Raw genomic sequence first — 72,089 nt, 5'->3', positions numbered from 1 at the left:
CTGGGGGTCCTCCTCCAGGAACATTTGACTGTTTTAAAACTCATTTCCTGCAATTCTATGTATTTTTAAATGGCTTAGGCCTATGACCAGGGTGGAAAATAAATGAATAAAAAAGGTCAGATGTATTCAGTATGCTTTGAACATTAAATTAACACTCAATTCGACAACTTAGTTACTTTCAGAGTTTTGAGGGATTCATTTTAAAGTATGCTTATATTTTTTGGGTGGTTTGACACTTTATGCAGACAGTAATTAAATGAGGTAGGGAGATAGGCAAGAAACAGTTGGAAGGTTGGAAGCAGCGATTGATCCATGTTCTCAGGTGGAAAGTTGTATGCGACACGTGCCGGGGAGTGTTACCACTACACCAAGGCTCTGCACAGGAAGTTTTAATATTAATGGTTGATGGCAGAGGGTAACCAAATCATAGATTGCCGTCTCCTTGTCCATAGACTGCTTTCAAGGTACAAACAGTTAGTATTTTGTAATTTGGGTGAACTATCTCTTTAAAATAGGGCTAATTTAGCAAAATCACCCAACCTTCAAGAATAATCGAATGAATATCAATATTCAGGTGGTTTATGCCTACTAGTTGAAGATCCTTACCGTCATCTTACTCTACATAGACAAAAGATTATGCGTTTATGAGTTGAGAGTCCCCCTAATATCTCTGCCTAGCATGTGCACAATACTAACATTTTAAAAGCCTTTAATATCCAATGCTTATTTGTATGACTTATTCAAAACTGTCCATGAATGGCTGCAAAAATACATAGCCTCATATAGTTCCTTTTCAAAAGACACAATTAGGCATATCAGATTTCAATATGTGATTACACTGACAAAATTGGGAAGAAGTGGAATAATAAAATAAGTGTGGGGAATAACAGTAGTGTTCTTGCTGACAAGCACAGTAATTACCCTATATTTTAGCTCATTGTTAGGAATGAGAAATGTTCCACTGATCAGACTAAATAAAGTAAACAGATAACAAAATCTATTGAAGACAAGATGACATAAATCTCCACCTACACCCTAACCAAATAAATGTTCTAAGTATTGTCCCCTCTCTAGAATCACATGTACACTTGTGGGTTCACAATCTGTTCGGCAAAATAATTTTCATGGTAACAATCAGGTCACCCTACCAAACTTCCCTGCTAAAACATACCGTAAATCTGTCTGCTGCCTTTTCGTTGTCACAGCCTAAATGTAAATAACCAAACAAGGGGACGAATGCAAGAGGGGATTACATCGATTTTAGTAAATCCTGTCAAAAGGCTGCATTCTGAAATTAGGATGGGATTAACAGCAACCTCATTTTGTTGACAACATTATACATAACACTGCGTTACCGTGCTGCTCTCTTTACAGATTTATAAACTCAGCGGAGAACGTTCTCTCTCTCCATTCAGAACAGAATAATATAATATAATATAATAATATTCTCATGGTTGAGGAAAGTATTTTGGAGAGTTAAATATTCATCAAGTTGTCACAGTTCCAATTTACAAACGTGTACCTTGATGTTATTCACCCCACTGTAACCTTCATCTGTGACTTTCAAGGTTGGAGCAGGTGTTTTCGGCATGATTAATACATTCAGTTATGGGTTGATTGACTGTGCTGGCTCCAGCGGCGATTTTAGCATATCAATCTTGGTAGGGCAAAAAATGAAATAAAACATGAATTGCACAATAACGGTACCAAACGGTGCCAACAAACTGTTACGGTCTACATAAAGCTGTCTCAACACCTTACCACTGCTACACCTGGCTATTAGCAGAGCCTTGTCTGACAGCAAAACAGTTCATTCAGCCTAATTTACTGCCTTTAAAAAAAAACATAGCTGGTATGGCTGACTTGCTTAAACAAATTTTGTTTCTACTGATAATTGAGATGTACAAACTATGGCATAAGGGGACCACGAGCGGATAAGAGGCAATCCGTAATTTCGATTAAGACTTTAATGACCGAGCTAGGACGGACGTAGTAAATATAACTGTTTGTTCAGCACTTTTGAAATGTACAGCGACAGAATTCAGAACATGGGCCGTTCTTACAGTGTTCTCCATGTACACCAAGTCAGAACCATAGGATAAATAAAGGGGGCATATAAGCAGACAATGAAAGCTCTTACAATATTCGATGGTGACATTTCTCTAAAACAGGCTATAGGTTACATGTGCACCACCAAGTCAGAACAGTAGGCTAAGTTATGAGGGGAAAAGGGACCAAATTATCAGGGTGAGGCACATGGGCTACTAAAAGCTTACTACACAACATACACTTAGTATTACTTTCTTAACTACAGTATACATATCTCCCTGGCATATTACATCATTTATGCAGCAGCATACAATACATTTTTGGACTCATCTTCTTGTGCTGTGCTCACTTGAACAGGAAGGTGGCGAGGCGGTCCTTCGTGGGCAAATTTTGTCATCAAACTTTGTCATCAAAGTCTGTCATTCTCTGGATCTATGATGCTTTCAAGACAACTGGGAACTCTGGAAAAAACATGGTCGAATCATGACATCAGCGATCTTCAGGTCGGAGTTCTAGAAAGAGGCCCGAGTTCCCGACTTGGAATTCCGAGTTGGATGACTGTTCAAAATGTATTTTCCCAGTTGGAGCTCGTTTGTCTTCAACTCACTGAAGTCTGAGATTTCCCAGTTCCGAGATTCCAGTTGTTTTGAAAGCGGCAGAAGTCATGCTGGACTGATAGCATAGCCAATGTTGAATGTTTATCCTTTTAAGCTTGGAAAAGAGACCCTTAAACCCAGACCACACACCCTCTCCACTGAATAGCAGGCTAGTGATTGCTTTGCAATGCTTGCAGTTAGCCACTGATTCCTTCCATACCACTCATTGTTGAAATTTGCGATTTCCAACTTGTTGTGTAATGTTTATGTCCAATGGCCGATGAGCACCAATACGTTTTATCTATCATTTCTGTTCATAATTTATCTTCATATGACAAGGACTGAAAAGGATTTGCCAGTAGATTGTCAACTTGATTCATGATGATGACTGCTAGCTTGCTAGCTAAGATTTTGAATAGTATGACGTTGACATGATCAGTCCAATCAAAGCTACGGTAGATATAACGTGATTTGATGCCATTTTATCTGTGGCCAATGACCTTCAGCCTTCTTGGATGGGCACTTCTAATGTAACTCTATGGCAGCACCCAAGTCTTGAATTTTCGAGCTCTCCCCGTAGATTTTGCGGTGACGTAGTGTCCCCATGAGTGACAGAACTCTGAACCAATCATGGCGCAACTAGAGAACATTACCAACCCCTACGCTCCGTATTTTCCACTGGCTGCCCCACCACCACAGAAAGCACTGAGCTAGGCTGAAACACCTGCATTTTGGAGCTGCCTCACTCAAAAAAGAGACCATGTTTGTATGCGGCTTTATTAACTCAATTATTATTTTATATTTTTCATTGTTTTCAAACTGATATGTGACATGTATTAATGCCAAAAATAACATGCAAAACAGGCAAAATAAATAAATAATATAATATTTTTGGGGGGTAAACTGGTGGGGCTCAAAACAGGCTCTGCCCTGAATGACGGGTCACCACTGGCTGCCTCCTTGACACGCCTACTCCCGCTCCCCATCTCCAGCTCTCGATGTCGCCTGGTCTACTAACCACCGGTCCTGGCAACCATCATTACGCACACCTGGACTTCATCATCACCTTGATTACCTTCCCTTTATTTAGCCCTCAGTAGCCTCAGTCATCAGGCAGTATTGGTTTGTTTTCATTCACGGTCTGTATGCTTCTCATGTTTTGTTTATTCTGCATTCTTCATTATTAAACTCACCTTCTGCACCTGCTTCCTGACTCCCGGCGTATACGTGACACTCCTTGACTTCTTTTATATGCATAGGTATTGACAATCTTTAACTGCCTGATCAAATTCATACAGATCAGTTGATAGAGTGCAATTAATGGGGATTATGTCCTCAAATGACTTTGACGAAATGTGATGCAACAAATTAGCAAATTATACTGTGTTGACAAGAATGAAAACGTAATTTGGGGAATGTTCATGGTAGATACATTGTTGGGGTTAATAACATTTCAACAATCTATACTGCTATGTTATGGATAAAACCCTACCAATTAATCCAGGTAATCCATCTTTAATTGATGTGGTTGTCAGTCAGGCACACGGCTGCCAACTTTTGAAGAAAGCTTGGAGTGAGATTTGCTATGTGAATTTCATTGCACCCTGGCACAACCCCTAGACAGGCGACTGGGGGTCCTCCTCCAGGAACATTTGACTGTTTTAAAACTCATTTCCTGCAATTCTATGTATTTTTAAATGGCTTAGGCCTATGACCAGGGTGGAAAATAAATGAATAAAAAAGGTCAGATGTATTCAGTATGCTTTGAACATTAAATTAACACTCAATTCGACAACTTAGTTACTTTCAGAGTTTTGAGGGATTCATTTTAAAGTATGCTTATATTTTTTGGGTGGTTTGACACTTTATGCAGACAGTAATTAAATGAGGTAGGGAGATAGGCAAATGCTAGAAACAGTTGGAAGGTTGGAAGCAGCGATTGATCCATGTTCTCAGGTGGAAAGTTGTATGCGACACGTGCCGGGGAGTGTTACCACTACACCAAGGCTCTGCACAGGAAGTTTTAATATTAATGGTTGATGGCAGAGGGTAACCAAATCATAGATTGCCGTCTCCTTGTCCATAGACTGCTTTCAAGGTACAAACAGTTAGTATTTTGTAATTTGGGTGAACTATCTCTTTAAAATAGGGCTAATTTAGCAAAATCACCCAACCTTCAAGAATAATCGAATGAATATCAATATTCAGGTGGTTTATGCCTACTAGTTGAAGATCCTTACCGTCATCTTACTCTACATAGACAAAAGATTATGCGTTTATGAGTTGAGAGTCCCCCTAATATCTCTGCCTAGCATGTGCACAATACTAACATTTTAAAAGCCTTTAATATCCAATGCTTATTTGTATGACTTATTCAAAACTGTCCATGAATGGCTGCAAAAATACATAGCCTCATATAGTTCCTTTTCAAAAGACACAATTAGGCATATCAGATTTCAATATGTGATTACACTGACAAAATTGGGAAGAAGTGGAATAATAAAATAAGTGTGGGGAATAACAGTAGTGTTCTTGCTGACAAGCACAGTAATTACCCTATATTTTAGCTCATTGTTAGGAATGAGAAATGTTCCACTGATCAGACTAAATAAAGTAAACAGATAACAAAATCTATTGAAGACAAGATGACATAAATCTCCACCTACACCCTAACCAAATAAATGTTCTAAGTATTGTCCCCTCTCTAGAATCACATGTACACTTGTGGGTTCACAATCTGTTCGGCAAAATAATTTTCATGGTAACAATCAGGTCACCCTACCAAACTTCCCTGCTAAAACATACCGTAAATCTGTCTGCTGCCTTTTCGTTGTCACAGCCTAAATGTAAATAACCAAACAAGGGGACGAATGCAAGAGGGGATTACATCGATTTTAGTAAATCCTGTCAAAAGGCTGCATTCTGAAATTAGGATGGGATTAACAGCAACCTCATTTTGTTGACAACATTATACATAACACTGCGTTACCGTGCTGCTCTCTTTACAGATTTATAAACTCAGCGGAGAACGTTCTCTCTCTCCATTCAGAATAGAATAATATAATATAATATAATAATATTCTCATGGTTGAGGAAAGTATTTTGGAGAGTTAAATATTCATCAAGTTGTCACAGTTCCAATTTACAAACGTGTACCTTGATGTTATTCACCCCACTGTAACCTTCATCTGTGACTTTCAAGGTTGGAGCAGGTGTTTTCGGCATGATTAATACATTCAGTTATGGGTTGATTGACTGTGCTGGCTCCAGCGGCGATTTTAGCATATCAATCTTGGTAGGGCAAAAAATGAAATAAAACATGAATTGCACAATAACGGTACCAAACGGTGCCAACAAACTGTTACGGTCTACATAAAGCTGTCTCAACACCTTACCACTGCTACACCTGGCTATTAGCAGAGCCTTGTCTGACAGCAAAACAGTTCATTCAGCCTAATTTACTGCCTTTAAAAAAAAACATAGCTGGTATGGCTGACTTGCTTAAACAAATGTTGTTTCTACTGATAATTGAGATGTACAAACTATGGCATAAGGGGACCACGAGCGGATAAGAGGCAATCCGTAATTTCGATTAAGACTTTAATGACCGAGCTAGGACGGACGTAGTAAATATAACTGTTTGTTCAGCACTTTTGAAATGTACAGCGACAGAATTCAGAACATGGGCCGTTCTTACAGTGTTCTCCATGTACACCAAGTCAGAACCATAGGATAAATAAAGGGGGCATATAAGCAGACAATGAAAGCTCTTACAATATTCGATGGTGACATTTCTCTAAAACAGGCTATAGGCTACATGTGCACCACCAAGTCAGAACAGTAGGCTAAGTTATGAGGGGAAAAGGGACCAAATTATCAGGGTGAGGCACATGGGCTACTAAAAGCTTACTACACAACATACACTTAGTATTACTTTCTTAACTACAGTATACATATCTCCCTGGCATATTACATCATTTATGCAGCAGCATACAATACATTTTTGGACTCATCTTCTTGTGCTGTGCTCACTTGAACAGGAAGGTGGCGAGGCGGTCCTTCGTGGGCAAATTTTGTCATCAAACTTTGTCATCAAAGTCTGTCATTCTCTGGATCTATGATGCTTTCAAGACAACTGGGAACTCTGGAAAAAACATGGTCGAATCATGACATCAGCGATCTTCAGGTCGGAGTTCTAGAAAGAGGCCCGAGTTCCCGACTTGGAATTCCGAGTTGGATGACTGTTCAAAATGTATTTTCCCAGTTGGAGCTCGTTTGTCTTCAACTCACTGAAGTCTGAGATTTCCCAGTTCCGAGATTCCAGTTGTTTTGAAAGCGGCAGAAGTCATGCTGGACTGATAGCATAGCCAATGTTGAATGTTTATCCTTTTAAGCTTGGAAAAGAGACCCTTAAACCCAGACCACACACCCTCTCCACTGAATAGCAGGCTAGTGATTGCTTTGCAATGCTTGCAGTTAGCCACTGATTCCTTCCATACCACTCATTGTTGAAATTTGCGATTTCCAACTTGTTGTGTAATGTTTATGTCCAATGGCCGATGAGCACCAATACGTTTTATCTATCATTTCTGTTCATAATTTATCTTCATATGACAAGGACTGAAAAGGATTTGCCAGTAGATTGTCAACTTGATTCATGATGATGACTGCTAGCTTGCTAGCTAAGATTTTGAATAGTATGACGTTGACATGATCAGTCCAATCAAAGCTACGGTAGATATAACGTGATTTGATGCCATTTTATCTGTGGCCAATGACCTTCAGCCTTCTTGGATGGGCACTTCTAATGTAACTCTATGGCAGCACCCAAGTCTTGAATTTTCGAGCTCTCCCCGTAGATTTTGCGGTGACGTAGTGTCCCCATGAGTGACAGAACACTGAACCAATCATGGCGCAACTAGAGAACATTACCAACCCCTACGCTCCGTATTTTCCACTGGCTGCCCCACCACCACAGAAAGCACTGAGCTAGGCTGAAACACCTGCATTTTGGAGCTGCCTTACTCAAAAAAGAGATCATGTTTGTATGTGGCTTTATTAACTCAATTATTATTTTATATTTTTCATTGTTTTCAAACTGATATGTGACATGTATTAATGCCAAAAATAACATGCAAAACAGGCAAAATAAATAAATAATATAATATTTTTGGGGGGTAAACTGGTGGGGCTCAAAACAGGCTCTGCCCTGAATGACGGGTCACCACTGGCTGCCTCCTTGACACGCCTACTCCCGCTCCCCATCTCCAGCTCTCGATGTCGCCGGTCTACTAACCACCGGTCCTGGCAACCATCATTACGCACACCTGGACTTCATCATCACCTTGATTACCTTCCCTTTATTTAGCCCTCAGTAGCCTCAGTCATCAGGCAGTATTGGTTTGTTTTCATTCACGGTCTGTATGCTTCTCATGTTTTGTTTATTCTGCATTCTTCATTATTAAACTCACCTTCTGCACCTGCTTCCTGACTCCCGGCGTATACGTGACACTCCTTGACTTCTTTTATATGCATAGGTATTGACAATCTTTAACTGCCTGATCAAATTCATACAGATCAGTTGATAGAGTGCAATTAATGGGGATTATGTCCTCAAATGACTTTGACGAAATGTGATGCAACAAATTAGCAAATTATACTGTGTTGACAAGAATGAAAACGTAATTTGGGGAATGTTCATGGTAGATACATTGTTGGGGTTAATAACATTTCAACAATCTATACTGCTATGTTATGGATAAAACCCTACCAATTAATCCAGGTAATCCATATTTAATTGATGTGGTTGTCAGTCAGGCACACGGCTGCCAACTTTTGAAGAAAGCTTGGAGTGAGATTTGCTATGTGAATTTCATTGCACCCTGGCACAACCCCTAGACAGGCGACTGGGGGTCCTCCTCCAGGAACATTTGACTGTTTTAAAACTCATTTCCTGCAATTCTATGTATTTTTAAATGGCTTAGGCCTATGACCAGGGTGGAAAATAAATGAATAAAAAAGGTCAGATGTATTCAGTATGCTTTGAACATTAAATTAACACTCAATTCGACAACTTAGTTACTTTCAGAGTTTTGAGGGATTCATTTTAAAGTATGCTTATATTTTTGGGGTGGTTTGACACTTTATGCAGACAGTAATTAAATGAGGTAGGGAGATAGGCAAATGCTAGAAACAGTTGGAAGGTTGGAAGCAGCGATTGATCCATGTTCTCAGGTGGAAAGTTGTATGCGACACGTGCCGGGGAGTGTTACCACTACACCAAGGCTCTGCACAGGAAGTTTTAATATTAATGGTTGATGGCAGAGGGTAACCAAATCATAGATTGCAGTCTCCTTGTCCATAGACTGCTTTCAAGGTACAAACAGTTAGTATTTTGTAATTTGGGTGAACTATCTCTTTAAAATAGGGCTAATTTAGCAAAATCACCCAACCTTCAAGAATAATCGAATGAATATCAATATTCAGGTGGTTTATGCCTACTAGTTGAAGATCCTTACCGTCATCTTACTCTACATAGACAAAATATGATGCGTTTATGAGTTGAGAGTCCCCCTACCATCTCTGCCTAGCATGTGCACAATACTAACATTTTAAAAGCCTTTAATTTCCAATGCTTATTTGTATGACTTATTCAAAACTGTCCATGAATGGCTGCAAAAATACATAGCCTCATATAGTTACATTTTACATTTTACATTTTAGTCATTTAGCAGACGCTCTTATCCAGAGCGACTTACAGTTAGTGAATACACATATATTTTTTTTCATACTGGTCCCCTGTGGGAATTGAACCCACAACCATGCTCTATCAACTGAGCTACATCCCTGCCGACCATTCCCTCCCCTACCCTGGACAACGCTAGGCCAATTGTGCGCTGCCCATGAGTCTCCCGGTCGCGGCCGGCTGCGACAGAGCCTGGATTCGAACCAGGATCACTAGTGGCACAGCTAGCACTGCGATGCAGTGCCTTAGACCACTGCGCCACTCAGGAGTTTTCAAAAGACACAATTAGACCACTGCGCCACTAGTTCCTTTTCAAAAGACACAATTAGGCATATCAGATTTCAATATGTGATTACACTGACAAAATTGGGAAGAAGTGGAATAATAAAATAAGTGTTGGGAATAACAGTAGTGTTCTTGCTGACAAGCACAGTAATTACCCTATATTTTAGCCCATTGTTAGGAATGAGAAATGTTCCACTGATCAGACTAAATAAAGTAAACAGATAACAAAATCTCTTGAAGACAAGATTACATAAATCTCCACCTACACCCTAACCAAATAAATGTTCTATGTATTGTCCCCTCTCTAGAATCACATGTACACTTGTGGGTTCACAATCTGTTCGGCAAAATTATTTTCATGGTAACAATCAGGTCACCCTACCAAACTTCCCTGCTAAAACATACCGTAAATCTGTCTGCTGCCTTTTTGTTGTCACAGCCTAAATGTAAATAACCAAACAAGGGGACTAATGCAAGTGGGGATTACATCGATTTTAGTATATCCTGTCAAAAGGCTGCATTCTGAAATTAGGATGGGATTAACAGCAACCTCATTTTGTTGACAACATTATACATAACACTGCGTTACCGTGCTGCTCTCTTTACAGATTTATAAACTCAGCGGAGAACGTTCTCTCTCTCCATTCAGAATAGAATAATATAATATAATATAATAATATTCTCATGGTTGAGGAAATTATTTTGGAGAGTTAAATATTCATCAAGTTGTCACAGTTCCAATTTACAAACGTGTACCTTGATGTTATTCACCCCACTGTAACCTTCATCTGTGACTTTCAAGGTTGGAGCAGGTGTTTTCGGCATGAGTAATACATTCAGTTATGGGTTGATTGACTGTGCTGGCTCCAGCGGCGATTTTAGCATATCAATCTTGGTAGGGCAAAAAATGAAATAAAACATGAATTGCACAATAACGGTACCAAACGGTGCCAACAAACTGTTAGGGTCTACATAAAGCTGTCTCAACACCTTACCACTGCTACACCTGGCTATTAGCAGAGCCTTGTCTGACAGCAAAACAGTTCATTCAGCCTAATTTACTGCCTTTTAAAAAAACATAGCTGGTATGGCTGACTTGCTTAAACAAATTTTGTTTCTACTGATAATTGAGATGTACAAACTATGGCATAAGGGGACCACGAGCGGATAAGAGGCAATCCGTAATTTCGATTAAGACTTTAATGACCGAGCTAGGACGGACGTAGTAAATATAACTGTTTGTTCAGCACTTTTGAAATGTACAGCGACAGAATTCAGAACATGGGCCGTTCTTACAGTGTTCTCCATGTACACCAAGTCAGAACCATAGGATAAATAAAGGGGGCATATAAGCAGACAATGAAAGCTCTTACAATATTCGATGGTGACATTTCTCTAAAACAGGCTATAGGCTACATGTGCACCACCAAGTCAGAACAGTAGGCTAAGTTATGAGGGGAAAAGGGACCAAATTATTAGGGTGAGGCACATGGGCTACTAAAAGCTTACTACACAACATACACTTAGTATTACTTTCTTAACTACAGTATACATATCTCCCTGGCATATTACATAATTTATGCAGCAGCATACAATACATTTTTGGACTCATCTTCTTGTGCTGTGCTCACTTGAACAGGAAGGTGGCGAGGCGGTCCTTCGTGGGCAAATTTTGTCATCAAACTTTGTCATCAAAGTCTGTCATTCTCTGGATCTATGATGCTTTCAAGACAAGTGGGAACTCTGAAAAAAACATGGTCGAATCATGACATCAGCGATCTTCAGGTCGGAGTTCTAGAAAGAGGCCCGAGTTCCCGACTTGGAATTCCGAGTTGGATGACTGTTCAAAATGTATTTTCCCAGTTGGAGCTCGTTTGTCTTCAACTCACTGAAGTCTGAGATTTCCCAGTTCCGAGATTCCAGTTGTTTTGAAAGCGGCAGAAGTCATGCTGGACTGATAGCATAGCCAATGTTGAATGTTTATCCTTTTAAGCTTGGAAAAGAGACCCTTAAACCCAGACCACACACCCGCTCCACTGAATAGCAGGCTAGTGATTGCTTTGCAATGCTTGCAGTTAGCCACTGATTCCTTCCATACCACTCATTGTTGAAATTTGCGATTTCCAACTTGTTGTGTAATGTTTATGTCCAATGGCTGATGAGCACCAATACGTTTTATCTATCATTTCTGTTCATAATTTATCTTCATATGACAAGGACTGAAAAGGATTTGCCAGTAGATTGTCAACTTGATTCATGATGATGACTGCTAGCTTGCTAGCTAAGATTTTGAATAGTATGACGTTGACATGATCAGTCCAATCAAAGCTACGGTAGATATAACGTGATTTGATGCCATTTTATCTGTGGCCAATGACCTTCAGCCTTCTTGGATGGGCACTTCTAATGTAACTCTATGGCAGCACCCAAGTCTTGAATTTTCGAGCTCTCCCCGTAGATTTTGCAGTGACTTAGTGTTTCCATGAGTGACAGAACACTGAGCCAATCACAGCACAACTAGAGAACATTACCAACCCCTACGCTCCGTATTATCCGCTGGCTGCCCCACCACAGAAAGCACTGAGCTAGGCTGAAACACCTGCATTTTGGAGCTGCCTCACTCAAAAAAGAGACCATGTTTGTATGCGGCTTTATTAACTCAATTATTATTTTATATTTTTCATTGTTTTCAAACTGATATGTGACATGTATTAATGCCAAAAATAACATGTGGGTTCACAATCTGTTCGGCAAAATTATTTTCATGGTAACAATCAGGTCACCCTACCAAACTTCCCTGCTAAAACATACCGTAAATCTGTCTGCTGCCTTTTTGTTGTCACAGCCTAAATGTAAATAACCAAACAAGGGGACTAATGCAAGTGGGGATTAAATCGATTTTAGTATATCCTGTCAAAAGGCTGCATTCTGAAATTAGGATGGGATTAACAGCAACCTCATTTTGTTGACAACATTATACATAAAACTGCGTTACCGTGCTGCTCTCTTTACAGATTTATAAACTCAGCGGAGAACGTTCTCTCTCTCCATTCAGCTCCACTCTAATCTTGAGAGGCGTTTCTTTAAAAGAAATGCATCCAATCCACTTGATCCCTTACATAACTAGACCAGTTCACAGTGCTGTGGCAAGACAGGACAATGATAGAGGTTCTGCTCGTGACGTTAATTTGCAGGTGCAGATGCTTCGATTTCAAAACGATTTGTAGCACAATTGAAAAGTGAACGCGCTGACTACACAATGGACAAATTAGAAAAATTAAAGCAGTACTTTTCAATGCGTGAGATATAAGAGGTGTGCCGTGAGCGTGAGAAGAGGTTAAAATGCGTGTGTCAAGAGGTTAAAATGCGTGTCTCACGGCCAATGCGTGACAGTTGGCAGCTCTGCAGGCATAAGGGTGGAAAACACTCCCAATAAATGTTTTTCTTATGAAATATTATTTTCGGCTTTCTGTACACAAAGGAAGCAGGATGAAATTACCACAAAAAACGTGTTTAGCTTTGTGTTAAAGTAAAAAAATATATATATTGTTTTACATTGTACAAGCATGCTTTCTTCAAGGATAAACACCATCCATGTTTAACCTCTGACTTGCATACAACACGATTCACTTTCTTCCCAATAATAAAAGCAACCATCCACTTCAGTACGGTGACCTCATTGTTGCACCACTTCCTATCTCTTTGATCTGATATTTGCTCTTGAGCCATTGCCTCAATTTTGGAACAACAGCTGTGAAGTGTGTCAAGGCGTCAGCCTGGAAATGGCCATTGCATTGTATGGACAAGCCCTGTCCTGCAAACATAATTTATGACCCAAGTGTGTATGCACTAGCGGATGACAAGTACACAATATAATGATGTAGCAATTCAGAAGCCTGGAGGCCAATGCATTTTTCTGATGTGAAAACTAATAAAGAGTGGTTCTTTATAAGTTAAATTAAATTCAGTGCAAGTTGTTAGCTAGTCCTCTATGAGGTCTTCAGAGGGACCCATGCCCAGACTGATGTTGTCTCTTGAGCTGTTTTCACTGAGGCTTACTGAGCTCTCTACCAACCACATGTATAGCCTCCCGAGTGGCGCAGTGATCTAAGGCACTGCATGGCAGTGATAGCTGTGCCACTAGAGATCCTGGTTCGAATCCAGGCTCTGTCGTAGCCGTCCGCGACCGGGAGTCTCATCGGGCGGCGCACAATTGACCGTCGTCCAGGGTACGTGAGGGAATGGCCGGCAGGGATCAGTTGGTAGAGCATGGTGTTTGCAACGCCAGGGTTGTGGCTTCGATTCCCACGGGGTGTATGAAAAAACATGTATGCTTTCACTAACTGTAAGTCGCTCTGGATAAGAACGTATGCTAAATGACTAAAATGTCATATGCTAGTACATCGTCCCTGTTGCCTCTATGAGGGAGCTGCCCTACTTGGGCGTCCAGTATGCTGCCCAAAACACACACTGACTGGCACCACTTATCACAGGGCTTCAGTATCATAAACAAAATCAAGGCTTTTCTGAGATTTTAATTAATATTGCTTTTGTTTGAGGTGAACTGTGATATAACCTCTTCATAGATGATTTAGAAAGAATACCTTTACTTTATAACACACAAAGACCATGTTGCAACATGCAGGGCCAGCCCACCCATTAGGCAGGAATAGGCGGCGGCGAGACAGATTGACAAGGGCGGATTTTCCCGAGCTAAACTGACCAAAATACACCTCCAATTCATATACCTTACATAATTCTGCCCAAAAACAGTTTATCTCACTCAGTGGCATATGGGCTATTTAGGTGAGCACTGATGCCGCCCCGTGATAAGTAGCACCCACTTTGTCAAAGGCAGGGGCGCAAAATAATGTCCACGCACGCCTCTCCAAGGTGCCATCACATCGAAGTAAACTTGGAGTCAAGGAAAAGTAAACAGTTTATTAGGCTACAGATTAAATAAATGATGATGAACTTCACAGGGTGGTGAAAGTGAGGGTCTTATTCTGGTGACATGATGAGCGATGCTTACCTGCTGTTTGACAAATAAAAATCCATAATAATCTCATCATGTAGGCAAGCCCCACTGTGTTTGCGAGCTGTTGGCTAGAGCACACTTGCCAAAAGCTGAATGGGCACATTCGCTATATAACGAATTTTTGTGACTATGTCATCACGCACAGCTTTTTATCAGCAACAAGTCAATTTGATGGAAACACATTGCTGGTGTGAAAATGCCCATATTGTTTTTATGCGTATTTTCGAATATTTGCATGAAAATCTGTCGCCAATTGGATGGAAACCCAGCTAGTGTCATGAGACAGACACTTTTTACACCATGCACGTTTCTCCGATCAAATAGCCTAACCTAAATGGCGCCCAATCAAATAAAAAATGTGCTTCGATGTGAATATGACATGTTAAGTAAGCGTTAAACGCCGACGTTCTGTACATTACCTTGGAAATAATGGACGACGCAGTGGGACGAGGCAGAGTACATTGTTCTAAGGTTATGTACAGAACGGAGGCGTTTATTCCGCATATACCACAGTTGCCAAAGAAAACAATACTAAAGTACACATTTATCGGTCGAAAAAATGTATAAAATCGTCGATATTTTCATTTTTATAAGAAAATTCATACTTTATTATCTTTTGGTTGCTAGAAATGCAACCCGGTCTTTTGTTTGATTTTTATGGACGCGACCCAGTTGTTCATTCAATATGTTCCGTAGCCTCGCTCGCTGGCAACGTTCTTGTCCCTTGCTTGCTAGCTACGGCTAACACAGTCCACAGCATTTGCGTTTGTTTAAACTGTTTTCTATTGACATTCATTTGGATACATCCATAATAATGAGCTGACGATGGACGAGTTTGCTTTTCATTATGAGGAGATTGCATTGCATATCAAACACACTAGGCTAGAAGCTAGCTACATAGTTTGTTGCTAGCAAACCTGCCAATATGGCAACTGAATTCAAAAATACCAGTTGCTGAAAACAGCTGGTCAAATAGAAACATGTGGGAAGATTTGACACCATAGCGCCACTTGCGTCATGACTGCAACATAGGGACCGAAGAAATTCATGTTAATCACTCACCACATTAGGTAATCAGATGCTCCAAAAAAATATGTCTCTGCAAAAACAAATCAGATAGTTAGCTAGCTAAGTTTTTCCTAGTTGGACCTGCATTTACAATGTATCCAATTTCGGTTTGTGTGGTTGTTGGTTTAGCTTTCTGTAACTTCGGTCTGCATGTGTAGGCTCATATTGCATCATGATTGCAAGGTGTCCTGATATATTTTCCAACTGCCCCGATATCTTTTCCAACTGTCCCATTATCTGGTTTTGATTTCCATTCTAGAATACCCTTCTAACCAATCAGAAATGAGTATTCAACAACGCTGTGCAAAAAACAGGACAGGTCAAGGTAAAATGTACAATATATAGAATGGAAAATCAGGCTAGTTCAATTTTCATGTTTTCATAAAAGTATGAAACTTAGTACACTTATACAGCTTGGGGCCATTAACATTTTCAGAGATGGACACCGTAAAAACGCCCTCTGGCTGCCGTGGTGGACATTTTTCTATTCCGCCATAACCAGACAATGTACACTGCTCAAAAAAATAAAGGGAACACTTAAACAACACATCCTAAATCTGAATGAATGAAATAATCTTATTAAATACTTTTTTCTTTACATAGTTGAATGTGCTGACAACAAAATCACACAAAAATTATCAATGGAAATCAAATTTATCAACCCATGGAGGTCTGGATTTGGAGTCACCCTCAAAATTAAAGTGGAAAACCACACTACAGGCTGATCCAACTTTGATGTACTGTCCTTAAAACAAGTCAAAATGAGGCTCAGTAGTGTGTGTGGCCTCCACGTGCCTGTATGACCTCCCTACAACGCCTGGGCATGCTCCTGATGAGGTGGCGGATGGTCTCCTGAGGGATCTCCTCCCAGACCTGGACTAAAGCATCCGCCAACTCCTGGACAGTCTGTGGTGCAACGTGGCGTTGGTGGATGGAGCGAGACATGATGTCCCAGATGTGCTCAATTGGATTCAGGTCTGGGGAACAGGCGGGCCAGTCCATAGCATCAATGCCTTCCTCTTGCAGGAACTGCTGACACACTCCAGCCACATGAGGTCTAGCATTGTCTTGCATTATGAGGAACCCAGGGCCAACCGCACCAGCATATGGTCTCACAAGGGGTCTGAGGATCTCATCTCGGTACCTAATGGCAGTCAGGCTACCTCTGGCGAGCACATGGAGGACTGTGCGGCCCCCCAAAGAAATGCCACCCCACACCATGACTGACCGACCGCCAAACCGGTCATGCTGGAGGATGTTGCAGGCAGCAGAACGTTCTCCACGGCGTCTCCAGACTGTCACGTCTGTCACATAAGCTCAGTGTGAACCTGCTTTCATCTGTGAAGAGCACAGGGCGTCAGTGGCGAATTTGCCAATCTTGGTGTTCTCTGGCAAATGCCAAACGTCCTGCACGGTGTTGGGCTGTAAGCACAACCCCCACCTGTGGACGTCGGACCCTCATACCACCCTCATGGAGTCTGTTTCTGACCGTTTGAGCAGACACATGCACATTTGTGGCCTGCTGGAGGTCATTTTGCAGGGCTCTGGTAGTACTCCTCCTGCTCCTCCTTGCACAAAGGCGGAGGTAGCGGTCCTGCTGCTGGGTTGTTGCCCTCCTACGGCCTCCTCCACGTCTCCTGATGTACTGGCCTGTCTCCTGGTAGCGCCTCCATGCTCTGGACACTACGCTGACAGACACAGCAAACCTTCTTTGTTCTCATTTGTCTTTTCACACCATGTCTGCACAGTCCCACTTAAATAATCACATATTATTTTATTCACAAACCATTATGGCACCTGTCCATCATATAGTCAGAGAGACCCTTTCTATTTTTTTTGTGTACAGTAAGGTCTGTGTTATGGTATATCATATTTTTATATATCATTATTAATAAATTGTACCTCTATAACTTTTACATGAAACATCTCAAAATATGTTGTTTTATGTACAAGCACAACACTAGTGAAAAGTGCTGAACAACGCCTAAATATGTTTGATAAGATACACTCTTAGAAAAAAGGTGCTATCTAGAACCAAAAAGGGTCCAACGGCTGTCCCCATAAGATAACCATTTCAAGGACCCCTTTTGGTTCCAGGTAGAACTCTTTTGGTTCCAGGTAGAACCCTTTTGGGTTCCATGTAGAACCCTTTCCTCAGACGGTTCTACATGAAACCCAAAAGAGTTCTACCTGGATCCAAAAAGGGATCTACCAGGAACCATAAAGGGTACTCCTACTGAATGGGAACAGCCACAGAACCTTTTTGGGACCCTTTTTTCTAAGAGTGCATGATAAAATAAGTATTGTTATTGTATTTATTGAAAGACATCACCTTACTGATCTTATCATGAAAACATTCCAACTTTCTCAATAACTATTATGAGAACTATTATGGAAACTGGGGGGGGGGGGGGGGGGGGGACTTTTTGGCTCTGATGGAGACATGGATCACCCAAGAGAACGGTGGTCGCGGTGGTGGCACAGGGCTACTAATTTCTCCTAACTGGGGATTTTTACTTTTCTTCCTCTCTCACCTGTCCATCTCCTCATTTGAATTCCATGCTGTCCCTGTCACTCAAGCTTAACATTGTTGTCATCTATCGCCCACCAGGTGCCCTTGGAGAGTTCCTCAATAAGCTTGACACCTTGATAAGCTCATTTCCTGACGATAGCTCACCGATCTTTGTATTTGTCGACTTCAACCTTCAATCCTAGGAAACTCTTTTCCACCTTCTCCTCCCACCTTAATCCTCCATACCCTCCCCCTCCCTCCTCCCTCTCTTCAGACGACTTTGTCAATCAATTTGAAAAGAAGGTTGACGAGTCCACTGGTCCCACTCACACAGAACTACCCTACGCCTTGACCTCTTTCTCCCCTCTCTCTCCAGATTAAATCCTGTGACTAGTGAGGTCTGGCCGCCCGATAACCTGCCCACTCGACCCCATCCCATCCTCCCTTCTCCAGACCATCTCTAGATACCTTCTCCCATTCCTCACTTCCCTCATCAACTCATCCCTGACCACTGGCTGCGTCCCCTCTGACTTCAAAATGGCCCGAGTTGCTCCCCTCTTCAAGAAACCAACACCCGACTCATCTGACATAAAAAACTATAGCCCTGTATTCCTTTTTTATTTTATTTCCAAAACATGTGAGCGTGCTGTCTCTGATCAACTTTCTCGTTATCTCTCTCAGAACAATCTTCTTGACCCTAACCAGTCAGGCTTCAATACGAGTCACTCAACCGAGACTGCTCTTCTCTGTGTCACGGAGGCTCTCCACACTGCCAAAGCCGACTCTCTCTCCTCTGTTCTCATCCTCCTAGATCTATCAGCTGCCTTCAACACCGTGAACCATCAGATACTCCTCTCCACCCTCTCAGGGCTGGGAGTCTCAGGCTCTGCACACTCTTGGATTGCATCCTACCTGGCAACCCGCTACTACCAGGTGATGTGGAGAGGATCTGTGTCTGCACCACATACTCTCACTACTGGTGTCCCCCAGGGCTCAGTTCTAGGCCCTCTCCTCTTCTCTCTATACACCAAGTCACTTGGCTCCATCATATCCTCAAATGGTCTCTCCTATCATTGCTATGCGGATAACACTAAAATCCTTCCCACCTTTTGACACCCAGGTGGCGACACGCATCTCTGCGTGCCTGGCAGATATCTCAGCTTGGATGTCGGCCCATCCCCTCAAGCTCAACCTCAACAAGACGGAGCTGCTCTTCCTCCCGGGGAAGGCCTGACTGCTCAAAGACCTCTCCATTACGTTTGACAACTCCACAGTGTCGCCCTACCAGAGTGCAAAGAACCTTGGCATGATCCTGTTCTCTGCAAACATCAAAGCAGTGACTCTACAACATCCGTAGAGTACGGCCCTACCTCACACAGGAAGCGGCGCAGGTCCTAATCCAGGCACTTGCCATCTCCTACGGGAGGGCAACTCCCGCTTAGCCCAGTCCAAGCTTTTCTCTGTCCTGGCACCCCAATGGTGGAACCAGCTTTCCTCTGAAGCTAGGACAGAGGAGTCCCTGCCCATCTGATCAAATAGAAGTTTCACAATGTTTAGGCTGTTACAAATGTACTGACATATGTGGATGCACGTATCATTCCGGGCAAAATTGAGAAAAACTACTTGGTTGTGCCTGTTGTTCACACGCGTATCTGCCCTCTCATTGGCTAGAATGGCCCCACCTGATCTCGCCTGCCTTCAATCATTGAGGAAATGTATTTCCATTGTTAGAGTGGGCAACCGGCTATCTTGTCAATATAATAGATCATCTTTAAAGAAAACGCTGCTGGGCTACTGGATCCATAAGCTCAAAGGCCACCACCAATCCAAGTGTCAATGAGGACAGAGTTCGCCCCTTTCCTACACACTCAGGTCTGGTCTTTTTAGAATAGTCTTTATTTGTTTAAATCAACCATATTCTATTACCTCCAACATGAATTGGGATTATTTAAGAATAAATGACTAGTCTCCTTTTGAGGCACTATGTCTTGAATTATGAATAATGCTTGTGATGAAATGTACATTATATTGTCAGTCTGCAACAAGAGATGGGTTGTTTAATGAGAATGAAAAATGTACAACCATTTGCCTACTGTAAAATGGGCTGGGGGATTATACCTTTTCAAATGCTATTGAGCATGTCTGAACTTTATGATGACACCACTTACAGTAAGTCAGTGTACAGTAAAATGAAGTGAGATTGCCTATAACTGAACCGTTACCCTGAATAGAAGAGCCCACTGTGAGGAAACATCATACCTTACAGCTTGTACAATACACCAACGGCCACACCATTATTGTGGGAAGCAGCCCCTCTGTCTCAAGTACTGCTTACTTCTCACCAGTAGACTTGCATTTTCTCTCGGACTCAATGCCTATTTTTGTCATTTGGGGACCCCAGCCTCATCCTGGCAAAAGAGGACATAAAACTGTGCTGTGGTGTCTCCCTGCCAACACAGTGTATTACATAAGTCAAGTGAGTCAATCAACGAAAAAAAACTAACAAACATGGTGCCACATTATTTGTTTCAGTGTTAATTTAATCATACAAATCTTTAATTTATACATACAGGAAAAATGCTTTAATTTTACATTATCTTCTAATAAATGTTCTATCATAAGACTATGCAAACTCTCCACTCACCATGCCACACTGCTTAAAAAAAAAAGAAAATAAAAGAATGCTAATAATTCAACTCTCTCTCTCCCCATCGAACACACAAATGCAAAGCAGACAGCAAGGATTCTGATGATTAAAAAAGCGAGTAAAAAAAATAAAATAAAAACTGTTTGGGAGGACTAACAGTATGACCTTGACAAATACAGAAATGTGAAAGGCTGGTGTCAAAACACCATGCCCACAAGAAAACATACTTTCCATCAGAATGAACCATAAAATACTATTGTACGGGCATCTAAAAGATCTTTAGTCGATGAATAACAATTGTCACTCATTTATTTTCCCCCCCTCAACCTGGTGGAACATTGGAAGCAGACAAATCACGATTGCTTGAAGGCGGCGACAGAAAGAGAGTTGAAAATGACAACATTCCAAAGGGCAAACAAATTGCGGAACACGATGTTAACTTCATTTGGTTGATATTTGTAAACAATGATTAACATAACTAAACCTCGTATACAGCACTCCACTTTATGCAGAGTACAATGGAATTTCAGGGTTGAAACTGTGTCCTTTTGAATGTATGTAGAACCAAAGTTGCTTAATTTGACAAATCAAAACGGGACTCAATGTTGTGTACAAGTTTGGAAGAAAACTATAAAACAAGGAGATAATATAAAAAAACACATATATGCACGCATGACTGTAAGTCGCTTTGGACAAAAGCGTCTGCTAAATGGCATATTCATTAATTTAATTAATTAATTTGAACTCTATCTCCAGACACCATATCGAATCACTACTTGCAAACATCTGAAGTGGCATCATGCAAACTGCAGAAACAACTGCGGAAACAAACCCAGAATTTAGATAGCTCTACCCCATCAGGGGGAGGGCTAAGTCTATTTTTCTATGACGTTGTCCGTCGTGAAGTGAAGTGTCAGAGCCAATTTGGTTTGATAGTTTCATTTATAGCACCATCTGCTGGCTCTAAAGAACAAGCAATTGCCACTGAATGATGCATCTCTGTGTTAGAACAGTACAGCAAAGCCTTATTTACGGCGCTACTCATTCACAGGCCTGTATCCTAAATTCTGAAACATCAGTGGAGGAATTGTTTTAGAATGAGTATTATATTTAGTTTAATCTATTTAGATGTGTACATAGGTCACCACAACTTCCTTACCGAAGTAGTATCCACCATTTCATGTTTAGTAAAATCCAAAAGGAAACCATACACATACATACGCACACACTGCAGTATACGCAGACATTGAATTTATACCTACAATCGCTCAACAGGCAAAATAGTTTTAGATGGCTTTTTCCACTCACACGTTTCATTTGCTCAAGCTCACACACATCCATCCCTTTGCTCATCCAGCAGTCAGTCCACTGAGGTGAGTTGTCAGCTCAAAATAAGAAAGAAAACTAAAAAAAACTGTTGTGTAGTAGTATGATATCTTTTTTTAGGATTTATAGCACTCTTTATGTAGCATTTACACATGCAGATCTCGGGAAGGTGCTGATGATGTTGGTAAGGGGCCATTCACTGGGATAGTAGCGTCCTTCTTCTCAATGCAGCTTGTGGATTGGGGCAAGGAAGAGGGTTGTCTGGAGTCTGTATCAAATATGTGTCCCTCCTCTCTCCAGTGCCCCTGCCTGCAGGTCAGCATCAACATACCCAGGTCTGTTCAGCAACACCTGGCCTGGATCTCCATCTTTCTAACTCTGGCCAAACGGATAGGGGCCATGAATACCCTGAGGAGAGAGACGGAACACAGTCAAAATGCATGGTATGAGTTCAGTGAGGTGAAATGCTAAGAACGTGATAGATAGAAATGTAATGAATGGCGCTTACACGATTCTCTATTCTAAGCGACAGGCAATCATATTTGTTCTACACAATGCATTTCTATCTGAACATTCTCTTACACTGGACGTGGAACTTTTTTCCGGCATGAGCATTGCGTGAGCCGCTCTATCCCATTGTTCTCGGGCGCGAGCTGCGTGTGGCAATCTTGAAATTAGAACCAGAGCGCAATTTTACGGTAAACAGCAACTTGCTGAGTCGACATGCTTACGCCCAGGTTTTCATTGAAATTAATAGGAGTTTCTCACGGTTTGCAAAAGTTACGCGTCCGGTGTCGCAGGCCAGTAAGGTTGCAGCAACATCCTAAACAGGGCAGGCCCCTACATACAGCACATCTGTATCCCTCAGAAAGATAAGCTCAGCAGTATGTAAGGAAGTACCGCAGTCCATTATTGAGTCAATAAAAGCTGTGAATGAGCAACAGAGGCATGTGTTTCTGAACAGTCAGGTGTACCCAGCCAGGAGTGGTTGTACATTTACAGGCTGGAATAAAAAATGCTAGCTATGACAGAAGTATAAGGTGATTTAGAGCAGGCACGGACACACACACATCCAAGCATCTCTGAGGGTATAGTGCACCAGTATATGGTGGCGAACTGACAAGGGTTATTATCATATATACAGGTAAATCCATAAAAACAATAAAATAGCTTGTATCATTAAGGGCAATAAACTAGGGAAAAGCAGGTGGTGTACAGCTGCTGTAATGGTGGATGTTGTTGCTCAGTGAGGATATTGTAACCACCAACTGACATATAGGGCCGGTTTCCCAGACACAGATTAGGACTACAAGGAGAATCTCCATTGAGAATGCTTTTTAGTCCAGGACTAGGCTTAAAAAAGGTCCAATGTATCCGTTTTTATCTCAATATCAAATCATTTCTGGGTAACAATTAAGTACTAGGGATTAATATCTTCCCAAAATTCTACCACATTTCAATACCAGGAATAATTCCTATTTATCCCGAGAGTCCCGGTAAATACTGCAAAATTTGGAAGTGCCCATTTAAAATGTTTAAAACCAAGATACGGTCACTATGCCAGGGTTGTCCCAAAATATATCAAGATTTCACAGAAAGTGAAACTGACATTTAGTAATGATAGAGTAACTTTGATCGCCAGTGACATTGCTGTGAATTGCGAAACAGGCTGTTCATAAATTCAGAGCGTTAGCATGTTCCTCAATTAATTCAGGCCTAGAACGCACAGAGCACACCCCAAGTTAGCTATAGCATTGTCGAATCATATAAACTTTGTGATGGCAGTCAAACAAAAGTAAAATGACCAAAGTTGCTAAACTTGCTAGATAACCTCCAACGAATGACAGAATATCTCGTATTTGGCAACATCTAGATTATTATATATATATATATATATATACAGATAGCAGATCAGCTCATGAATAACAGGGAGGAAATTGTTTAAATATCAAGGTATCTTAACGGGGACCAACTCTGCTTTTTTTTTTTAAAACATTCTCTACCTAACCTCTCATATGGGCAGCAATACGAGACAGCGCAGAGAAGCGGGTGAAATGTTATAGCGGTATTTTGACATGCATAGGCGAGACATGCTTTGAAAATGCAACCTATAGATTACAGAATAAAGTTAGGAATTTTCATGCGAGACAGGAGTCAGGATTTTAGGTTTCAGTGGGATTGGGACAATAGGAAAATCGCCTAGGCTCTATATAATGCTACTACGTGAGTCAATAGATAAATATACACTGGATTTAGGCTACATTATTGCACACTAAATGTTTCTGATCAGTGATAGATGAGCAAACTAATAAATGAGCTAGCACTTCCACTTGTCCTGCCAGAGATCAATTAACCAAATAAATAGAGATTCAGTGAAACAAAATCACATCGATTGATTTTCAGACAAGTCACAGGCTTTTGGGTCGGGAGTAGGACAATCTACTAGACGAGTGCTAGCAAAATGTTCTGATCAGCTAATATATGAGCAAGCTACATTTTTACATTTTAGTCATTTAGCAGACGCTCTTATCCAGAGCGACTTACAGTTAGTGAGTGCATACATTTTCATACTGGCCCCCCGTGGGAAACGAACCCAAAACCCTGGCGTTGCAAGCGCCATGCTCTACCAACTGACCTACAGGGGACTAGAATAAAATATGATCATTAGCACTCACCTCAACTTAGCTAACATTTCACCAGCCTAATTGTTACCAAATATCCAAACAGAGATTCAGTGAAAACAAAAAATCTGACACTGATTGATTTATGTAGATAAGTCCCCCACGCTTGTCTCAAAGCAGCATGATGGCGCTGTCCCATTCAAAATGGTGCTGAAATTACAATCTAGGTGCCCACACACACAACGATTGCTTTAAATTAGTATAATGGTTGGATACAACTTCGGGAGTTTCAGTATGAGCAACAATTTGATACATGACTTCAATTGCATTAGCCTACTATATTCCAATATGTTCATCATTCAGTTGATCATAACTAAGGTGAGTTTTCCTCTCTCTGTTCGTCACGTCTGCCCTGCTAGAGCTGTGCTGGTCAACTGTAAGTGCTGTTATTGTGAAGTGGAAATGTCTAGGAGTAACAACAGCCGCGAAGTGGTAGGCCACACAAGCTCACAGAGCTCTGTCCTCAGTTGCCACACTCACTACCGAGTTCCAAACTGCCTCTGGAAGCAACGTCAGCACAATAACTGTTCATCAGGAGCTTCATGAAATGGGTTTCCATGGCCGAGCAGCCGCACACAAGCCTAAGATCACCATACGCAATGCCAAGCGTCGGCTGGAGTGGTGTAAAGCTTGCCCCCATTGGACTGGAGCAGTGGAAACGCGTTCTCTAGAGTGAGGAATCACGCTACACCATCTGGCAGTCTGACGGACGAATCTGAGTTTGGCAGATAAATAAATAAATAAATAAATTGGTCATTTAGCAGACGCTCTTATCCAGAGCGACTTACAGATGCCAGGAGAACGCTACCTGCCCGAATGCATAGTGCATACTGTGTTTTTTATGGTTTGAGCTAGGTCCCTTAGTTCCAGTGAAGGGAAATCTTAACGCTACAGCATACAATGACATTCTAGACGATTCTTTGCTTCCAACTTTGTGGAAACAGTTTGGGGAAGGCCCTTTCCTGTTTCAGCATGACAATGCCCCCATGCACAAAGTGAGGTCCATACAGAAATGGTTTGTGGAGATCGGTGTGGAAGAACTTGACTGGCCTGCACAGAGCCCTTCCCTCAACCCCATCGAACACCTTTGGGACGAATTGGAACGCCGACTGCGAGCCAGGCCTAATCACCCAACATCAGTGCCCGACCTCACTAATGCTCATGGCTGAATGGAAGTCCCCGCAGCAATATTCCAACATCTAGTGGAAATCCTTCCCAGAAGAGTGGAGGTTGTTATAGCAGCAAAGGGGGGACCAACTCCATATTAATGCCCATGATTTTGGAATGAGATGTTCACCGAGCAGGTGTCCACATACTTTTGGTCATGTAGTGTACCTTACCGTGATTGTTGCACTTACCACAAATGCCTTGTTTGCTAAGTTAGCCGTATTGTACATTCCTCTTCGTTACTCTTTATGTATGTATCTACATTTTTGCTCCAAGACGCCGGCAATGTAAAAAAACAAAAAAATTGATTGTGCTGATTTATTCGTGCACTGAACCATGTCGCGCACTGTAGTTTCAAAGCTCTGTGGATAGTGCTAAAAAAATGATATCTGAATTCCGACATCTTTATGCACCTTCGCCATTAAAATTGTCAAAAAGAAACAAAAATAGCTTCTTAGCAAAGCAAAAATGTTGCTAGGACGGTCTGAGTGGGGGGGGGGGGACTGAAAATGAGTTGCGCTCTAGCCAACAGCTGGCAGATACAGTGCTGGTATAGACTACATAATGAGATTATTATGGACAAAAGAGTGAAATTATTTTTATTTGTCAAATGGCAGCCAAGCATCGATCATCATGTCACCAGATTAAGACCCTCGATAATTATTGGAAAGGAGCATCAAGCTCATCACCGTGCACTTTCACCACCCTGTGAAGTTCATCATAACTTATTTCATCTGTAGCCTAATAACCTAACGTAGCAGGCGTAGGAAGCTGAAGTTATGTTGAATACTGTATCCCTGAAAACCAGAAACCTCCACTTTCTGCCAACGCCACTAAGGGTGGTAGCCTAATAAACGGTATGCTTTCCCGAGTCGTTGGTCAAAGTTTACTTCGATATGATGGTTATCATATAAATATTTGCAATTTCGCGCATAATTAATTTTACCAACACAAAAACCCACCTTGTCTAGCGTATTTTGTTTTGTCGACATTTGGAAAGTTAACCAACTAATTTTGCTTCCTCCATCAGGCCTGTCGTGACATCTTTTATCCGACATGTACTTTACTCGCATAAAAAGGTTGGATGGAAGCCTGGTTACCGTCTGGTCACTAAGGTGACAGGTAGGCTTACTTTTGAGCCAGGTGAGTGTGCAATACACACTGGAAAAATGTGTAACATGTAACCAGTCTAAATCACATCAATGCTCTTCATAGATTACTGATAAACAGTGGTGGAGAACAATCAGTCTGTGCTACAATTCAGAGTAGAGCTCTAATGTGTGTTTTCCACACTACCAAGCACACATACTGTAACTGTACCGTAGTGGCAACGCCTGGAAAAAAACCTCACTAACACTGTACTTTTTTATGAACACAAAAACAGCATCTTGAATCAAGAGGTTTCAAATTCAGCCATGAGGAGAGTTGTTTTTACACACATCCAAACATGGCACTGAAGAAATAAAAAAATCACCTCAAGAAATATAGTAACGACCACTCACTTCATCCCACAAGAGGCCCAATGTTTAAGCAGAAAACAGTGAGGAGTGGACGTCACCTTGTTTCGAGGCAAGCCAACCTTGGTTCATCAATTCATACATACCTGACTGTAAGTCACTACTGATAGATTGTTTTGGAGCCCATTCGATGCTCTATTTACAGCATTGTGAGACAGTCCGTTTTGATCTTGCTGGATGGCGTCCTGCATGCCCTCCCAGGCTCCTCCAGGGTCTTTGAAGTTGTTGTGGTCTCCGGCGTTGTGTTTGCTCTTCTGTGGCGAGGCAAAGGGGTTGAAGTCTCCCTCCACGTTGCGGTGCGGCTGGGTGTTGAACTCTGTCTCGAAGGAGGACAGCTGCTGTGTCACGCCCAAAAGGCCCCCCACCTCTACGCTGAGGATCACCCAGATCACGTCTGTGTGGACAGAGAGAGTGACACACACCAGGCATTATGGGTGACGTGTTCTGTCCAGGAGACAGAGTGCTGGGAGTTAAATACCCCACAGATATGCCTACATCTGCACGACATTTTGGTAAAGTTGACCAATTTCAAGACATTGATTGACGACGTAATATCTTGAAAAAGGACTTCACAGTAAAAAGTTAGCACACAAACGTATAAAATGTTTTTAAAAAAAAATATATATATATATATATTTAAAAAATAACCGTGTCTGGATACTTTCTGGAATTAATTACACCCTTATAGAAAACAATGGTCCACAAAACAGTGTATCTGCGCCATTTGGGACATACCTCCGTAAAACAGTCCTGTGGCTGTGCACATCCTCCATTGACCCTGGTACATGCCGGGTGCCAGGGGGCTGTGCATCTGCACACTGACGTCTGAGATCTCCTGGGGGTCTAGACAGCGCACCATCACCATGTTGACGTGGCCAAACTGGTCCCCTCCAATGTACTTCAGACATACCCCGGGTGGCCAGGACTCTGCACCTGTGAAACACACAGACATTTGATACACACTTTTCAGACACAATGCTCCCTTGCCAACCATGCAGTTACTCATACCTTACCTCCACCACACACACGTTTACAGGCCAGTGGTTTCCGGGTCTTACATTGCAGTGAAGGTTTTTCTTCTTTTGTGACTGAATCATATGTATGGTGATATAATCTGGATGAATAAAAGGTAACCCCCACCTGTGTTCTGTATCCTCCAGGTCTTTGTAAACGGTGTGTCGGGGGGAACAGACTCTCCCTCACCAATTGTCACATCCTCCAAAAAGGACATGAATGGTGTGTTGATGCTGGGACTCTCAACGTCATAATATGCACCGATGGCTGCCTGTAGATTCCTATTTTAATTGAAAAAGACATTGAGAAGAGCGGGTGAGTCAATGCCCTGTTTAATTACCAAGTATTCAACCTGATCCAGTTCCTGAAACTACTTCACAACAACCATTTTTTAAAAATAAGTCTATCTTGCTGATAATGATTTTCCTTGGCAAAAATATGAGTCAAGGTCATTTATCAGGGTTGTTTTATTTTGTTCAGTGATTAAGTCGTGATCACTAGCATACCTTAGCTCACTACCAATCAAATTACATCATCATATCACAAACACTTGCTAGCTAGGTGTTCTAAAATTTACTCCTGGAGCCCCTTGGTGCGAGCTTGCACATTATTGTCTAGCAAGACCACAAAAAAATACAAGTTAAATGGGTTTCCATCGCATTTTCAACTCTACTGATGGTTTTCAAAACAAAGACAAAAAACGTTTTATAGAGAGTGTGCCCACTACGGTTTTGGCACGTGCGCTCTAGCCTACTGTATCAGCTCGCTGTTAGCTAGAGGGCACGTATAGCCTGCATGATGAAATTATTATGGACTAAAGAGCGAGATTATTTTTATTTGTCAAACGGCAGCTAAGCAATGATGATCATGTCACCACAATAAGACCCTCGATATTTGTTGGAAAGGTGCATCAAGCTCATCAATTGCACTTTCACCACCCTGTGAATGCACCAATTTGTAAGTCGCTCTGGATAAGAGCGTCTGCTAAATGAAGTAAATGTAATGTAAATGTCACGTTCATCATCATTTATTCAATCTGTAGCCTAATAAACTGCATGCTCTCCTGACAAGTCGTAGTGGTAGGACCACACAACATGTCATCGCATGACACCAAGTTTACTTTCATATGATGGTTACTATATCAATATTTGCACATAAAAGCGTTTCCACTGACATTTCTCGCATAATTAATTTTAACAACACAAAAAGATTCCAACTTGTCTAGCATATTTTGTTTTGTCGACATTTGGAAAGTTCATCAACAAATGTGCTGTTTCCATCAAACATGTCATGACATTTTTATCTGACATGTATTTTACTGGAATAAAAAGGTTGGATGACTTTACTCGCATAAAAACTGACTGGAAGTGTGGTTATTGAGGGGATTCGATTAATCTGGTCCGGTGAAAATGTGCACCTGCTGAAAGTTGATTGCTTTAGTTTTGGAACCGGGCAGCCTCCCGGGCGTGAGCCAGGTGCCCCAGTTCAAATGCAGCGTTCAAATCAACTGGGAACTGGTAAATCCCCAACTTCCTACAGTGTGTTCAAGACAACTGGGTATTGGGGAAAAAAAGGAGCGACTGTGGAAAATAGTTTGAACAGTCAACCAACTCAGAATTCCAAGTCGGAACCTCTGGCATATTTCTAGAGCTCCAACTTTAAGATCACTGACCCCATGATTTGACATTGCTATTTTTCCAAGTTCCCGAGGTGCTTTCAAGACAACTGGGAACTCTGAAAAATACGTGGTCTAGTCATGAAATCAGTGCTCTTCAGGTCAGAAAGTCGGAGCTCTAGAATGAGGCCCGAGTTCCTGAGTTGGAATTCCGAGTTGGATGACAGTTCAAATCGATTTTTCAAAATCGGAGGTCGTTTTTTTCCGAGTTCCCAGTTGTTTTGAACACGGCATAATGGGTAGGATTCTGTGTTTACACATGCAAGAGTGATTGCTTTTGATAATAACGCTTTATGTGCCTTCCCAATGAAAACAAGTTTGAAAATTCTAACATATTTAATGGAAAATAGATGTTGTATGTTTCTGGACGATGCACCATGCTACCTTGTTGACAACATAACCGAGCTGAGCAGATTACTGTTTGATTTGAGAAAGGCGCTCCTCCCTCACCGCTTTCGCCCGTTCACGTCACGGTCCATAGACAGGTGCCCCGCAGCATAATCGAATCCGCCCAATGTATCTGGCGTTACCTACAGATTTACATAGCTAACGTTAGCCTAACTATTGCCGCGTTCACGTACTAATCGAAACTAGGAAACTCGGAAATGTCTGACTTGTTAACTGGTTGCAGTTATACATGTGCCGCGTCCTACGAATCCACAAATCGGAAATTTCCGAGTTTCCTAGTTCCGACTAGCACATGAACGCGGCATAAATCCTAGCAATGACGTAGCCAATTGCAATGTATCGACACAAGTAGATATAGCTATAACTACATGAACGAGATAGAGACATACAACCACACTAAATTATAACTAGCTCGCTTCTTTGCCACTAGTCAAAATGTAGCTAGCTACTAGCCAAGTTAGGCCCCACATCCACGAACTCACCAGTTGGTCATGTCAAGGAAGAAGGCGCATCCTGCCGGGTTGAGTTGGAACCCCAGCAGTCTTTGGAACTCTGAGATGAGGACATCCTTGTCAGTGGTGCCCATGCAGTTGAATTTCTGCATGAGCTCCGGGTCCAGGTCCATGTCCATGCCCTCCATTGGCAGGTCTACCGTGGCAGCGACGGCGGGTTCTCTCCTAATTTAATCCGAGGCCTTGTCCAGTCATAACAACCAGTCCAACAACAATAAACTTAATATGCATGGCGAGGGGCAACGTTTGACGTCGGTGCAATCGAACGTCACCTTGCGTCACGGTGTGTGGACCAAGGTATGGACACAGAGTTTCTAAACCCAGAGACGCAACCTCGCAAGACTTTCGGGAACGCTTGAGAAGCAGACTAAGTAGACCAGGCCGGGGTTTGGGGTTGGAGAAGACAATAGAAAGAAGTGCAAAAGTATTCCTTAGTTGTTAATTTTCTCGAAATCTAAAGGCACAAGGTAGATTCGAGTCAATGTTTTAAGTAGTTGAACATGTTATTACACAAACCTCGTCAAAAACCACTATATCGAAGAAGTGCCTTTGAGTTAACGGTCTGCACATGCGCAGTTCGGCGCGAGAAAACCGTTAGACCGATGACGTTTCCTGCGCATGCGCTTAGCTAGCCAACGTCGCCATGACATCGCCTTCAAGTGTGATCGGGGATTTCTATTGGGGAAGCAGTTTTAGCACAGATAGAACAATGCGACAGATATTTCACCGGATGTATAAAATGTGAAGCATCCGCTTGGCGTTTTCACTCACTAACAAATATGGTAGTGAGAGGAAGCCAAGTGGCCGGCAGTGGGAGAAGATGGAAGGAGATGGATTTTGGCCGACTTTCTGCAAATTTTCTCATCCATGAAACATTTGATCTCAATACAGTTTTCTGTTCCCAAACTAGAATTTGTTATGGACTATGTTTTGTAGACGTTAACCTTTGCCAAAGTTGTAAAAAATCGCGTTGTTTAGAAGGAGTGCAAAGGCGAATTGAGTTATTGCACATGCGCACTTCAGAGTAGGCGTGCCCTAACATGCTAGAACGGTCTAATAGGATCTCGCTAGCTCGTGTTTGGCTCTGCCCACCTCCTTGCTTGTTCTGCCCACTATGACTAATTTGTTCCCATTAGAAACGACAGGCTGTGGTCTCTTGGTTTAGTTATAAACATCTTTGGTTTTAGCCTTTCTTCATACTCTTCTGTCAAATCAAATCAAGCTTTATTTATACAGCATATTTCAGACATGGAATGCAACACAATGTGCTTCACAGGAAAAAACAAATACAAATAATGAAAATAAAAAAACAAATATTTACTACACAACAAACATAAGAGGATAAAAAACAAAAGAATAACAATAGAAACTGAACGGCAAAAAAGCCCCCTAAGGAAAAGCAAAGTTAAAAAGGTGATTTTTAAGATCTCTTTTAAAAATGTCCACAGTTTCGGCCCCCCTTAGGTTCTCTGGCAGGCAGAGCATGTGAGCGGAGTAGAGTGGTTGGAAATCCCTCTCATCGCTCATGGAGCGGTGCACACTGCTCCATGTCCTTCCATGCAAAAAACTGCTCTGTGCTCACAGGAAAAAAAAACTCCTGCTCCAAATTCGCTCCATTCATTAAAATCACAATGTAACCAACACCCATCTATTTTTGTGATTACCTGGACTTACCAATTGGTTTTTAAGTATTGAAACCAATCCATATGGATTTGAATGAAAGGTATTTGAATAAACATGAAAAGGTGAATGTAAGAAGCGAACATCATTTCAAATAGGCTACATGTTATATTAAACAGCATATAAACACTCTAAATAGGCCATGAGCCAGACAGGGAGCCTAAGAAGGAACTAAAATGATTTATTTAGGCTATAGTATTTCAATTATTTAAAGGCTATAGCCTACAAAGAAATACATTGTGAAGCATTTGCGAGTGCTACAAAAGAGGCTGGTAGAGACATAAAGCGCTCAGGATTTAAACAACATTTCCTTGTATTAAATCATTATAGTCTATAAATTGCGCATATAGGCCTTGACTTACTTAGAATTAAATACTAATTAAACGAAAAATGACTTATTTGTGCCTTTGAATTCATTTTTAGAAACATGAGTTTGGCCAGTCTGTGGCTACAGGCTCATGCGATGGTGCCTGGAGAGCCGGCCAGCAGTGGAGAATATCCTCTCCACACTTAGAGGCACTGGGGATGGTGAACACTCTTTTGGCCATTCTTGCCAGGCTGGTCTGTTGCTATTCAAATTCTTATTTTTATTGGCTTTTCTTTAGCTAATGATCCTGGTTTCAAAACAATAATCTTGGTCGTTCTAAGGAAAAACACAATTAAATAATCAGATGTTCTTTATTACCTTAATTAATTAGACTAATCAATTAATCTCCACAGGGAAATCATCATTAGTGATGAGAAAAATTATGTAAATTATTAGGCAGAACTATTTATGGGCAACCTTTGAATTTCCGAACAATTGCGAGGGGAACACAGGCAGGGTTGCCATGTCTGCGTTTTCCTGATATTGGGCTACGTTGATAACGATGTCGCCGGTGAAAATGTGTTGGTCGCGGGTTGCGGGTTTTTGGGCTATTTCTAAATTGCAATGGCATTTCTCTTAATTACATTTTTTAAATATATTTCACTGTGACCTGCTGATGCTGACAATCAGGCTGTGAGTGAATGAGTGAGTGATGGGGAGAAGGGGTTTGTGTGTGTGTTGAGAGCACTGGTTGAGAGAGCGCTGCAGCAAGCAGCTGAGTCACGGAGACAGAGCAGCACATGCGCACTTGTGACAACATTTTGCCAGTTGTAGGTAGGCTATTTCGATTGGTCATCATGGAGCTACCTATTTCTAACCCTTTTTCCATAAAACATATTAACGCGCTAGAACTTATATAACGGCGACAAAGCACTGGAAAACGAGTTTAGGCGCACTACAGACTTGAGATAAATTCGCTCAAAGGTGTTTTAAAGTAAACTGCATTATAATGTCGACTTTTCTTATGGGAAACTATGCTCAGTTCATGGGTCTCGCTGCGCGAGTGGGAATTTGAAATTACATTTATGGAACTTGTTTCTTTTATGGGTAAAAATCTACAATGAAACTGACATTAAATATGGGGAATGATACATTTGCATCTGTTGACCATCATGTTGAAATGGCGATATCACTGGAGTCATTGCAAATTAATTTGTGCCACTTTTGTAGCCTACATGGAGCTGGCAAACGGATTTAATAAATAGCCTATAACTTCAGTTTGTTGTTGTAGCCTTGTGTTGTTATGCAATTATTAATGGCCATGTTTAGCTCATTCAATTGGAAGTTATCAGTTGTGATCATGGTCACAGCTCTATTGCAAATGTACCATTCTCCACATTTAATGTCAGTTTCATTGTGGACTTTTCTCTGAAATTAAATGTTGGCAGCTATAGGCTACCTGCACCTAGCTCAGCAAACCATGGCAAAGTTGAATTGCAATTATAAACTCAGATTTTAGTCAATAGCCTATGCCTATTGAAATAACAAGTCAATCTCGCAAATAGGCAATTTTTAATGATTTGTAGTCTTAACATCTGGCACATAATAACAACAAAATTGCCAGAAAATAGGCTAACATTTGTTTGTTTTTTAAGCTCGTCCAAGTGTTTCTTGCACAGAGATTTAGAGATCCTTTGTCCAACTTTCATCACTCAAACTCTCCCCTAGGATTTATCTATAGTTATGCACATGCGCAAACGGGATGTATTTACAATTATTAACCGGGTTGGCTGAATGTCGTGGTATATCAGACCATGTACCAGGGGTATGACAAAACATTTATTTTTACTGTTCTAATTACGTTGGTAACCAGTTTATAATAGCAATAAGGCACCTCAGGTGGTTGTGGTATATAGCCAATAGCACGGCTACGGGCTGTGTCCTAAGAACAGCCCTTAGCCCTTGTACAGTATATTGGCCATATAATAATATTATAATAATATGCCATTTAGCAGACGCTTTTATCCAAAGCAACTTACAGTCATGTGTGCATACATTTTTACGTATGGGTGGTCCCAGGGATCGAAACCACTACCCTGGCGTTACAAGCGCCATGCTCTACCAATTGAGCTACAGAGGACCACGCCTCCTCGGGCCTTATCGCTTAATCATAGCAGTCAGAACAAGTTAAATCGACATCCATGATGGAAAATGATCTGGCTAGTTTAATAAGAGAGAATTATATTTTCTCTTGCGACATATTCTTAAACTCTCAATAATTATTATTTTGATGGAAAACCGATTTTTGCTTCTGCCCTATGTCTTTACAAATTAATTCTATATTATTTCTTAATTCGCTCGAGGACGTTATGGAAAAAGGGTTTATTGGATAAATGTGGAAACTTCTATTGCTGCCCGAAAAAAAATTTTGGCCAAGATTTCAGGCCTTGTGGGCGGGTTTTGAAAGGTCATTTCTGTCTAATTTGAGCTGGACCTGGCAACCCTGAACACAGGAAATTATCTCACTGAGCGTCTCGTGAAGAACACAAAAATATGCCTAAGTAAGTTGCGGAATCCCTCAATTTAAGTGTCATTTCCAAGTATTTTACCGCTGCGTTACCTGCAATAGTCACATGTTTCAATGTTTTACAATTTATGTTTGGGAACTATTATTTTAAGTCGAGTGTGTATATTTGGTGTCTCCCCCCACCAATGGCAATAGTTAACGTTAGCTGTTAGCATACGACCTTTAACGTTACTATTTTGCTCATTAATTTATTCCCCTCTAGCCAGTTCGCTGTTTTGATACTAGATCAGGTATCTGTTCTCATTTAGGTATGCCATATCGTGATAATGATCTCCTTTGCCTTAAGTAAAGTACAATTGTGTAATTTCTTGGTATGTGAAATATGTTCCATCTAGACTAGCTAGCTAAGCCATTCATAGACGCTAGCTAACTGTTTTAGCGCCATTTGGCGATAGTATCTTTTGGTAGGGGTATTTTGTTAAGATCTCCGACTCTCGTTCTGAAAGTTAAAACGCATCGCTTGTGGTAGTGAATGTATCTTTCATATCAGCGATAAATAATTTTCAAAAAACAAAAGGTTAAACGCCCACACCAGTAGAAATCTACTTTTTCACGCTGAAAGACGATGTCCAGAGCTTACCCGTGATGTTGCGCAACGATGTCAATAAGTCATCGTTTTAGTCAAAGGATGGTATATTTGGGCTTGAAGTGCCAAATCGGGTGACAAACGGTGCACACAAACTGTTAGGGCCTACATAAAGCTGGCCCAACAGCAGAGTCCCAACAGCAGTCCAACACCTTACCACTGCTACACCTGGCTATCAGCTGAGCCTTGTCTGGCAGCAAAACAGTTCATTTAGACTCATTTACAGCCTTTAAAAAAAAAACATAGCTGATATGGCTGACTTGCTTAAACAAATGTGGTTTCTACTGACTTTTGCGATGTACAAACTATGGCATAAGGGGACGACGAGCAGATAAGAGGCAATCCGTAATTTCAATACAGACATTAATGAGCGAGCTAGGACGGACGTAGTCAATAACTATTTGTCCAGCACTATTGAAATGGACAGCGACAGAATTCAGAACATGGGTCGTTCTTACAGTATTCTCCCTGTACACCAAGTCAGAACCGTAGGATAAATAAAGGGGGCATATAAGCAGACAATGAAAGCTCTTACAATATTCAATGATTACATTTCTGTAAAACAGGCTATAGGCTACATGTGCACTACCAAGTCAGAACAGTAGGCGAAATTTAAGAGGGGAAAGGGGACCAAATTATTAGGGTGAGGCACATGGGCTACTAACAGCTTACTACACAACATACACTTAATATTACTTTCTTAGCTACAGTATACATATCTCCCTGGCATATTACATCAATTATACATTTTTGGACTCACCTTGTTGTGCTGTGCTCACTTCAACAGGAAGATGGCGCAGCGGTCCTTCGTGGGCAAATTCTGTCATCAAAGTCTGTTATTCTCTGGATTTATGGTGCTTTCAAGACAACTGTGAACTCGGGGGAAAATACAAGGTCAAATCATGATGACGTCAGTGATCTTCAGGTCGGAGCGCTAGAAAAAGGCCTGAGTTCCCGACTTACAATTCTGAGTTGGATGACCGTTCAAAATGTATTTTTCCGGTCGGAGCTCTTTTTTTCCCCGAGTTCCCAGTTGTCTTGAACTCACTGAAGTCTGAGATTTTCCAGTTGTTTTGAGCGTGGCAGAAGTCATGCTGGATTGACAGCACGGCCAATGTTGAATGTTTATTTAAGCTTGGAAAATAGACCCTTAAACCCAGACTTGGGACCACACACCCACTCCACTGAATAGCAGGCTAGTGATTGCTTTGCAATGGTTGTGATTTCCAACTTGTTGTGTAATGTTTATGTCCAATGGCCGATGATCACCGATACATTTTATCTATAACTTCTCTTCATTTGACAATAATTAAAAAGTATTTGCCAGTAGATTGTTGACTTGATTCATGATGATGACTGCTAGGTAAGATTTTGAAAGTATGATGTTGACATGATCAGTCCAATCAAAGCTACTGTACATATGTGATTTGATGTAATTTTATGTGGCCAATGACCTTGAGCCTTCTTGGATGGGCACTTCTACTGTAACGCTATGGCAGCACCCAAGGGGCTTGAATTCTCTAGCTCTACCCTTAGATTTGGCGGTGACGTAGTGTCCCCATGAGTGACAGAACACTGAGCCAATCACGGCGCAACTAGATAACATTACCAACCCCTACGCTCCGTATTTTCCGCTGGCTGCCCCACCACCACAGAAAGCACTGAGCTAGGCTGAAACACCTGCATTTTGGAGCTAACTTACTAGAGATGGCAAAAAAGTGACCATGTTTGAATGCGGCTTTATTAACTCTATTTTTATTTTTACATTGTTTGTAGACTGATATGTGACGCATATTAATGCCAAAATAACATGCAAAACAGGCTCTGCCCCACCTGCCCTGAATTATGGGTCGCCACTGGTCTTTTCCTATGGAATGATGTGCAAAATTATTTTCAGTCTACATTTTGTTTCAGGGCAGAGTATTATTTAAATGTTACCATCCACCAGCATGGCAATGTTTATTAATCAGAAACACCTTCTGCAAAGTTCTTCCTATTTACGAGTCGTCTGAGAGTCAAACAGCTTTTCTCTGTAGCATACACTTGGGTTTCCACTAGATAAAACAGCCTCAAAGTCAGTAGAGAATGACCGACAATCGGCCGAGCCGATATATCGGGCCTCTATTGTCCTTTTCTAGTCTGTCGGCTATCGCCCCTTCTCTATGTCTTTGCCAATAGTCCCTCTACATAGCAATTGTCCCTATGACAGCCGCCACTCAACACCTGAGCCATGAGCACTGCACAATGCTGAGGAATGTCTAACTGTGAAAATCAGCAAGCTATCTCATTCTCCAACAGAAATGTGCAGAATTGAGAAATGTGTTAATTGACACAGTGACCAAAATCTAACTCCTGTTGCATACAGTGCCTTCGGAAAGTATTCGGACCGCTTGGCTTTTTCCACATTTTGTTACGTTACAGCCTTATTCTAAAATGGATTTAAAAAACAAAAAATCTTAGCAATCTACACGCAATACCCCACAATGACAAAGCGAAAACTGGTTTTTAGACATGTTTGCAAATGTATTAAAATAAAAAAACAAATACCTTATTTACATAAGTATTTAGACCCTTTGCTATGAGACTCGAAATTGAGCTCGGGTGTATCCTGTTTCCATTGAGCATCGTTGAGATGTTTCTACAACTTGATTGGAGTCCACCTGTGGTAAATTCAATTGATTGGACATGATTTGGAAAGGGACACACCTGTCTATATAAGGTCTCACAGTTGACCAGACCATGAGGTCGAAGGAATTGTCCGTAGAGCTCTGAGACAGGATTGTGTCGAGGCACAGATCTGGGGAAGGGTACCAAAAAATGTCTGTAGCATTAAAGGTCCCCAAGAACACAGTGGCCTCCATCATTCTTAAATATGTAGACATTTGGAACCACCAAGACTCTTCCTAGAGCTGGCCGCCCAATTGCTGAGCAATCGGGGGAGAAGGGCCTTGGTCAGGGAGGTGACCAAGAACCTGATGGTCACTCTGACAGAGCTCTAGAGTTCCTCTGTGGAGATGGGAGAACCTTCCAGAAGGACAAAAATCTGCAGCACTCCACCAATCAGGCCTTTATGGTAGAGTGGCCAGACAGAAGCCTCTCCTCAGTAAAAGGCACATGACAGCTCGCTTGGAGTTTGCCAAAAGGCACCTAAAGACTCTCAGACCATGAGAAACAAAATTATCTGCTCTAATGAAACCAAGATGGAACTCTTTGGCCTGAATGCCAAGCGTCACGTCTGGAGGAAACCTGGCACCATCCCTACGGTGAAGCATGGTGGTGGCAGCATCATGCTGTGGGGATGTTTTTCAGCGGCAGGGACTGGGAGACTAGTCAGGATCGAGGCAAAGATGAATGGAGCAAAGTACAGAGAGATCCTTGATGAAAACCTGCTCCAGAGCGCTCAGGACCTCAGTCTGGGGTGAAGGTTCACCTTCTAACAGGACAACGACCCTAAGCACACAGCCAAGACAACGCAGGAGTGGCTTCGGGACAAGTCTCTGAATGTCCTTGAGTGGCCCAGCCAGAGCTCGGACTTGAACCCGATCGAACATCTCTGGAGAGACCTGAAAATAGCTGTGCAGAAACTCCCCATCTAACCTGACAGAGCTTGAGAGGATCTGCGGAGAAGAATGGGAGAAACTCCCCAAAAACAGGTGTGCCAAGCTTCTTAGCGTCATACCCAAGAAGACTCAATGCTTTAATCGCTGCCAAAGGTGCTTCAACAATGTACTGAGTAAAGGGTCTGAATACTTACAGTACTAGTCAAAGGTTTGGACACACCTACAGTGAGGGACATTTTTTTTTGATCTCCTGCTGATTTTGTACGTTTGCCCACTGACAAAGACATGATCAGTCTATAATTTTAATGATAGGTTTATTTGAACAGTGAGAGACAGAATAACAACAACAACATTCAGAAAAACGCATGTCAAAAATTTTATAAATTGATTTGCATTTGAATGAGGGAAATAAGTATTTGACCCCTCTGCAAAACATGACTTAGTAGTTGGTGGCAAAACCCTTGTTGGCAATCAGAGGTCAGACGTTTCTTGTAGTTGGCCACCAGGTTTGCACACATCTCAGGAGGGATTTTGTCCCACTCCTCTTTGCAGATCTTCTCCAAGTCATTAAGGTTTTGAGGCTGACGTTTGACAACTCGAACCTTCAGCTCCCTCCACAGATTTTCTATGGGATTAAGGTCTGGAGACTGGCTAGGCCACTCCAGGACCTTAATGTGCTTCTTCTTGAGCCACTCCTTTGTTGCCTTGGCCGTGTGTTTTGGGTCATTGTCATGCTGGAATACCCATCCACGACCCATTTTCAATGCCCTGGCTGAGGGAAGGAGGTTCTCACCCAAGATTTGACGGTACATGGCCCTGTCCATCGTCCCTTTGATGCGGTGAAGTTGTCCTGTCCCCTTAGCAGAAAACACCCCCAAAGCATAATGTTTCCACCTCCATGTTTGACGGTGTCGATGGTGTTCTTGGGGTCATAGGCAGCATTCCTCCTCCTCCAAACACGGCGAGTTGAGTTGATGCCAAAGAGCTCAATTTTGGTCTCATCTGACCACAACACTTTCACCCAGTTCTCCTCTGAATCATTCAGATGTTCATTGGCAAACTTCAGACGAGCATGTATATGTGCTTTCTTGAGCAGGGGGACCTTGCGGGCGCTGCAGGATTTGAGTCCTTCACGGCGTAGTGTGTTACCAATTGTTTTCTTGGTGACTATGGTCCCAGCTGCCTTGAGATCATTGACAAGATCCTCCCGTGTAGTTCTGGGCTGATTCCTCACCGTTCTCATGATTATTGCAACTCCACGAGGTGAGATCTTGCATGGAGCCCCAGTCCGAGGGAGATTGACAGTTATTTTGTGTTTCTTCCATTTGCGAATAATCGCACCAACTGTTGTCACCTTCTCACCAAGCTGCTTGGCGACGGTCTTGTAGCCCATTCCAGCCTTGTGTAGGTCTACAATCTTGTCCCTGACATTCTTGGAGAGCTCTTTGGTCTTGGCCATGGTGGAGAGTTTGGAATCTGATTGATTGCTTCTGTGGACAGATGTGTTTTATACAGGTAACAAGCTGAGATTAGGAGCACTCCCTTTAAGAGTGTTCTCCTAATCTCAGCTCGTTACCTGTATAAAAGACACCTGGGATCCAGAAATCGTTCTGATTGAGAGGGGGTCAAATACTTATTTCCCTCATTAAAATGCAAATCAATTTATAACATTTTTGACATGTGTTTTTCTGGATTTTTGTTGTTGTTATTCTGTCTCTCACTGTTCAAATAAACCTACCATAAAAATTATAGACTGATCATTTCTTTGTCAGTGGGCAAACATACAAAATCAGCAGGGGATCAAATACTTTTTTCCCTCACTGTAGTCATTCAAGGGTTTTTCTTTATTTTTACTATTTTCTACATTGTAAAGCTCTGAAATAACACATGGAATCATGTTGCAACCAAAAAAGTGTTAAACAAATCAATATATTTTATATTAGAAATTCTTCAAAGTAGCCACCCTTTGTCTTGATGACAGCTTTGCACACTCTTGGCATTCTCTCAACCAGCTTAACCTGGAATGCTTTTCCAACAGTCTTGAAGGACTTCCTACATATACTGAGCACTTGTTGGCTGCTTTTCCTTCACTCTGTGGTCCAACTCCTCCCAATCCATCTCAATTGGGTTGAGCTCGGGTGATTGTTGAGACCAGGTCATCTGATGCAGCACTCCATCACTCTCCTTGGTCAAATAGCCTTTACACAGCATGGAGGTGTGTTGGGTCATTGTCCTGTTGAAAAACAAATGAGATAGTCCCACTAAGCGCAAACCAGATGGGATGGCGTATCGCTGCAGAATGCTGTGGTAGCCATGCTGGTTAAGTGTGCCTTGAGTTCTAAATAAATCACTGACGGTGTCACCAACAAAGCACCATCACACCTCCTCCATGCTTCACGGTGGGAAGCACACATGCGGAGATCATCCGTTCAGCTACTCTGCGTTTCACAAAGACACGCCGGTTGGAACAAAAATCTCAAATTTGGACTCATCAGACCAAAGGACAGATTTCCACCGGTCTAATGTACATTGCTCGTATTTCTTGGCCCAAGCAAGTCTCTTCTTATTATTGGTGTCCTTTTAGTAGTGGTTTCTTTGCAGCAATTCGACCATGAAGGCCTGTTTCACGCAGTCTCCTCTGAACAGTTGATGTTGAGAAGTGTCTGTTACTTGAACTCTGTGAAGCATTTATTTGGGCTGCAATTTCTGAGGCTGGTAACTCTAATGAACTTATCCTCTGCAGCAGAGGTAACTCTGGGTCTTCCTTTCCTTTGGCGGTCCTCATGAGAGCCAGTTTCATCATAGCACTTGATGGTTTTTGCGACTGCGCGTGAAGAAACGTTCAAAGTTCTTGAAATGTTCCAGATAGACTGATCTTCATGTCTTAAAGTAATGATGGACTGTCGTTTCTCTTTGCTTATTTGAGCTGTTCTTGACATAATATGGACTTGGTCTGTTACCAAATAGGGCTATCTTCTGTATACCACCCCTACCTTATCACAACACAATTGATTGGCTCAAATGCATTAAGAAGGAAATAAATTCCACAAATTAACTTTTAACAAGGCACACCTGATAATTTAAATGAATTCCAGGTGAGTACCTCATGAAGCTGGTTGAGAGAATGCCAAGAGTGTGCAAAGCTGTCATTAAGGCAAAGGGTGGCTACTTTGAAGATTCTCGAATATAAAATATTTTGATTTGTTTAACACTTTTTTGGTTACTACATGATTCCATATGTGTTATTTCAAAGTGTTGATGTCTTCACTATTATTCTGCAATGTAGAAAATAGTAAAAATATAGCAAAACCCTGGAATGAGTAGGTGTGTCCAAACTTTTAACTGGTACTGTATTTAAATGTTTTATTTCAGATTTTTATTTTTAATAAATTAGCAAACATTTCTAAAATCCAGTTTGTGCTTTGTCATTATGGGGTATTGTGTGTAGATTGATGAGGGGGAGAGGGGGGGGAACAATTTAATCATTTTCGAATAAGCCTGTAACGTAACAAAGTGGAAAAAGTCAAGGGGTCTGAATACTTTCCGAAGACACTATATATTAGTTTAGTTAATTTACTAATAATCAGGCTTGGAATTTTTCAATGAAATTATTATACTACATCTTTGCCACCAATAGAATGTTATTTATATGGGGGATACAATCTTCCCAGCTCTGCAGATTTTGCTGCAAAGAGACAAAATAATTAGATCATTTTGTTTTGGTACTGTCCATTTGTAGCTTGTTTTTGGACACAGGTCCAGGAGTGGCTGAAGGATTGCAGTATTTACCTGGAGCTAACCCTGCAGATAGCACTAATGGGTGATCTGAAAAGTCATAGTCAATCGATCAATAATATAATACTTTTAGCAAAAAAAAATATTTACAATCTGTAGAAACACCCTGGACGCACAATTGGCCCAGCGTCGTCCAGGGTAGGGGAGGGAATGGCCCGCAGGGATGTAGCTCAGTTGGTAGAGCATGGCGTTTGCAACGCCAGGGTTGTGGGTTTGATTCCCACGGGGGGCCAGTATGAAAACAAATACAAAATAATGTATGCACTCACTAACTGTAAGTCGCTCTGGATAAGAGCGTCTGCTAAATGACTAAAATGTAAATAGAAGGGTTCAGAACTTTTGTGAAACATCACAGTACAGTTGAAAAATATATGGCAAATAGAAGTCCAATATGGATGGTGTTAAGAGATAGATGTTGAATGGAGTTGAAGGATGGGACTAATAACAACTAACAACAAGATAACTAATATAAAGTGAGAGCTTTTGTGAAAGAGCACAGTTAGAAAGATATGGCATATAGAAGCAAACCGGATGGACATCATGAAAATGATCAGAGAGGTTGAGGGTAGAGGAAGTTCAGGAGTAAAAACAAACAAAATATAATTATTGTAAAATTGACTGTGTCCATAAAATGTATATAGTATGTATAAGCTGCAAGTAGAGGCCTAAGCATTGTTGTTCACTAGTTTACTCCAATTAGGGAAGGGATGGTGGGGTTGGAAAGTAATAAATGGAAATATATTTTTTTAAAGGATGTGTGAATGTGTGTGTATATTAATAATCAGGCTTGTGTCTAAGTGCCAGGACTGGACATGGACGCCATAAGCAAGCTAGCTAGCTACGCAGATAGCTATGTGACCTGTTAGCAAAGATGATGATGACGAACCCTTTCATCTGTGGTGTTAGCTAGCTATATTAGCTACTATGCTAGATAGAGGGCTAGATAAACATGGCACTAAGATACCAGATGGGAGCTAATAGCCAAGGTAGCTAGCTAATGTGAGCTGGTTATCATTTTCGGCAACAAGCCATTTGACTTGAGATGTAAAGTTAGTTATTTACTGGTGTGCTAATCTAACCTGCCGCAATAGTATCCGTAAATGTACAGTTGATAGGCGGATTAGATTGTTGTAGTTTTGGGGAAAGACAGAAGTGTTTTAAAATGCTTAAAGGTTGGCAATAGGTTTAGCTACCTAAGAATCTTCCTGCTTGTTTATGGACCAAGAAAGCAGAAGATAAGTGTTTGTGTGTGTTGTGCGTTCACACTTCTCAAACTATGGGCAAATTTGAGTCATTCAGACAGAACACGCATCGTCGTTTTATCTTTTTCCTACCCTCGCTCTCCTTATTAGGCACATTTATGGCTTGGTAGCAAATGTCATCGCCATTGAACAAATTCTCATAGTCGCAGTAAACAGCAGCAAGTGATATGAGCGATGGCGAGAGATGTGAAAGGGAGTGGATTTACAGCCTCTCTCTATCCAATCGTAGCAGTACGATCAAGTTACAACCCGCCCATTTCTTGACAGATAGCTGAACTAGCCAATTGAGTTGTTTCGAATTTTGTCCTGGCAGCTGTTTTAGAGATGCGTCCTGAGAGCTAAAAATAATAATAATAATCCCGATCACGGAAAATAACACATACCAGTTTCATTAGTTTCCGTGATCACAAATCATGACGTTACGTTGGACCCATTTGTATTGAATAGATGTTATTTTATATTCTCAAACTAACAGTATGAAAAATTGATGCACTCACTAACTGTAAATCGCTCTGGATAAGAGCGTCTGCTAAATGACTCAAATGTAACAGCAGTGCCTATATGATGTCCTTCCATACAGGCGTGACATGCTGGAGTAATGCTTCCATGCAAATGTTGTTGATCAGTAGGCTAATTATAAATCCCAAATGGAAGGCAAACATATTGTTTGTCATCTGTAGCACCATAGACTCCACTGATCAGGCAAAACAAACTCAATAAGCACACCTATTGATTTTGCATTTACCTGTATTTTAAGTAGGCATGCCATCTTCATTTACCCAGTTTATCAAGATATTTACAGTTCAAATAAAAGTATTACCGTTATGTATACTGAGAAAATATATAAACGCAACATGCAACAATTTCAAAGATTTTACTGAGTTACAGTTCATATAAGGAAATCAGTCAATTGAAATGAATTCATTAGGCCCTAATCTATGGATTTCACATGATAGGGAATACAGATATGTATCTGTTGGTCACAGATAATCCCCCCCCCCCCCCCCCCCCAAAAAAAAAAATGAAAAAGAAAAGTAGGGGTGTGGATCAGAACCAGTCAGTATCTGGTGTGACCACCATTTACCTCATGCAGAGCGACACATCTTATTCGCATAGAGTTGATCAGACTGTTGTTGATTGTGGCCTGTGGAATGTTGTCCCACGCCTCTTCAATGGCTGTGCGAAGTTGCTGGATATTGTCGGGAACTGGAACATGCTGTTGATCCAGAGCATCGCAAACATGCCCAATGGGTTACATGTCTGGTGAGTATGCAGGCCATGGAAGAACTGGGATGTTTTCAGCTTCCAGGAATTGTGTACAGATCCTTGTGACATGGGGCTGTGCATTATCATGCTGAAACATGAGGTGATGGCGGCGGATGAATGGCACGACAATGGGCCTCAGGATCTCGTCACGGTATCTCTGTGCATTCAAATTGCCATCGATCAAATGTTGTTGTGTTCGTTGTCCGTAGCTTATGCCTGCCCATACCAAAACCCCACCGCAACCATGGGACACTCTCTTCACAACTTTGACATCAGCAAACCGCTCACCCACACGATGCCATATACGTGATCTGCGGTTGTGAGGCGGTTGGACGTACTGCCAAATTCTCTAAAACGACGTTGGAGGCGGCTTATGGAAGAGAATGAACATTCGATTCTCTGGCAACAGCTCTGGTGGACATTCCTGTGGTCAGTATGTCAATTGCACGCTCACTTAAAACATGAGACATCTGTGGCATTGTGTTGTGTGACAAAACTGCACATTTTAGTGGCCTTTTATTAGGTTCCATTATGCCTGGCGAAAACCAAACATTCATTCCACAATAAGAACCTCATACCAACGGTCAAGCATGGTGGTGGTAGTGTGATGCTTTGCTGCCTCAGGACCTGGACGACTTGCCTTAATAGAAGTAACCATGAATTTTGCTCTGTATCAGAGAATTCTACAGGAGAACGTCAGGCCATCCGTCTGTGAGCTGAAGCTAAAGCTCAGCTGGGTCATGCAGCAAGACAATGATCCAAAACACACAATCACATCTACATGAAAATGACAAAAAAGCAACACATTTGAAGTTTTGGAATGGCGTAGTCAAAGTCTAGACCTAATCCCAATTGAGATATTGTGTGACTTGAAATGAGCAGTTCATGCTTGAAAACCCACAATTATCACGGAGTTAAAGCAGTTCTGCACGGAAGAGTGAGACAAAATTCTGGCTGGGCTTGCTATCAGTAGCCACTAGCCAGCCAGCAGCTCTGTGCGGATCATTGCACTCTGGGAATCGTAGTATTCTGTGTAAAATCCATTGTATTTCTATGGTGTGTATAGACTTGCTATATTATTATTAGTAGTAGTAGTACCAGTCAAAAGTTTGGACACACCTACTCATTCCAGGGTTTTCCTTTATCTTTACTATTTTCTACATTGTAGAATAATAGTGAAGACATTCAAAACTATGAAATAACACATATGGAATCATGAAATAACCAAAAACGTTTTAAACAAATCAAAATACACTACCGTTCAAAAGTTTAGGGTCACTTAGACATTTTCTTGTTTTTGAAAGCAAAGCAATTTTTTTGGTCCATTTAAAATAACATCAAATTGATCAGAAATGCAGTGTAGACATTGTTAATGTTGTAAATGGCTATTTTAGCTGGAAACTGCTGATTTTTAATGGAATATCTACATAGGCGTAAAGAGGCCCATTATCAGCAACCATAAATCCTGTGTTCCAATGGCACGTTGTGTTTGCTAATCCAAGTTTATCATTTTAAAAGGCTAATTGATCATTAGAAAACCCTTTTGCAATTATGTTAGCACAGCTGAAAACTGTTGTGCTGATTTAAAGAAGCAATAAAACTGGCCTTCTTGGGCAGGGGCGCAGCCATGGGAGGGCAATAGGCCCACCCTCTTGGGAGCCAGGCCCACCCATTGGGGAACCAGGCCCAGCCAATAAGAATGAGTTTTTCCGCACAAGGGCTTTATTACAGACAGAAATACTCCTCAGTTTCATCAGCTGTCCGGGTGGCTGGTCTCAGATAATCCCGCAGGAGAAGAAGCTGGATGTGGAGGTCCTGGGCTGGCGTGGTTTCACGTGGACTGCGGTAGCGAGGCTGGTTGGACGTACTGCCAAATTCTCTAAAACAACGTTGGTAGAGAAATTAAACATTAAGTTATCTGGCAACAACTGTTGGACATTCCTGCAGTCAGCATGCCAATTGCACGCTCCCTCAAAACATCTGTGGAATTGTGTGACAAAACTGCACATTTTGTAGTGTCATTTTATTGTCCCAGCACAAGGTACACCTGTGTAATGATCATGCTGTTTAATTAGCTTATTGATATGCCACACCTGTTAGGTGGATGGATTATCTTGGCAAAGGAGAAATGCTCACTAACACGGATGTAAACAAATTACTGCACAACATTTGAGAAAAATAAGCTTTTTGTTTACATTTACATCATTTAGCAGATGCTCTTATCCAGAGCGACTTACAAATTGTGCATAAATAACATTTCTATGATCTTTTATTTCAGCTCATGAAACATGGGACCAACTTTACATGGTGCGGTTATATTTTAGTTCTGTATAGAAACTTCAGAAATTAGCTTCAGGTTTAGTTTTTTTTTAATGTAGTTTTGGAACTAAACTATTAATGTAATACATTAAATAATGAATCGGGTGTAATGAATGTCATTTGACCCAATATTTTGGCCATAGATTAGCAAGTTGTAGAAACAGCTCAAGGATGATCAATGGAAACAGGATGGACATGAGCTCAATTTCGAGTCTGAATACTTATGTAAATAAGGGTTTTTATTGTAATTTTTTAAAATAAATTTGCCAAGATTTCTCAACCTGTTTTCGCTTTGTCATTATGGGGTATTGTGTAGATTGCTAATGATTTTTAAAAACATTTAATCAATTTCAGAATAAGGCTGTAACGTAGAAAAATGTGAAGAAAGTCAAGGGATCTGAATACTTTCTGAAGGCACTGTATGTATCAAATTACATTTTAAAACAGTTGAAATTGTACAACTACAGTGGGGGAAAAAAGTATTTAGTCAGCCACCAATTGTGCAAGTTCTCCCACTTAAAAAGATGAGAGAGGCCTGTAATTTTCATCATAGGTACACGTCAACTATGACAGACAAATTGAGAAAAAAAATCCAGAAAATCACATTGTAGGATTTTTTATGAATTTATTTGCAAATTATGGTGGAAAATAAGTATTTGGTCACCTACAAACAAGCAAGATTTCTGGCTCTCACAGACCTGTAACTTCTTCTTTAAGAGGCTCCTCTGTCCTCCACTCGTTACCTGTATTAATGGCACCTGTTTGAACTTGTTATCAGTATAAAAGACACCTGTCCACAACCTCAAACAGTCACACTCCAAACTCCACTATGGCCAAGACCAAAGAGCTGTCAAAGGACACCAGAAACCAAATTGTAGACCTGCACCAGGCTGGGAAGACTGAATCTGCAATAGGTAAGCAGCTTGGTTTGAAGAAATCAACTGTGGGAGCAATTATTAGGAAATGGAAGACATACAAGACCACTGATAATCTCCCTCGATCTGGGGCCCCACGCAAGATCTCACCCCGTGGGGTCAAAATGATCACAAGAACGGTGAGCAAAAATCCCAGAACCACACGGGGGGACCTAGTGAATGACCTGCAGAGAGCTGGGACCAAAGTAACAAAGCCTACCATCAGTAACACACTACGCCGCCAGGGACTCAAATCCTGCAGTGCAAGACGTGTCCCCCTGCTTAAGCCAGTACATGTCCAGGCCCGTCTGAAGTTTGCTAGAGTGCATTTGGATGATCCAGAAGAGGATTGGAAGAATGTCATATGGTCAGATGAAACCAAAATAGAACTTTTTGGTAAAAACTCAACTCGTCGTGTTTGGAGGACAAAGCATGCTGAGTTGCATCCAAAGAACACCATACCTACTGTGAAGCATGGGGGTGGAAACCTCATGCTTTGGGGCTGTTTTTCTGCAAAGGGACCAGGACGACTGATCCGTGTAAAGGAAAGTATGAATGGGGCCATGTATCGTGAGATTTTGAGTGAAAACCTCCTTCCATCAGCAAGGGCATTGAAGATTAAACGTGGCTGGGTCTTTCAGCATGCCAATGATCCCAAACACACCGCCCGGGCAACGAAGGAGTGGCTTCGTAAGAAGCATTTCAAGGTCCTGGAGTGGCCTAGCCAGTCTCCAGATCTCAACCCCATAGAAAATCTTTGGAAGGAGTTGAAAGTCCGTGTTGCCCAGCGACAGCCCCAAAACATCACTGCTCTAGAGGAGATCTGCATGGAGGAATGGGCCAAAATACCAGCAACAGTGTGTGAAGACTTACAGAAAACGTTTGACCTGTGTCATTGCCAACAAAGGGTATATAACAAAGTATTGAGAAACTTTTGTTATTGACCAAATACATATTTTCCACCATAATTTGCAAATAAATTCATTAAAAATCCTACAATGTGATTTTCTGGATTTTTTTTCTTCTCATTTTGTCTGTCATAATTGACGTGTACCTATGATGTAAATTACAGGCCTCTCATCTTTTTAAGTGGGAGAACTTGCACAATTGGTGGCTGACTAAATACTTTTTTTCCTCCACTGTATTTTGGATGCTCTCAGTCTCTTACAAGGAAAATATAAGATTCTTCTGTCCATTTAAAAATTGTTTTATTTTTGAAACATTTTATATAGAATAAAGTCTAGTTATTTTAGTAGTTCTACCATTTATTAACATATTGTTCAATGCTTAGGCCCAGTGGTTATTCCGTGACTAGCTAATACGCTTTCTTTTTTTTTTGCTGTGGTATTGTTTTGGTATTGAGTATCGTAATACTAAACCTGGTATCGAAGTCAAAATTCTTGGATCGTCACAACACTAAACAGCACAGATATTTATAGCCTACTTCACTGTGGAAAAGGGGCCGCAATACATGTTGATATGATTTTGAGTTGGCTTCCATATGGTTTCACATTTGTCTCTGGGGATCATAAGGAAACATCATCTAAAACAATTGCTTTGTTTATTTACAATCATGTTTTCCAAACTGATTACTCATTTACCTAGCTCTCATCAATAGCTCTTAACAATGATAAATTACAGTGCAAGGAGAATGGTGTTATTCCTACCGGGGGAAAAAAAGAAAGTAGATGCTTTTTCCACTTGGAACCTGTAGGTTCGCTCGACCTTTATTCATGGTTTCCTCACGCGTAAAGGAGGTGGAATTATGAGGGGAATGAAGTAATGGTCAGAATACGGCGTGTAGACACACCTCTGCCACACCTTCATTTCGCTGTTATCCACCCCAAACGAATAGCTGGTGAATAGCATGCTATTCAAGTAGAATGTGAGAGCATAAAAGGGATTTACGGTCCATTCGCGCACGCTTAACTTGGGTCAGAATTCCCCCCATGGAGCCAACTGTAGGGGGATGTACCCACTGAAAACCCTACAAACTGAGAAGGGTTTTCGAGAGCTACTAGCTTGCATCTTCTTCACTCTCCTAGCCAGAGCCTTCTATTTGCATAGGAAACAATAGTAGGCACTGCTCCAAGCTAGTTAGTTCTGGTCCATGGCCCAGCTAAAGTTCTTGATTTCAGTGAATTGGTTAACTTGCTTTTTTTTTTTTTGTATCCCCCCCAGATTTTATTGTGACTACTGTGATACGTACCTTACACATGACTCGGTAAGCCAGCATTTCATTTTGTCTCTGCACCCTGTAACATAGCGAGCACTCCATAAATTGCACACTGTATTAACATTAAATTGAATATGATACATTTTTACAGCCATCGGTGAGAAAGACCCACTGCAGTGGAAGAAAGCATAAAGAGAATGTGAAAGACTACTACCAGAAATGGATGGAGGAGCAGGCACAGAGCCTCATCGATAAAACAAGTAAGCAAATGTGAATGGGGTAGCTAAACATTCAGCAGATTCTATGCTGTTTTTGTTTATAAGCTACAGTTTGTGCAGATACAAAACATACACAAGCCCCACACTTGCATAATAAGCGTATAGTGTTCGAATTCGGTGGTAGCCCTGACCAAGATTCGAACTCGGGTCCTGCGACTGTCAACCCTACACCTTAGCCGTTATGCCAAGAGAGCCAAACATATTTTAAGGTCGCTACACTACCCCCTTGCGTGTCCCCATGCTTCTCTATACGAAGTCCCTCACGTGAACACATGCATCTCCGATGGCCTCACCTGTGCCATCCCACGTCAGACACCTATCTAGTGAATTCCGGGGTAGCGCCCCGTGTCCAGCGACTGTCAACTCTACAATAGGTTAACATGTTGCCTTCTGTTTTCCTCCTCAGCGGCTGCCTTCCAGTCGGGTAAGATCCCTCCTACTCCGTTCCCTGGTGCCCCTCCCCCAGGCAGCGCCATGCTCCCTCCTCCAAACATCAGTACGTAGACTGTGGACCAACCACAACAGTGCTAGTCTAGTATTTTGAGAATTCTTTCTATTTAAATGTGGTACTGATAACTTGGTGTGTTAGGGACTGAGCTTTAATCTGTAATTTGTGAACCCCAGGTGGCCCTCCACGTCCAGGCATGTTACCAGTGCCCGGGCCCCCTATGGGTGGTCATGGTCCTCATATGATGCAAATGATGGGGCCCCCACCACATGGAATGATGCCTGGAGGTGAGATTATTTCCCCAACACCTACATCATATATTGTTGATGTAAACAATGCGTGTGAGAGCTTGTCTTAAAAAATATTTTTGATGGGCATTGGATTAAAGCTCTGCAAGTTCTCACCCAAAATGTATCTGCTACTGCTCACAAATCTTCACTGAACAAAACAAGGTCGGGTCAAGGTCATAGCTTTGAGATCTATTTTTCACCAAGTTTGATTGGACATGTCATAATAGTCCATAAGGGACATGTATACTGGACCATGATTAGGATAAAATGTAAAAACCAAGTAAAATCAGATGTGATTTTTGTGATGTTTGTCCAGGTATGCGACCACCAATGGGCCACATGCAGATGATGCCTGGCCCACATATGATGCGCCCCCATCGGCCAATGATGCTTATCAGACCGGGTATGATCCGTCCGGACAGATGAGACCCAAAATCAAGAGGCGCTCCTGTGTTCTGCACTGCCATATACATGATCTTTGTAGGACACTGCACCAAATGCATTGTTTGGGTTTTTGAAATGGCAACCTATTGTCTCTACCTTAAAACCCTTTTTGTAGAGTTCCACATCATCCCTCTTTATCTCCAGCAAAACCATTTTGACAGGCTATTTATTGTGGTTTCAAATAACCAAAATGTAGTTTTTTGTTGTTTAGTGTATAGGTCATATTTTGTTTTAATGCATAGTTGTATTGTTTACACAAGTAGGTTTCCATTTCCCCCTCCGATTGACGATATCGGCTGTTCTAATAAGAATACAGCTGTGGAGGTTGAACATGGCACCAGTTGCACACAGCACATGCATGTCAAAGAGTAGGCAGTATTTTGTCACTGGCCTGATGTAAACGCCTATTATCCCATGGGATTTTGTTTTTCAATCTAATTTCTATTTATTTTTTGACCCACAGCCTTTTTATTTTTTAAAGAAATAAAATGAGTAGACTTGAAAGTGTACGTTTGTCTTCAATCATTTTGTTTGAATAATAGATGGATGAGAGGCTTCTACCTTCATAAAATGTAATAAAATGAACAAGGACTCTTGTTTCGAAAATGGTCTATGCATACTTTATTCAATTTACCTGTACTTTATTCAACTATATGACACTTGAGTGTGTGCTATAGAAAGAAAGCTACTTTTCAGACTGACTCTTTATTTTTTCTCCACAGGTCACTTGTATGTCCTTTTCTTGTGAATGTGCAGCATGTGTTTTGTAAGGGCATTTGTCCGACTGAAGCATTTGCCACAATCATGGCAGCTAAATGGTTTCTCCCCAGTTTGTAGCTGCATGTGCTCCGTCAGGACTCCTTTCAGTTTAAAGCATCTTCCACAAACATGGCACCGGTGTGTCCTTTCCCGTGTGAAGTTCCAGGTGTGTCTTTAAAGTGCCTACCGCAACAAAGCCTTTGTTACATAGGACATGTAAATGGTTTCTCTCCTGCATGACTCATCATAAGGCTTTTCTCCCGCTTGAGGAGAAATCAAATTCAAATTAGTGGATTCGGCTATTTCAGCCACACCCGTAGCTGACAAGCCTAAGTTCACCATGCGCAATACCAAGCATCGGCTAGAGGGGTGTAAAACTCGTCGCCATTGGACTCTGGAGCAGTGGAAATGCGTTCTCTGGAGAGATGAATCACGCTTCACCATCTGGCAGTCCGACGGACAAATCTGGGTTTGGCGGATACCAGGAGAACGCTACCTGCCCAAATGCATAGTGCATACTGTAAAGTTTGGTGGAGGAGGAATAATGGTTTGGGGCTGTTTTTCATGTATTGGGCTAGGGCCCTTAGTTCCAGTGAAGGGAAATCTTAACGCTACAGCGATTCTGTGCTTCCAACTTTGCGGCAACAGTTTGGAGAAGCCCTTTCCTGTTTCAGCATGAAATGCCCCCTTGCGCGAAGCGAGGTCCATACAGAAATGGTTTGAGATTGGTGTAGAATAACTTGACTGGCCTGCACAGAGCCCTGTCCTCAACCCCATCGAACACCTTTGGGATGAATTGGAATGCCGACTGTGAGCCAGGCCTAATTGCCTGACCTCACCAATGCTCTTGTGGCTGAATGGAAGCAAGTCTCCGCAGCAATGTTCCAACATCTAGTGCAAAGCCTTCCCAAAAGAGTGGAGGCTGTTATAGCAGCAAAGGGGGGACCAACTCCATATTAATGCCCATGATTTTGGAATGAGATGTTCGATGAGCAGGTGTCCACATACTTTTGGTCATACTTTTGGGTGTGTCATTAAACTCCAACAGTAGGCTATTTAGGCCAATATCAAAGAATGTTCAAATTGGAAATTGTGTTTAATAAGGTATTCTCTGCTCTGGCAGGGTTGCATAGCCACCTAATATTTACCGGCAGAATCTCAATTGCATATCCGTGATTCCTCGCGTCCCCTCTCGTCACCTTCTCAAAACCCATTGGATGAGAAAGTCCACTCTGAGCTCTCATCCGATGGGTTTTGAGAAGGAGGCGAGAGGATGTGAGGAATCAAAGGTTATCGAATTGAGATTATCCCACTGTCGCTGCGGAGGCTACCTTTTTTGTTGTCGGTACCACGAGAGACCATGGTGTAGACATAACACTTAAATCATCTAGGTTTGTTTTTCATTAACTTTATTTTATGCATAATGAACTTGGCTATTATGATATTCAGTGGCCTAAATAGACTACTGTTGGAGTTTAATGACGTATTAGTGTTGGTCACAAGCTGAAATAATTATTCACTCCGAATCAGTCATATTGCACAGCAGGTTGCGATAAGAACTATGCTGCAGATATGTATCAGTTTATTTGCATTTGGGAGCAGAAATTCAATTAATATTGGTGATTCTGTGGATAAATAGATTAACGTTATTTATCTGAAAATGTCCAAACTGAAGTTGGAAAGACTGCAAACTAGCTGCACTTCATTTCGTTCTACCTGTTTTCTATTGATATGTATTTGTATATATCCATAAAAATGATGCTGATTCATGATTTCGACTGGCTGAGAAAATCTGCCTGCCTGTTAAATGCATTTCTCACTGAGCGATTAAAAGAGCAGTGGCTGTTAGGATATTTGGGGCAGGAAGAAATCTCCCCTTCATCTACAGAGGCTTATGGATATCGTCGTTATCCTATAGTGCGGGTATAGCTGATGAGACTATCTGCGAGCTGTTGGCTATTATACAGTGCCTTCAGAAAGTATTCACACCCCTTGACTTTTTCCACATTTTTGTTGTCATAGCCTGAATTTAAAATGGATTACATTGAGATTTTTTGTCACTGGCCAACACACAATACCCCATAATGTCCAAGTGCAATTATGTTTTTTGACATTTTTGTAAATTCATAACAAATGAAAAGCTGAAATGTCTTGAGCCAATAAGTATTCAACCCCTTTGTTATGGCAAGCCGAAATAAGTTCAAAAGTAAATAAGTTGCATGGACTCTGTGTGCAATAATAGTGCTTAACATGATTTTTGAATGACTACCTCATCTCTGTATTCCACACATACAATTATCTGTAAGGTCCCTCAGTCGAGCAGTGAATTTCAAACACAGATTCAACCACAAAGACCAGGGAGGTTTTCCAATACCTCGAAAAGAAGAGCACCTATTGGTAGATGGTGTCACGTCTCCTCCCGTTGCTCCCCTCCGGCGCTCTGATTCGCCGGCCTACTGAGCCACCGGTCTGAGCGCACCACCTCGGCAACACCAGAATGGAAACCCAACGCACCCTAATCACCTCCAGCGCACCTGCACCTCATCATCTCATCACCACCCCTATATAGCCCTGGACTGTTCAGTGTTGTGTGTAATTGTTAGTGTCATGTCCTCGTGCGTTGTTGTTCTCTTGCTCAGTGTTAAGTAAACCTTTACATTGTTGATTCCTGTGTCTGCGTCCTGCCTCTTCGTATCCTCAGTACTCGTCACAGATGGGTAAAAATAAAAGCAGACATTGAATATCCCTTTGAGCATGATGATTTTATTAATTACACTTTGGATGGTGTATCAATACACCCAGTCAATACAACGATACAGGTGTCCTTCCTAACTCAGTTGCCAGAGAGGAAGGAAAACGCTCAAGGATTTCACCATGAGGCCAAGTTTGACATTAAAACAGTTACAGAGTTAAATGGCTGTGATAGGAGAAAACTGAGGATGGATCAACAACATTGTATTTACTCCACAATACTAACATAATTGACAGAGTGAAAAGAAGGAAGCCTGTACAGAATAAAAACATTCCAAACATCTATTCTGTTTGCAACAACGCACCAAAGTAATACTGCAAAAAATGTGGCAAAGCAATTAACTTTTTGTCATGAATACAAAGTGTTATGTTTGGGGTCAATCCAATACAACACATTACTGAGTACCACTCTCCATATTTTCAAGAATAGTGGTGGCTGCATCATGATAGGGGTGTGCTTGTAATCGTTAAGGACTGGGGAGTTTTTCAGGATTAAAAAAAATTAACATAATGGAACTAAGCACAGGCAAAATCATAGAGGAAAACTTGGTTCAGTCTGCTTTCCACCAGACACCGGGAGATGAATTCATCTTTCAGCAGGACAATAACCTTAAACAAAAGGACAAATCTTCACTGGAGTTGTTTACCAAGTGACCAGTGAATATTCCTGAGTGGCGGAGTTACAGTTTTGACTTAAATCTACTTGAAAGTCTATGGCAAGACCTGAAAATTGTTGTGTAGCAATGATCAACAACTGATTTGACAGAGCTTGAAGAATTTTGAAAAGAATAATGGGCAAATGTTTAACAATCCACGTGTGGAAAGCGCATAGAGACATACCAGAAACTAACAGCTGTAATTGCTGCCAAAGATGCTTCTACAAAGTATTGACTCAGGGGTGTGAATACTTATGTAAATGAGATATTTATTTATAATTTTTCAATACATTTGCAAAAATATATAAAAACATGTTTTCACTTTGTCAATATGAGGTATTGTGTGTAGATGGGTGAGAAAAAATATATATTTAATCCATTTTTAATTCAGGCTGTAACACAACAACATGTGGAATAAGTCAAGGGGTATGAATACTTTCTGAAAGCACTGTATTTTGAATTCGTACATTCTAAACTATACAGTTCTACATAGTTTATACGTCAGCCAAGCAACAACATTCTGTCTCGGCGACGTCTTGCCAATGTGCAAACGCTCTCCAAACAACATATTCCCTACGCATTTTGATACGTCGGCCAGTATACTGGGTCAGTTTTCATTTTAAGCATTTTTTAAAATCCTTTGTTTGTAACAATTGCCAAGACATTGACAACTTTATATTTAGTCAACTTCGTTCTGAAGTTATCGGCAGTTACAGACAGATCAACATCTTGAGGCAAAAAAGCATCTAATGATGCACTTAGCTATGAGTGGGCTAAGGCAGTTGGTATGGGAGTAAGTGTAATTTATAATAGTTACATTGAGAAAATTTTATCTCTCTGAAATGAAAATGTATGGTCTGACCTTCAGCAAAACGTGTTTTACCTAAAACCACCCTGAACACTTGAAAACAAAACAATTGAGCTCCTCTACACCCAGTGGGCAAAACCTGGTTGAAAATTCGTCAGTACGACTTATTTTTATTAAGTCTTATTCTGGTCGCAAACTGGTTGAAAAATGTTTGTTTTTTTAATGTATTTTTACTGACCAGAATATTATGTATTTTTTTGACCACCATTCAACCAGTTGGTCATAATTTTGACCTCTATCTGACCAGTTGGTCATAGTTCTGAGCACTGTATTATGTGCTATTTTAGGTAGCCTACTGGTCATAGTTAAGACCTCATCATAACCTGGTAATGACAACCTGGCTACAGCCTATTACCTACTGTATTGCAGAGGAAACAGTTGGATATCGAAAACATTGTTCATTACATTTCTATTTGTTTCCATAGCCACCAATGAAAGTTTAAATCTGCAGCATATTCTTACATTTAAAATAGATTAAGCAACGGCAAAAACAAATCTACATCACAATTTTTTTCACATCTGCATACACTAGTAATTGTTTCATAATTCATCCACAACAGTTACAAGCATAGAAAGACTGGGACACAGCTTATATAAAGGCTGATTGTTTTATTTTATTAATTATTATTAAAAGTGGTGTGATGGTTCAGATCTGTAGTGAAGAGAATCAGTGCATTACAACTTTATAAATTTGAGATTTTAAAAGAACTAGAAAAGGACATTCCTAAAGAAACGTTGTGGACTCAGCTGGCTAAAAGTATTTCCATGGTACTAGTTGAAGAAGTTTGTGGCCGTTATAGCTTAAATGTAAAAAATAAAAAAATAAAAGAGCAACTTGCTCATATACTTTGCGTCCTCCTCCACCACGGCGGTCAGGGGCATATTTTAGGACTTTCCAGAGAGCCCGCAACACATCAACCTCCTGAGTTTTCTTGCCTTTTATGACACTTACTGTAAGCATAAAAAGAGAAGAAAATAAATTAACGATTGGCATAATGTGGATATGCAGGACACGACTGAACCGTAATGCACAGTAAAATATCTTTAACAGTCAGAATCTACAGAAAATGTTTTTACTTACCAACTACAAAGGAGCACACACAAGTTGTTTTAAAGGCATTCTTGCTCCGGTAGCAAAGGCATTCTTGCTTCTTGCTCCCTTCATATTGAAGTGGGACATGAATTCATTGGTCATCAATCTGAAACATTTTAAGAGGATATCAAAATTAGACAGTAGTTGGATAATTACCATTTTTAAGTTATCTCTAAATAGTAAAGTTTTGCTTAATCCTAATACATGTTGTAATTTTCAAACACACTGCTCCATAATTCTGAGGATATTGTCCCGGACAGAGGTTCCCCCAAGAAAGGTAAATGCAAAAATTGAAGTACTGTATGTGTAAAATGGGTGTGATCATTCTACACTGGTCCCTGCAGCGTACGCTCAAACCGGTGTGATTAGAATGCTTAGTTAGAACGTCCAGTTTCGATTGACGCAACAGACACCGTTTGAGCTGGCAACACTGTTTTTTTCACAGAAACATTTCACACAAACACAGTCCTTACAACGTTATGTCCTGAATGTGACCAGTTTATTTTTTAGATGCAATGTTCAGACATTCACAGAAGTGGCGACAGCATAACAAAATCATCCAAACTGGAAAATGTAGGCTACATTGACCTAACTTTCAGTTGACAGAAACCATAATATGAATTAGATAATAGAAATTACTATTTACAATTCATCACATCAAGGGTGAGCTCACCATTGATCGAAATAATTGAGTAAAACACTTTCTAAAAATCGAAATTAATCCGATGATGGGTAGTTTGTGCGCGCCGCCATGTTTTTTTTTTGGGGTCAACCAAAGATAAGAAGAGGAGACAAGATGAGTTTGGTCTGTTTACAGTATGCATGTTGAAGGGGGTGTGTCGTCTACCAATATTCACTTCCCTTCATTCACTTCCGGAAGTTTACTCGGAAGACGAGTGAACCGTCCCTCACCTCATTTGTTATAATATCTTTGGTCTGACAGACGTTTACGTGACACCCAGAATGCAGTGTATAATGTCAACAAACATGGCGCACACATAGCTGGCAAATAGCTTAGCATTAGCTCATCATAATCAGTACAACCTTCAAAAAAGTATTACAATCTATGCAAGAATTGGAATGCATGATTTGTCACCAGTACTTGAAAACATGTGAATAAAACACCAAATACATTATGCTCCATACATACGGTGTGCTAAAGTAGAAAGGACAAAACGATATACAGAAAATAATACAAAATACACAAATAAATCAAAACAACCATCCCACTCCTACAGTCACATTCTAATCACATCCCTACACCGGCTCAGGTGCCTGTGAGGACGGAGCATTCATCGACAGGATTCCTTGTAATGCCTCTGCAGAAAGTGCCTGTGCAGTTGATAACCAAAGTAATAAACACTACAAGGTCCACCTTCTTAACATGCAACATGTCAGGATCCCTCTGTTGACAAGGAACATCATCTTGTGTCTCTACTCCTACTACCATAGCAGACATTCTGGACAGCCCTTATTCTTGCCACCTCCGTCTCCTTCACACTAACAGGACACTTCAGAAATTCGGGTGAATGTTCACTACCGCAATTGCAGCATTTAGGCTCAGCTGGAATATAATACCCCTCACGTCTACATACACTTGACACATTACCAAATCATTTACATTTATCACACTGCATGGGTTTGGGCACGAAGGCTCTCACAGGGAATCTCATATAACCCAAATACAATGTGTGAAGGGAGAGACTCTTCATCAAAAAACAATAGAATGGATGGAGTGGGCGTCCTCACTCCATCTACCATGCGGGTCAGTCATTGTACACCAACCACTTGATCCAATTCTTCACGTATATCCTTTGCATTTACTTCTATCGCCACCCCAGAGAAAACCCCCTTGATAGGCGCCCTTCTTCGAAGATCCACACACGACACATTCCAATCCGACATCTTCCTGAGGGGCGAAGCACGCTCCTTCTGTTCCGTAGAAACACAAATAAACAAAATAAGCCCACTTCTCATTATTCTCATCGACGCCACCTCATTAGAGATATTTCGAACTCACGAGTGAAAAGGTTAGAGACAATAAAATATTATATTTTTCAAAAGTGGTCTGCCATATAATTCCTGCAACAACCATTGTTAGAAATGGGTGTAATTGGCAAATAACTTACTCTTCTCTGCAACTGCGCATGTGTGTGAGTTTGAGTGAGCGACAGGGAGAATGAGCTAGAGAGAAATGGGAGAGACTTTACATGACTCACCAAGGGAAGTTTCTGTTGAATCAGAACACAAGGGTTTTAGCTAAAATAGGATTGTATTTGCTTCACAATCATGTTATTAGAAGCAGTGCTATTTCAATTGGATCTACTCACACTACACTCTTAGAAAAAAGGGTTCCAAAAGGGTTATTCGGCTGTCCCCGTAGGAGAACCCTATTTGGTTCCAGATAGAACCATTTTGAGTTCCATGTAGAACCCTCTGTAGAAAGTGTTTTACATGGAACCCAAGATAGTTCTACCGGGAACCAAAATGGTTCTACATGGAACCAAAAAGGGTTCTTCAAAGGGCTCTCCTATGGGGACACCCGATGAACCTTTCTAGGTTCTAGATAGCACTTTTTTTTCTAAGCGTGTAAGATCAGGCAATCATGGGCAGCTGAATAGCATGTCTCTTGGGGAATCCAGTCTCAGTGAGACATGATGCAGAGAGAAAACGTTAATGATCATCAGCATAGCTAGTACAAACCTAACTCTTACAAAGCAGGCTAGTAGGAATCAATACACATTGAAGATCAGAGTATAACAAATTATTTTAAAAATGTTGTACACAAAACTTGACTATGTATTTAAGGAGTGGTGGTGCTGCTCTCTCCTTTCTGTGTGATGTGGCAGAATAGGTCACTGGTAACTGAGTGGGTGGCCAAGCACTACTGTAGAGGCCATGCATCAGGACATTTACATGTTTAAGAAACTGTAAAGACCAAGACAAATTATGATTAACCATTACCTAAGGTCTTCACTAAATTAGCCTTAGCCTAGAAAATACATTGACTATGTTGCCCCTCAACAATGTGGCCGTCACACGGAGAGAGATAGACAGCAAAACATAGGCTATTTACATTTCTTAGTCAGCCGGCTTGATAACTTCTGTACTCCATCCATTTTTTACATTTTGGTCATTTAGCAGACGCTCTTATCCAGTGCAACTTACATGAGCAACTAGGGTTAAGTGCCTTGCTCAAGGGCACATCGACAGATTTTTCACCTAGTTGGCTCAGGGATTAGAACCAGCAACCTTTCAGTTACTGGCACAACGCTCTTAACCACTAAGCTACCTTCCCTTTGTTCCTTCCTCCATCCTGCCATCCAAGCTAGAAGATTCCTGCAAAAAAAGAGAATCAAGAATTGAAAAAGGCAGTTGAGTGTTGTAACGTTCAAATGAGTGTTGAGGGAGAGCAGGGATCGGCAAAATTGATCATATGGTCAAATACAAAATACACAAAAATACAAGGAAAATAAAAACATCACAACCATATTGGGGGGTACACATTTCAATAATTAGGCTTAAAATGTATTTTTCTCTCTCTCACACACACACACGAACACACACACACACACACACACACACACACAATCAATCAATGTTTCCTATACAGTATGTGTATTCATCAACCATCTCTCTCTCTCGCTCTCTCTCTCTCTCTCTCTCACTCTCTCTCTCTCTCTCTCTCTCTCTCTCTGTCACACACACATAGCTAACATGACACAATGTTGACATGATGACAATCTTTTCTATAAAGTTATTGTGATCTTCATCATCTCTCTCCCCCCTCTCTCTCTCTCTCTCACAGAACACACACGCACACATACACACACACAGTTATTATGACAACGTTGACATGACAATGTTTTCTAAAGTTATTGTGATCATCAGCTCTCTCACTCACACACATACATGTATTTCCGCGCACACACACGCACACACGCACGCATGCATTCGAAATACTTCACCAGAGAGCATGACTTAGCCACAGAGGATCATTAGCTTCTTTTATTGTTTCAAATCACAAGTGTAGGCCTATGCCAATTTGGGAAGTGGGCGTGGCAATATGTCTAGCTGACTGAGTTGCGGCTGTCAGTGAAAAGCATCTAAAATATGTGTGAAGATAATGTGTTTTGAGTATAATAAAAAATGTTGCAACAAGAAGAAAGGGAGGGGTGTGTGGCGAAGATTTGGAGTGTCTCAGAATGCATGCACTCAGCTCTACAGAATGCGCTCAGCTGTCTCCCGCCAATTCTTGTGCATTCATTGTTTCATTCTGTGAATTGTTTGCCCTTTGATTGTTTATTTTTTATTAATTCTCCATTACATATGTAGCTACTAGGCCTAGTAAATATACTGTTAATCCCCCATCATTTGGTTACATTAATTTCAGTTCATTCATGTATTTTGTAAAAAAAAATGTATTAGGGGGTAGATCATCTTTAATATTGCAGATAGATTGTGGCTTCCATCAATGGAATTGTCTGCATCATTTTCAATCCCCCATATATATATTTTTGTAAATATATATATATATTTGTATATATTTTCCTGTATTATTTTTCCCTAACCCTACCACCCCTCCACTAATAGGCATAAACTAATGGACAACAACACTTAGGCTTCTACTTCCAGCTTATACATACTATATACATTTTACGGACACAGTATATTTTACAATAGTTATCTTATGTTTTGTTTTTAGTCCCATCCTTCAGCTACCCTCAAACCCTCCCATCTATCTCTGAACACCATCCAGTTTTGATTTCTATTTGCCATATATTTTTTAACAGTGCTGTGGTGTTTCACAAAAGTTCTGAACCTTTCTATTCTCATAGTTTCTAAAGATTGTAAATTAAAGATAGCCATTATTGCTAAGAGTATTATTATGTTATTGATCGATTGACTATGACTTTTCAAATCACCCAGCAGTGCTATTTGCAGAGTTAGCTCCAGGTAAATGTTGCAATTTTTCAGCCATTCCTGAACCTGCGACCAAAAACAAGCTACATATGGACAGTACCAAAACAAATGATCTAATGATTCTGTATTAATTACAGTCATTTACCATTATCATTCTCGGTGTGGAAACGTTGTTTGCAGAGTTTTGTTTTATTTCATAACCATTATGAGTTTTGTCAATCGTTTCATTGTCTTTTGTTTGGAGTGCTCCATGAGCAATGAGCAATGAGTCTGGTTTCTCTGTCCTGATAACGTTAACGGTAACGCGCACCTGAGCATGCATAGAAGTAGGCCTACCTGGCCTGCTGCGGGCAAATGTAGGAAAGTGCCCAATTAGCAATGTCTGATTTCTGATTTTCTTAACTCACCACGTCAATCACTAATAAGCTGAGTATGTTTTTTTTTAACATCCATTGCTAATGATAGTTCCACAGTATTTGAAAAATCTTCCCAACAGTCCCAGCCTCGATAATCATCAAGCCTTGGTGTGAAAGAGCAAAATATCATGATCTGATGATCCCATATATCCAGTGGAAACTGCATAAAAAACAACCCGGAATAGGCTAGCCCGGTAGGACTGGTGGAGTTATGTCGCTCATGCAGCTAAACAAAAACATATGGAAATGTCTGCTCTACCCAAAATTACAACCAAATAATTGCAGCCTTACCGCAAAAATGGAAGAGGAAAGGGGAAGGAGGAGAAAGTAAGGAACTTGTCTGTCGGCCTTGCATTAAAGAACATAATTGGTTAAGGAAAACTGTGATAAATAAAAAAGTATATCAGTTTCATTTAAGGACCAAAGGATTGACATTCGTCCCATATAGATTGCAAAATAGTTGGGAAGAGATTTTTGAGGTACCGATCCCATGGCATAGTGTTTATGAACTGATACGCAAAACGACACCGGATTCAAAACTTAGAATCTTTAAATTTAAATTATTATATAAAATTCTTGCTACCAATAGAATGTTATTTACAGTGGGGAAAAAAAGTATTTAGTCAGCCACCAATTGTGCACGTTCTCTCACTTAAAAAGATGAGAGAGGCCTGTAATTTTCATCACAGGTACACGTCAACTATGACAGACAAAATGAGAAAGAAAAATCCAGAAAATCACATTGTAGGATTTTTAATGAATTTATTTGCAAATCATGGTGGAAAATAAGTATTTGGTCAATAACAAAAGTTTCTCAATACTTTGTTATATACCCTTTGTTGGCAATGACACAGGTCAAACGTTTTCTGTAAGTCTTCACAAGGTTTTCACATACTGTTGCTGGTATTTTGACCCATTCCTCCATGCAGATCTCCTCTAGAGCAGTGATGTTTTGGGGCTGTCGCTGGGCAACACGGACTTTCAACTCCCTCCAAAGATTTTCTATGGGGTTGAGATCTGGAGACTGGCTAGGCCACTCCAGGACCTTGAAATGCTTCTTACGAAGCCACTCCTTCGTTGCCCGGGCGGTGTGTTTGGGATCATTGTCATGCTGAAAACCCTGCCACGTTTCATCTTCAATGCCCTTGCTGATGGAAGGTTTTCACTCAAAATCTCACGATACATGGCCCCATTCATTCTTTCCTTTACACGGATCAGTCGTCCTGGTCCCTTTGCAGAAAAACAGCCCCAAAGCATGATGTTTCAACCCCCATGCTTCACAGTAGGTATGGTGTTCTTTGGATGCAACTCAGCATTCTTTGTCCTCCAAACACGACGAGTTGAGTTTTTACCAAAAAGTTATATTTTGGTTTCATCTGACCATATGACATTCTCCCAATCCTCTTCTGGATCATCCAAATGCACTCTAGCAAACTTCAGACGGGCCTGGACATGTACTGGCTTAAGCAGGGGGACACGTCTAGCACTGCAGGATTTGAGCGTAGTGTGTTACTGATGGTAGGCTTTGTTACTTTGGTCCCAGCTCTCTGCAGGTCATTCACTAGGTCCCCCCGTGTGGTTCTGGGATTTTTGCTCACCGTTCTTGTGATCATTTTGACCCCACAGGGTGAGATCTTGCATGGAGCCCCAGATCGAGGGAGATTATCAGTGGTCTTGTATGTCTTCCATTTCCTAATAATTGCTCCCACAGTTGATTTCTTAAAACCAAGCTGCTTACCTATTGCAGATTCAGTCTTCCCAGCCTGGTGCAGGTCTACAATTTTGTTTCTGGTGTCCTTTGACAGCTCTTTGGTCTTGGCCATAGTGGAGTTTGGAGTGTGACTGTTTGAGGTTGTGGACAGGTGTATTTTATACTGATAACAAGTTCAAACAGGTGCCATTAATACAGGTAACGAGTGGAGGACAGAGGAGCCTCTTAAAGAAGAAGTTACAGGTCTGTGAGAGCCAGAAATCTTGCTTGTTTGTAGGTGACCAAATACTTATTTTCCACCATAATTTGCAAATAAATTCATAAAAAATCCTACAATGTGATTTTCTGGAAAAAAAATTCTCAATTTGTCTGTCATAGTTGACGTGTACCTATGATGAAAATTACAGGCCTCTCTCATCCTTTTAAGTGGGAGAACTTGCACAATTGGTGGCTGACTAAATACTTTTTTTCCCCACTGTATATGGGGGATACAATCTTTCCAGCTCTGCAGATTTTGCTGCGAAGAGACAGAATCATTAGATAATTAGTTTTGGTACTGTCCATTTGTAGCTTGTTTTTGGACACAGGTCCAGGAATGGCTAAAGGATTGCAATATTTACCTGGAGCTAACCCTGCAGATAGCACTACTGGGTGATCTGAAAAGTCATAGTCAATCTGTTAGAGCCGATTTGGGCATATTTTGTATAAAAGACTGAACATACTGAGCTCCATGTACATTTGTGTAAATATATTAAATATTAATGTATATGATGAAATATTAGGTACGTACCTTTATGATTTATTTACCGGATTGAGATATATTCATTTGTTATTAGTGTAACTCAGTTTTTGGCCCCCCCTCTTGCCCATTCATTGTACTGTGTTAATTGTGTTAGTATAAAGGCAGGAAGTTGGGCCTTCGGGGGGAGGAGTCCTTGCTAGATGCGGTAGCGGTATAGTTTTTTGACCATATAGACATACAGAAATACAGACAGACAGGTCATATTATATTATGTATTTGCATTTCAAGTAATCTCTGCTTTAAGTTGATTGGAGAATACCTTTTTGTTAGATAAGAAGAATAAACATTTTTTGTTGCACTATATCCCTGGATCTCATTGAATGTTTGGCCGTTTGGAAACGTTGAGTGTGGACTGTATGCGTCCGAAACAACCCCGCTTCAGGCTAGGGCAGTGGCTATGGTAAAGAGGAAAGGAAGCCACTACACAATCGATCAATAACATAATAATACTATTAGCAAAAATGTTTATTTTCAATTCACAATCTGTAGAAACAATGAGAATAGAAAGGTTCAGAACATTTGTAAGACATCACAGTACAGTTGAAATATATATGGCAAATAGAAATCCTATATGGATGGTGTTAAAAGATAGATGGGAGGTGTTGAATGGAATTGAAGGATGGGACTAATAACAACTAACAACAAACAATAACAAGATAACTAATAATGTAGCCACGCTGTGTCCATAATAAGTGTATGGGTTGTAGGTTGGGAGCTTTTGTGAAGGAGCACAGTTAGAAAGATATGGCATATAGAAGCAAACCGGATGGACATCATGAAAATGATCGGAGAGGTTGAGAGTAGAAGAAGTTCAGGAGAAAGAACAAACAAAATGTATTATTGTAAAATTGACTGTGTCCATAAAATGTAGATAGTGGGAAGTAAAGGCCTAGGCATTGTTGTTCACTAGTTTACTCCAAGTGGGGAAAGGGTGGCGGGGTTGGAAAGTAATAAAGTGGAATATATATATATATATATTTTTAAAGGATATGTATGTGTATGTATGTATGTATGTATGTGGGTGGGTGGGTATGTGTGTGTGTATGTGTGTATATGTACAGTGGGGAGAACAAGTATTTGATACACTGCCGATTTTGCAGGTTTTCCTACTTACAAAGCATGTAGAGGTCTGTAATTCTTATCATAGGTACACTTCAACTGTGAGAGACAGAATCTAAAACAAAAATCCAGAAAATCACATTGTATGATTTTTAAGTAATTAATTTGCATTTTATTGCATGCCATAAGTATTTGATACATCAGAAAAGCAGAACTTAATATTTGGTACAGAAACCTTTGTTTGCAATTACAGAGATCATACGTTTCCAGCAGGTCTTGACCAGGTTTGCACACACTGCAGCAGGGATTTTGGCCCACTCCTCCATACAGACCTTCTCCAGATCCTTCAGGTTTCGAGGCTGTCGCTGGGCAATATGGACTTTCAGCTCCCTCCAAAGATTTTCTATTGGGTTCAGGTCTGGAGACTGGCTAGGCCACTCCAGGACCTTGAGATGCTTCTTACGGAGCCACTCCTTAGTTGCCCTGGCTGTTTGTTTCGGGTCGTTGTCATGCTGGAAGACCCAGCCACGACCCATCTTCAATGCTCTTACTGAGGGAAGGAGGTTGTTGGCCAAGATCTCGCGATACATGGCCCCATCCATCCTCCCCTCAATACGGTGCAGTCGTCCTGTCCCCTTTGCAGAAAAGCATCCCCAAAGAATGATGTTTCCACCTTCATGCTTCACGGTTGGGATGGTGTTCTTGGGGTTGTACTCATCCTTCTTCTTCCTCCAAACACGGCGAGTGGAGTTTAGACCAAAAAGCTATATTTTTGTCTCATCAGACCACATGACCTTCTCCCATTCCTCCTCTGGATCATCCAGATGGTCATTGGCAAACTTCAGACGGGCCTGGACATGCACTGGCTTGAGCAGGGGGACCTTGCGTGCGCTGCAGGATTTTAATCCATGACGGCGTAGTGTGTTACTAATGGTTTTCTTTGAGACTGTGGTCCCAGCTCTCTTCAGGTCATTGACCAGGTCCTGCCATGTAGTTCTGGGCTGATCCCTCACCTTCCTCATGATCATTGATGCCCCACGAGGTGAGTTCTTGCATGGAGCCCCAGACCGAGGGTGATTGACCGTCATCTTGAACTTCTTCCATTTTCTAATAATTGCGCCAACAGTTGTTGCCTTCTCACCAAGCTGCTTGCCTATTGTCCTGTAGCCCATCCCAGCCTTGTGCAGGTCTACAATTTTATCCCTGATGTCCTTTCACAGCTCTCTGGTCTTGGCCATTGTGGAGAGGTTGGAGTCTGTTTGATTGAGTGTGTGTACAGGTGTCTTTTATACAGGTAACGAGTTCAAACAGGTGCAGTTAATACAGGTAATGAGTGGAGAACAGGAGGGCTTCTTAAAGAAAAACTAACAGGGCTGTGAGACGTGGAATTCTTACTGGTTGGTAGGTGATCAAATACTTATGTCATGCAATAAAATGCAAAGTAATTACTTAAAAATCATACAATGTGATTTTCTGGATTTTTGTTTTAGATTCAGTCTCTCACAGTTGAAATGTACCTATGATAAGAATTACAGACCTCTACATACTTTGTAAGTAGGAAAACCTGCAAAATCGGCAGTGTATCAAATACTTGTTCTCCCCACTGTATATGTATATGTGTATATATGTGTGTATGTGTATATATATATATATATATATATATATATATATACAGTGGGGAGAACAAGTATTTGAAACACTGCCGATTTTGCAGGTTTTCCTACTTACAAAGCATGTAGAGGTCTGTAATTGTTATCATAGGTACACTTCAACTGTGAGAGACGGAATCTAAAACAAAAATCCAGAAAATTACATTGTATGATTTTTAAGTAAATAATTTGCATTTTATTGCATGACATAAGTATTTGATCACCTACCAACCAGTAAGAATTCCGGCTCTCACAGACCTGTTAGTTTTTCTTTAAGAAGCCCTCCTGTTCTCCACTCATTACCTGTATTAACTACACCTGTTTGAACTCGTTACCTGTATAAAAGACACCTGTCCACACACTCAATCAAACAGACTCCAACCTCTCCACAATGGCCAAGACCAGAGAGCTGTGTAAGGACATCAGGGATACAATTGTAGACCTGCACAAGGCTGGGATGGGCTACAGGACAATAGGCAAGCAGCTTGGTGAGAAGGCAACAACTGTTGGCGCATTATTAGAAAATGGAAGAAGTTCAAGATGACGGTCAATCAGCCTCGGTCTGGGGCTCCGTGCAAGATCTCACCTCGTGGGGCATCAATGATCATGAGGAAGGTGAGGGATCAGCCCAGAACTACACGGCAGGACCTGGTCAATGACCTGAAGAGAGCTGGGACCACAGTCTCAAAGAACACCCTTTTAGCTACCCCTAACCCTAACCTTAACCCTTTAACCTAACTCCTAAACTTAATCTTAATCTTAACCACTAACCCCTAGCCTAGCTGACATTAGCCAGCTAGCTAACGTTAGCCACCTAGCTACCTAGCTAGAATTTGTAATACATCATACATTTAGCAAATTTGTAACACATAGTGCGTTTTGCAAATTTGTAACATATTGTACGGTTTGCAAATGTGTAACATATTATACGAATCATACGAAATGGGTGATGAACATCCACAAATCAATACATACGAAAGGTAACATGTCATACTTAATGGAGTATCTCTGATTTACGTACAGAATAATACGAAATGCTCTGACACCAGGTTGGACTGGCCTGCTACCGTGTCTTTTCTAGACATTATAAACTGTACAGACCCACAACTCATACAAATGGAATGAAACATTCAAATCACAGGGCGTTTGTGCCGTTATTAAAATGACATTTTCACTGCAGCCTAGGGTAGAATTTTGTACTAACTTGAAAACAATAATACAATAATTAATTGCATTGTGGTGTTGTAGGCTAGTGTAGGTAGGATAATTGTATTGTCCCTAAACAAGATCAATAGGGGAGCTTTTTGAGCTGCGTGTTTCATGTCTTCACTGTTCTTTCTTTCGCAATGATGCACCTGGCCGCTATTTGTTCTTGTGGATTCATATTGAAAATATATGCAGCTTTGAATGCTTTTATGTGTGGTATGATTGCTAGTTAGCCTATTACAGATCTGGACAAACAATCCACCTACCACCATTGTCAATATGAATGGTGGATAGAGGGCAGAATAGACAGTTAGACTGGTAGACTATATTGACCTGTGGTATAGTTAAGCAATAAGGCCTGAGGGGGTGTGGTATATGGCCAATACGCCACGGCTAAGGGCTGTTCTTAAGCACGACGCAACGCGGAGTGCCTGGATACAGCCCTTAGCCGTGGTATATTTGCCATATACCACAAACCCCCGAGGTGCCTTATTACTATTATAAACTGGTTACCAAGGTAATTAGAGCAGTAAAAATAAATGTTTTGTCATACCTGTTTTTAATGAGCATGGCCTTATTTCTATTACAGCACATTGGATGACTATAATTAATATTACATTCACCCGGCTAAATGTAACATCAATAGGTTTAGGCTGCTACATGATATTAAAATGTTCCCTATACCTATCATGAGGTTGCTACACCCTACGAATGAAAGTTTACAACGTAGGTGCACAGGTCAAGAGATTTTTTTTGTAATCAAGGTGACAGACAGTGACACTTTCAATAACGCCTTGTACACTCTTGCCTGCAAAATGCTGATCTAGGGTGTAATCATTAGTCCAACAGTTGCAAACAAGAGTTTCTATTGGACAAATTCAGATATGTTTATCCCCGTTTCATTCCGTTTGCTTCCGTTTAAGATGTTTTTTCAACAGAATCAGCGGAATGAATACACCCCTGATCACACGCACACACTGTTCACTTTCATAGCAGTTATATACAAACAGCATGATCATTTTGCTCATTGTAGAATTCCTTCTT

At 41.1% G+C, this 72,089-nt stretch overlaps 2 protein-coding genes across 2 annotated transcripts; one reads left to right on the top strand and one right to left on the bottom strand.

Moving 5' to 3' along the window:
- Positions 1-20,821: 20,821 nt before the first annotated feature.
- Positions 20,822-31,788, bottom strand: LOC311133591 (protein ILRUN). The gene is made up of 5 exons (XM_084167107.1): positions 31,211-31,788; positions 28,772-28,926; positions 28,367-28,564; positions 27,718-28,025; positions 20,822-22,674 (listed from the first exon to the last, which is right to left on the bottom strand). Exons 1-5 carry the CDS (start codon positions 31,366-31,368, stop codon positions 22,639-22,641), a joined length of 855 nt encoding a protein of 284 aa, XP_084023233.1. The 5' UTR covers positions 31,369-31,788; the 3' UTR covers positions 20,822-22,638.
- Positions 31,789-35,696: 3,908 nt separating this feature from the next.
- On the top strand, positions 35,697-53,659 carry LOC311133595 (U1 small nuclear ribonucleoprotein C-like). Its single transcript, XM_084167113.1, has 6 exons — positions 35,697-35,788; positions 51,698-51,740; positions 51,844-51,952; positions 52,377-52,466; positions 52,595-52,705; positions 53,025-53,659. The coding sequence occupies exons 1-6, from the start codon at positions 35,781-35,783 to the stop codon at positions 53,132-53,134; spliced, it is 471 nt and encodes a 156-aa protein (XP_084023239.1). The 5' UTR covers positions 35,697-35,780; the 3' UTR covers positions 53,135-53,659.
- The last annotated feature ends 18,430 nt before the right edge of the window (positions 53,660-72,089 follow it).

Source organism: Coregonus lavaretus (assembly GCF_964263955.1).
Source record: "Coregonus lavaretus genome assembly, chromosome: 8".
Lineage (NCBI taxonomy): Eukaryota > Metazoa > Chordata > Actinopteri > Salmoniformes > Salmonidae > Coregonus > Coregonus lavaretus.
Note: the sequence above shows the minus strand (reverse complement) of the source record. Positions and strands in the feature narration are given on the sequence as shown.

What these genes read in the sequence shown, in the direction of transcription:
- LOC311133591 (XM_084167107.1), bottom strand. Translation starts at nt 31,368, where the DNA reads ATGGAGGGCATGGACATGGACCTGGACCCGGAGCTCATGCAGAAATTC. An exon ending in TTCCTTGACATGACCAACTG is followed by an intron (nt 28,927 to 31,210) that starts GTGAGTTCGTGG and finishes CAATTAAAATAG; the next exon opens with GAATCTACAGGCAGCCATCG. An exon ending in CTGGAGGATACAGAACACAG is followed by an intron (nt 28,565 to 28,771) that starts GTGGGGGTTACC and finishes TGTGTTTCACAG; the next exon opens with GTGCAGAGTCCTGGCCACCC.
- LOC311133595 (XM_084167113.1), top strand. An exon ending in GAGCCTCATCGATAAAACAA is followed by an intron (nt 51,953 to 52,376) that starts GTAAGCAAATGT and finishes TTTCCTCCTCAG; the next exon opens with CGGCTGCCTTCCAGTCGGGT. An exon ending in GCTCCCTCCTCCAAACATCA is followed by an intron (nt 52,467 to 52,594) that starts GTACGTAGACTG and finishes TGTGAACCCCAG; the next exon opens with GTGGCCCTCCACGTCCAGGC.